Genomic DNA, 61,839 nt, shown 5'->3' on the forward strand with positions numbered 1-61,839 from the left:
TCTGACCCCGGGAGTGTGTGATGGGACGGTGTGGAGGGAGATTCACTCTCTGTCTGACCCCGGGAGTGTGTGATTGGACGTTGTGGAGGGAGATTCACTCTCTGTCTGACCCCGGGAGTGTGTGATGGGACGGTGTGGAGGTAGATTCACTCTGTGTCTGACCCCGGGAGTGTGTGATGGGACGGTCTGGAGGGACATTCACTCTGTGTCTGACCCCGGGAGTGTGTGATGGGACGGTGTGGAGGTAGATTCACTCTGTGTCTGACCCCGGGAGTGTGTGATGGGACGGTCTGGAGGGACATTCACTCTGTGTCTGACCCCGGGAGTGTGTGATGGGACGGTCCGGAGGGAGATCCACTCTGTGTCCGACCCCGGGAGTGTGTGATGGGACGGTGAGGAGGGAGATTCACTCTGTGTCTGACCCCGGGAGTGTGTGATGGGACGGTGTGGAGGGAAATTCACTCTGTGTCTGACCCCGGGATTGTGTGATGGGACGGTGTGGAGGGAGATTCACTCTGTGTCTGCCACCGGGAGTATGTGATGGGACGGGGTGGACGGAGATTCACTCTGTATCTGACCCCGGGAGTGTGTGATGAGACGCTGTGGAGGGAGATTCACTCTGTGTCTGACCCCGGGAGTGTGCGACGGGACATTGTGGAATGATCTTCCCAGGAGTGTGGGCGGGGGGGGGGGGGGGTGTCGGTGGCCGGAGTAGGATTGTGTGGGGGGAGAATCACTGTTTGTCTCATCCCGGGATCTCCTGATTACTGATATCTCTTCTCAGGGCAAGACATACCTTTTCCTTGTTTGAATTTATTTCGAGGAGCCCTGAATCAAGTTCTGAACAATGTTGCCTCGCTCCATCATAAGTATTTGCGATCTTGGATATGAAATAACACCGGTCTTCATTTTTGATCCAGATTTGCGGACACGTTTGCTCTGCAACTAAGAATAAAGAAACCAGATATCTCCCTCCATAATTCCCGTCGCATCAACTGGGATCAGTAAAAAGTTAGCCTCCCTCCACACCGTCCCATCACACACTCCCGTGTTCAGTCACAGAGTGAATCTCCCACGACACCGTCCCATCACACACTCCCGTGTTCAGTCACAGAGTGAAGCTCCCACGACACCGTCCCATCACACACTCCCGTGTTCAGACACAGAGTGATTATTCCTCTACACGGTCCCATCAAACACTCCCGGGGTCAGACACAGAGTGATTATTCCTCTATACGGTACCATCAAACACTCCCGGAGTCAGACACAGAGTGATTATTCCTCTACACGGTCCCATCAAACACTCCCGGGGTCAGACACAGAGTGATTATTCCTCTATACGGTACCATCAAACACTCCCGGGGTCAGACACAGAATGATTATTCCTCTACACGGTCCCATCAAACAATCCCGGGGTCAGACACAGAGTGATTATTCCTCTACACGGTCCCATCAAACACTCCCGGGGTCAGACACAGAGTGATTATTCCTCTACACCTTCCCATCAAACTCTCCCGGGGTCAGACACAGAGTGAATCTCCCTCCACACAGTCCCATCACACACTCCCGGGGTCAAACTCAGATTGGATCTCCCTCCACACCGTCTCATCTCTCACTCCCTCCGCACCGTCCCATCTCTCACTCCCTCCGCACCGTCCCATCTCTCACTCCCTCCGCACCGTCCCATCACACACCAACGGGGTCAGACACAGAGTGAAATTCCCTCTACACCGTCCCATCAAAAACTGCCGAGCTCAGACACAGTGCGACGCTCCCTCCACACCGTCCCATCACACAACCCCGTGGTCAGACACACAGTGAATCTCCCTCCACACCGTCCATCACACACTGACGGGACCAGGCATAAAGTGAACCTCCCTCCACACCGTCCTATCAGACATACCCTGGGTCAGACACAGAGTGAATCTCCCTCCACACGGACCCATCACACACTCCCGGGGTCAGACACAGAATGAATCTCCCTCCACATCGCCCCATCACACAAACCTTGGGTCAGACACAGAAACAGGCTCCCTTCACACTGTCCATCACACTCTTTACGGGATCAGGCATAGAGTGAACCTCCCTCCACACCGTCCTATCAGACATACCCTGGGTCAGACACAGAGTGAATATCCCGCCACACCGTTTCATCACACACCCCCGGGGTCGATGTGAATCTCCCTCCACATCGTTCTATCACATTCTTGTTTGGATCAGACGCGGAGCGAAGCTCACTCCGCCCAGTCACGCCACTCATTCTAGCAGTCAAACATAGAGCAAAACCCGCTTCTTCCGAGCTATCACAGAATGTCAATCGCAGAGAGAAGGTCCTGATGCATCATCTCTTCACACAGTCAGAGTCAGACTCAAAGTGATGTAATACAGTACCGACCAGCCGAATCTCACAATCCCGGCATCAGACACTAGGCGTCGCTGTTTGCACAACGTCCCCTCACACTTTACAGGGTCAGATACAGAACGATGCTCCCATGGATTCTCCACCTTCCAGTAATTCCCTCCCCTTCCGTACTAGCATCCCAGTTTCACTCTTCCTCCTCCTCCAGCACCCTGTCACCTCCACCATGCTTCCACCTCCTACAACTACCCATGGAGAGTTCCTCTTACCTTCGTTAGAACCACAGACCACAACAGCACCATGCAGGCCCTTCAGCCCTCCATGCTGTGCCGTCCCATATAATTCTTAAAAACATGTACTAAACCCACACTACCCAGTAACACTCCATTATTCTTTCAAATATGTGCCTGTCCAAAAGACTTTTAAATGCCCCTAACGTTTTAGCCTCCACCACCATCGCTGGCAAGTCATTCCAGCCGCTCACAAACCCTCTGACTAAAAAGTCATAACCCTGTGGTTTCCAATAAACTTCCCTCCCTTACTGTTTACATATGCCCTCTGTTGTTTGCTATTGGTGCCCTGCAAAACAGGTACTGTCTATCCTCCCTATCTATGCCTCTCATAATTCTGAACACCTCTATCAAGTCCCGTCTCATTCTTCTACGCTCCAAACAGAAAATTCCCAGCTCTGTTAACCTTGCTTCATACGACTTGATCTCCACATCAGGCAACATCCATAGGGGAGGCTTCTTTACCTTTCCTGCCTATCCACTAGCTGCTACCCATAACCCACAGCTTCATTTTTCCCTTCACTGGCTTTTCATCTAGCACCTACCATCCTTAACCTTCCCACCCTTCCCCCACGTTCTCTATAGTGCCCCTGCCCTACCCCTCAGTCCTGAGGAAGGGTCACGATCATAAAACATTGACTGTTCCTTTCCACGGAAGCTGCCCGACCTGCTAAGTTCATCAAGCATGCTGTTTGTGTTGCCTTGACCGCATCATGTGCAGAGTACTTTGTGTTTAAGTTCCCTCCACACCATTCTATAACACACTCCCGGGCTCAGACACTAGATGTCGCACATTCCACACGGCCAATCACATTTTCCAGGGTCAAACACAGAGTGAAAATCTCTCCGCACTGTCCCATCACACACTCCCGGGGTCAGACACAGAGTGAATCTCCCTCCACACTGTCCCATTACACACTACCGGGGTCAGACACAGAGTGAATCTCCCTCCACACCGTCCCATCACACACACCCGGGGTCAAACACAGAGTGAAAATCTCTCCGCACTGTCCCATCACACACTACCGGGGTCAGACACAGAGTGAATCTCCCTCCACACCGCCCGATCACACACTCCCGTGATCAGACACAGAGTGATTCTCCCTCCACAAAGTCCTATCACTCACTCCCTGGTTCAGACCCAGTGGAATTCTCCCTCCACACCGTGCCATCACACACTCCCGGGGTCAGTCACAGAGTGAAACACCCTCTACACCGTCCCATCTCACACACAGCCGGGGACGCTGTGAAACTCCCTCCACATCGCTCTGTCACATTCTTTTGAGATCAGACGTGGAGTGAAGCCCACTCCGCACAGTCACGTCACTCATTCAGGTAGTCAAACAGAGAGCAAAACCCGCTTCTTCCGAGCTATCACAGAGATGTCAAACGCAGAGAGAAGGTCCTGATCCATCATCTCTTCACACAGTCAGGGTCAGACGCAAAGTAATGTAATACAGTACCCGACATGCCGCATTACACAGTCCCGGCATCAGACAGTAGTTGTCGCTGTTTTGCACATCGTCGCTTCTCACTTTCCAGTGTCAGACACAGAACGAAGCTCCCTTGAACTTTCCAGTTTCCAGTAATTCCTTCCCCCTACCTTCCCACATCCCAGTTTTAATCACTGGAATTTAGAAGATAAGGGGGGATATTGAAACATATAAAATTCGAAAGGAATTGGACAGGCTAAATGCTGGAAGGTTGTGTCCGACGTTGGGGAAGTCCGGAACAAGGTGTCACAGTTCTAGTCTAAAGGGGAAGCCTTTTAGGAAAAGGAAACACTTATATGAGGAAAAACGATATGAGGAAAAACTTCTTCAGACAGAGAGTGGTGAATCTGTGGAATTCTCTGCCACAGGAAACAGTTGAGGCCGGTTCATTGGCTATATTTATGAGGAAGTTAGATATGACCCTTTTGGCTAAAGGGATCAGTGGGTATGGAGAGAAAGCAGGTTCAGCGATCTGAGTTGGTTGATCAGCCATGACCATACTGAATGGCGGTGCAGGCTCGAAGGGCCGAATAGCCTACTCCTTCACCTATTTTCTGTGTTTCTTTGTTCCCTCCTCCTCCAGCTCCCTATCAGTTCCCTCATGGTACCGCTTCCTTCGACTATCTATCGTGCTTTTCTATTACATTCCTTAGAACCATTGAACACCACAGCACAATGCAGGCACCTCAGCCCTCCATGTTGTGCCAACCAATGTAATCTTTGCAAAATGTACTAAACCCACGCTACCCTATAACCTTCCATGTTTCTTTCATTAATGTGCTTGTCAAAGAGGCTCTAAAATACCCTGAATTTTTTAGCCTATTGGCGGTCTGGGAAACAGGCACTGACTCTCCAGCCTATCTATGCCTCTCTTAATCTTGTAGAGCTCTATCAAGTCCCCTCTCAGTCTTCTACGCTCCAAAGAAAAAAGTCACAGCTCTGCTAACCTTGCTTCATATGACTTGATCTCCAAACCCGGCAGCACCCATAGGGGAGGTTTCTTTACCGTCCGGCCTATACATTCCCTGCTACCCAGGATCTTCCCTCTTACCGGTTTCTCATCCAGCACCTACCATACTTATCCTTCCCACCTTTCTCCCATGTTCTCTATAGAGCCCCAGCTCCCACCGCTCAGTCCTGACGAAGGGTCGCAGCCATAAAACGTTGTCTGTTCCTTTCCACGGAATCCTCCCGACCTGCTGAGTGCATCAATCGTGATGTGCGTGTTGCTTTGCCCGCAGCATGTGCAGAATATTTTGTGTTTAAGCTCCCTCCACTTCGCCCTTTAACACACTCCCGGGCTCGGAAATCAGATGTCAGTCATTCCACATGGTCCCATCACATTGTCCAGGATCAAACAGAGTGAAATTCCCTCCACACTGTCCCGTCGCACTCTCCTTGGTTCAGACACAGAGTGAATCTTCCTCCACACCGTCCCATCACACACTCCCGGGGTCAGACACAGAGTGAATCTCCCTCCACACCGTCCCATCACACACTCCCGGGGTCAGGCACAGAGTGAATCTCCCTCCACACCGTCCCATCACACACTCCCGGGGTCAGGCACAGAGTGAATCTCCCTCCGCACCGTCTCATCATACACTCCCGGGGTCAGTCACAGAGTGAATCTCCCTCCGCACCGTCCCATCACACACACCAGGGGTCAGACACAGACTGAATCTCCCCCCACACCGTCCCATCACACATACCAGAGGTCAGACACAGTGTGAAACTCCCTCCACACCGTCCCATCACACACTCCCGGGGTCAGACATAGAGTGAAACTCCCTGCACACCGTCCCATCACCCACACCCGGGGTAGATATGAAACACCCTCCACATCGTCCTGTCACATTCCTTTGGGATCAGACGTGGAGCGAAGCTCACTCCGCCAGTGACGTCACTCATTCTAGCAGTCAAACATAGAGCAAAACCCGCTTGTCCCGAGCTATCACCGAGACGTCAATCGCAGAGAGAAGGTCCTGATGCATCATCTCTTCACACAGTCAGGGTCAGACGCAAAGTGATGCAATACAGTTCCCGTCCTGTCGAATCACGCATTCCCGGCATCATACAGTAGGTGTCGCTGGTTGCACACCGTCCCTACACACTATACAGTGTCAGACACAGATGGAAGCTGCCTTGAATTCTCCAACTTCGAGTAATTCCCTCCAGCTCCCTTCCTCTTCCCACTTTCACTCTTCCTCCTCCTCCAGCTCACTCTCACCTCCCTCATGGTTTTTCCTTCTTCCACTACATATAATGTTTTTCCCTTACATTCCTTCGAACAATAGAACACAAGTGGCACAATCCTTTAAAAAAATTACTAAAGCCACACTACCCCATTACCCTCCATTTTTCTTTCAACCCCGTGCCTGTCCAAGAGGCTCGTAAATGTCCCTAAAGTTTTAGCCTCCACCACCATCCTTGGCAAGTCATTCCAGGCGCTCACAACCGTCTATGTAAAAACCTTACCCCTGATATCTCCCCTAAACTTCCCTCCCTGACGTTTTACATATGCCGCCTGGTGTTTGCTATTGGTGCCCTGCAAAACAGATACTGACTATCCACCCTATCAATGCCTCTCATAATCTTGTAGACCATATCGTCCCCTCTCATTCTTCTACGTTCCAAATAGAAAAGTCCCAGCTCTGCTAACCTTGATTCATACGACTTGATCTTCACATCAGGCAACATCCATAGGGGAAGCTTCTTTACCTTTCCTGCCTATCCCCTCGCTGCTTCCCATTACACTCATCTTGATCTCAACCCTCACTTGTTTTTCACCAAGCACCGACCATCGTTAACCTTCCCAAACTTCCCCCACGTTCTCTATAGAGTCCCTGGCCCACCCCTCAGTCCTGATGAAGGGTCACGGCCATAACACGTTGACTGTTCCTTTCCACGGAAGCTGCCCGACCTGTTAAATTCATCAATCGTGCTGTGTGTGTTGCTTTGACAGCAACATCTGCAGAGTACTTTGTGTTTAAGCTTCTTACACACCGTCCCATCACACACTCCCGGGCTCAGATACTAGATGTATCTGCCTCCACACCGTCCCGTCACAAACTCACGAGATCAGACAGAGTGAATCTCCCTCCACACCATCCCATCACACACTCCCGGGGTCAGGCGCAGAGTAAATTTCGGTCCACAACGTCACATCACACATCCCGGGGTCAGGCACAGAGTGAATCTCCCTCCACACAGTCCCATCACACATCCCGGGGTCAGGCACAGAGTGAATCTCCCTCCACACAGTCCCATCACACACTCCCGGTATCAGACATACAGAGAAACCCCCTCCACACCATCCCATCACACACTCCCAGGGTCAAACACACAGTGAAACTCCCTCCACACCGTTCCATAACGAACTCTCCGGGTCAGAGAGTGAATCTTCCTCCACAACGTCCGATCACACACTCCCGGGGTCAGACACAGAGTGAAACTCCCTCCACACCGTTCCTTCACACACTCCCGGTGTCAGACACAGAGTGAATCTCCCTCCACACTGTCCCATCGCATACTCCCGGGGTAAGTGATGCAGTGAAACTCTCCACATCTTCCATTCTCACCCCCTGTTATATGGAGCAGTTGAAACGGAGGATGTCGTCTCACCTGTTCTCCTGATAAGGTATTGGCAAATCTGAGCTTTGTTTTCGGTGATGTTTCTGTACTTCATTTCGAGCTGATTGAACTGATAACGGAGATCGTTGTGCGTTCGATTCAGCTCCGAGAGATCCGAGTTGAGGACGGAAATGTTGTTTTCGAGAATAGTCAGGTTGTTGTTCATGGCGGAAAGACTATTCAGACAGGTTCTCTGAGAGAGAACCAGGAGGGAGTTCTCGGATGTCCTGGATTCAAGGGTTGTGTTCAACTCATGGACATGCTGTTGATATTGGCGCTGGGTCCTGTTCATCTCCTGATGTTGTTCCCAAAGTCTCCGGTAGTTTCGGTCGGCGGTGATCAGAGACAGTCGAGTCTGCGATACTGAGAGGGATAGTAAAGTATGTGTCAGTGACACGGTATGAGGTGTGTCGGTGTCAGATGAGGGGAGTGTCTGTGTCACAGTGAGAGGTCTCGATGTGACGAGGTCTGAGGAGTGTCGATGTCACTGTGTGGGGAGTGTCGGTGTCGCACTGAGGTGCGTGTCTATGTCACAGTGAGGGATGTGTGACTGTTATAGTGAGGGGCCTGTCGGTGTCACAATGAGAGATGTGTCGGTATCACACTGAGCAGTGTGTCTGTGTCACAGTGAGGTGTGTGACGACGTCACAGTGATATGTCTGTTTGTGTCACAGTGATTGACCTCTCTGTGACACAATATGGGGAATAATGGTGTCACAGAGAGGAGCCTGTCGATGTCACGATGTGGGGTGTGTTGCTTGCACGCAGAAGGTTGCATCATTGTTACGGAGAAGTTAGTGCCGGTGTCACAGTGAGGAGAGTGTTGGTGTCACGGTGAGCGGAGTGGTGGTGTCACTGTGAGGGGGGTGTCAATGTTGCGGTGTGGGGAGAGTAAGTGTCACGGTGAGAGGGAGTGTCGGTGAAAGGGAGTCACTGTTCTCCGTCTCGGTGTCACGTTCAGGGGAGTAGCGGTGTCACATTAAAGGGAGAGTCGGTGTCACGGTGTGGAGAGTGTCCGGATCACTGTGCTCGGAGTGTCAGTATTACAGTGAGACGGAGTGTCCATGTCACAGTGAGGGGGAAGTCCATGACATGGTAAGGGGCGTGACGATGTCCCGAAGTGTGGTCTGAAAGGTGTCACGGTTGAGGGACGTGACAGTGTCAGCGTTACGATGTGAGGTAAAAGTCACGGTTAGGGGAGTGTTGGTGTAATGGTGTGGACTGGACGGTGGCACGGTGTAGGGAGTGTCGGGAATGCTGGTGTCATGGATAGGGGAGTGTCGATGTCACAGAGAAGGGTGTACAGATCTCACGGTGAAGGCTGTGTCAGTGTAGCGGTGAGAGATGTGTCGGTGTCACGGCAAGTGTACTGTCGTGCACGGTGTGAGGGTACTATCGTAATAATGGTAAGGGTCTTCTCTATGCTATGTTGAGGGTAACGTCTGTGTCACGGCGAGGGTCTTGCCGCTGTCACGGTGAGGAACGTGTCGGTGTCAGAGTGAGCTTTTTGCGCTAACATTTCATTTGACTCTGTTTGTTTACGGTATGACTACACCCGGAGCCCGTTCCACTCACCATAGATCGAAAGCCCGGCCACCATCGCGACGAGGCCGATCGTAACGAGACAGAGTAGGGAGATCGATTTCCGATGTTCTGCTTCGGCTCCTGTTTCTGCGCACCTGTAGAGAGCCCATTCAGAGTGTGTGTGAAATCAGCCTTATCCCCCACTGGGTCTCCCTTCCACCCACCATCCGCGCCCTATCCCACCATCACGATCACCCCTCCCTCTCACAATCCCATCTACTTTCAGCCGTCATCCCCGACAGTCCAAATTCCTTGTCTTGGCAAAGTCTGACAGGTGTCTGACGGATTCCAGAGATCAGTCAGATCTGCACTGAGCCTCCTCCGCTCGAGAGGAAGCGACCCAGGTGTCCGACCTCTCGTTGTAACACGTGGCACCGAATCCCGACAGAGTCCTGTTAAACCTCTCCGGAAGCTCCCCAACGCCCTGACATCCTTCCGATAATGGGGTGACCAGAACTGTATACAATACGCCTGGTTCAGCCTAACCAGTGATTTTTGTTTTTATGAAGTTGCTTTATAACAGCCGAAGTTTTAAACTCAGTGCCCCAACTGATATAAGCTTGGTATAACTGATAATGGAAAGAATGATATAAGCCTTCTTCGTCATCCTCTCAGAATGGATGGACCAATGCATAGGTCCACAGGACCCCGGTGCTGAACAACACACTTGAAGGTTCTGTCTTTAATAGTCCGCTATCTCTGGATATTTGACCTACCAAGGTGCGACATTTTAAGATTGTCCGGGTTGAACAGCATTTAACATTTCTCCATCACAAATCAGAAACTGAACCATGTCTTTACAGGTCCTCTAAGCGATCCACAAAACCCATCAGCCTATCATCTAGAAACAGAACAAACCACCCACCTATACTTTCATTCAGATCGTTTATATACATCACAGAGAGGGGAGATCCCACCCACGTCCATAGTTACAGGTCACTTCATTGGAGGAGAACAAGGTTACTCGATCTCAGAATGCAGAATAAAGTATCAACGTTACTGAAAAATTGCTGTGCAGGCAGACTATAAGGTTGAAGAGCCACGAAGAGGAGGATTTGAGGTCAAGAGTACATCTTATCGCATTAGGTGTCCGTTCAGTAGTCTGATTACTGTCGTGTACAAACTGTCCTTGAACCACCTGATACATGATTTCCCATTTTCACTCCGATGGGAGGGTGCAGAGGAGAGACTGTTCGGGGTGGGTGGAACCATTTATTTGATGATGCTGACTGTATTCCCGAGGCAGCAGGACGTGCAGTCAGAGTTTATGGAGGGGAAGCTGGTTGCGGAGCTGGGCTCAGCTCTTTCCACAACGCTCTCCAGTTTCTTGCGGTAATGGGCGGAGCAGTGATTATATTTTTAGTGAGGAACCAGGACGTTTCATGAGAACAGTGTAGTAGACATGGTGAACAGGGAGGACAATATTCTGTTTTTCACTTTGTAGACGACTCTGCAGAATTTTGTGGGTCTCAGTGTCATAAGGTTGGGTGGGCGTTGATGCAGGACACAGACACTAAAGCACTAAGAACAAGACGGGACAGAATTAACGGACGGGACAGGTCGCAGACTAGGCTAGGAGAGCAGGGCCAGGACGAGGGACTGTGGGCAAGGAGCCTGGGCGTGGACCCCGAGCCCGTGACTGGACAAGGACCGAGTCTTGACTTGGGTTCGGACCCCAAACCAGGCGTAGACGTGACGAGGCCTGGGTTCTTGGAGCTTGAGATTGGGATTCGTGGAGTTCGGGGCTTGAGATTGGGATTCTTGGTTCTCGAGGCTTGAGATTGGGATTCTTGGTTCTCGAGGCTTGATATTGGGATTCTTGGTTCTCGAGGCTTGAGATTGGGATTCTTGGTTCTCGAGGCTTGAGATTGGGATTCTTGGTTCTCGAGGCTTGAGATTGGGATTCTTGGTTCTCGAGGCTTGAGATTGGGATTCTTGGTTCTCGAGGCTTGAGATTGGGATTCTTGGTTCTCGAGGCTTGAGATTGGGATTCTTGTTTCTCGAGGCTTGAGATTGGGATTCTTGGTTCTCGAGGCTTGAGATTGGGATTCTTGGTTCTCGAGGCTTGAGGCTGGGGTTCTTGGAGCTCGAGGCTTGAGGCTGGAGTTCTTGGAGCTCGAGGCTTGAGGCTGGGGTTCTTGGTTCTCGAGGCTTGAGGTTGGGGTTCTTGGTTCTCGAGGCTTGAGGCTGGGGTTCTTGGTTCTCGAGGCTTGAGGCTGGGGTTCTTGGTTCTCGAGGCTTGAGATTGGGATTCTTGGTTCTCGAGGCTTGAGGCTGCGGTTCTTGGAGATCGAGCTTTGGGCTTTGGTTCTTGAAGAGCTTGGCGCTTGAATAACTCGGAGGCTGGAGCTTGGATGTAGACTAGGAACTGTACCTCAACACAGAGCCGGGACTTATCCTTCGACAAGTCGGGACTCCTCTTTAACAAGACACTGACATGGACAGCACGTAGACATGCAGCCGGGAGTTATCCTTCAACAAGCCGGGACTCAACTGTTACTCCACATCAAGGCTGGGCAGTACCATCCATCGGGTAATGGCAGAACGGACTGAATTACCCGACGGAGGCAAAGACAATACAAGACAGATTTCCCCGCAAGGCATCAGCAGAACGGCCTGATTTAGCCCACGGAGGCGAGGACAAGATCCCAGGGAAGATTGACAAGATGACCACCCCCCAACCACACTCAATCCCAGGGCCACTTATATTCCCAGCTACAAGATGAGGATCAAGTGCTATGATTAAGTTCAACCGAAATAAGGGACAGTCCGAGGACCCGAGTCCGGAGGCTGCAGACTGGACCATGAACTGGAATGTGGACCTCGGAACGGACCGTGACACCCAGGAGAATTTGACTTGCTGATACGTCCAAATTGGTCGCTATAACGGACGCTTGACAAGTCCCGTATCAAGACCCCAGATGGTAGATCACTCTGGGAGATGGGAAACAGGAATGTACAGAGAGACCGAGAAGGAATGGAGCCGTGAGAATGGGCGGGAGAGGGAAAGATAAGGAGAGTATAGGAGAGAAGAATGAAGGAGATGACAGGTGGCGAGAAACCCAGGGGGAATTACCGGGCGGATCTGACTGTGAAGGACAGAACAGGAATTGATAGCAGATGTACCATACTGTGGCTTGAACAAGGCTATTAACAAGAGCTCAGACTGGTCTGGAGATGGGGTGACAGATCTGTCTGACCAATTTGATTGCGGAGGACTGATCAGGTCGAGGTGCTGGATGTAATGTACACAGATTTTAAAAAGTCCCAAAACGGCATACCGCTCTGGGAGACGGTGTGCGATGCAGGGAGGAATGGCTGATTAGGTATACAATTGGCTCGGCGATAGCGGACACGCTTAAGGGTTGCAGTTCATTTCTCAGGCAGGAAGCCTGTCAGTAGCGACGTCAACTGGGGGGTCGGTGGTGGTTTGTCAACTACGGCAGATTACACAATACGCGGTAGGTGAGCTTGCAGATGACATTAACGCCGACGGCGTTTTAGGCAGTGGAGACATTTATCTCTTACAGTGGGACCTCGATCAGCCGGAGAAGTTGGCCGAGCAGGAGCACATACATTTTATTTTGAGCTATTTCATTTCAGGTAGACAAACAGCAGGGTGGGACTTCCACGGTTAACGAGAGGAAACTTGGGAGATGTTAAAGAACGGAGGGCTACAAATGCATGGTTACGTGAAACTGACGTCGCCGGTAGGCACGGCCGTGGAGAGTGTTGTAGAACAGAGGGTCCCAGAGGCAAAGGGACATTGTTTCCGGCAATTGGGATCACGGCTAGTCAGGAACCCTGGGAAATGTTGTAGAACAGAGGGACCTAGGGGTACAGGGACACGATTCCCTGAAAATGAAGTCACGGGCAGTCAAGGACCCTGGGGCGCGTTGTAGAACAGTGGGACCCAGGAGTGCAGGGACATGATACCCTGAAGATGGAGTCACGGGTAGACAGGGACCCTGAGGAGTGTTGTAGAACAGAGGGACCAAAGGTTACAGGGACACGGTTCTCTGAAGATGGAGTCACGGGCAGACCTGGACCGTGGGGAGTGTTGGAGAACAGAGGGACCGAGGGCGCTTCAGGTACCCAGTTGAAGAAAGCTTCTGTCGCGCCGCCCTTCATCCGTCAGGACAATGAGTACAGGGGATGGGAGGTCACGTTGGAAAAGGACAGACTTCAGCGTAGCCACACTTGGGGTAGAGTGTTCCGTTTCCCTCGTTCTCCCCTGGATAAGATGCCACTGAGCTGGAGACAGTGACAGTGAGATTAAGAGTACGGTACGGACTAGGAGGGCCGGGATGGCCTGTTTCCGTGATTGTTATATGGTTATATAGTACAGAGGAGATTTACGAACATTCAGGGACTTCAGAGACTGAGTTAAGGAAATAATTCAGGCAGTTTGTGATCATATGCCTCGGAGCGCAGAGGTGACCGGACAGGGTTGTATAAAACCACACGGGGCATAGACAAGGTGAACGCAGAGTCATTTTTCTCTTGGCTTGGAGACTCAAGGACCAAAACGCTCCGGGATATGGTGATAGCTGTAGGTGATGTAACTGGGGAGAAGAGTGACAACATTTTTTTTTTTTTTACCCAGACAGTGGTCCCTCTGTGGGAAGAGCTGCCAGAGGAAGTCGTCGATGCAAATGCATCAGAACTTGAACACTTTTGTCTAAAGCACGTGATCCCTTCAGAGTGATGTCATTATTGTGAACTCTGACCTGTCTCTGCAGCCACTGACACTTCGGCATGTCCCGAGGCAATGGGATGTTCTTGGTTATCATCGATGTGAAGTTCGTTTTCCGGTAGTTTTAGCACTGAGTAGGTGGAGTTCAGACCGTCTGAGAGAGAATGAGAGAGAGAAAGAGCAATAGAAGGAGGAGAGTCCGGTAGAGAATGTACTTTGCCGATCGGCGGCAGTTATTTCCAAAGGGAGCTCTGAGAGTGTTAGTCCATTGTGCGTGGCCTGTCAGTGGCTCTAGCCGGAGCACCAGTCGTGAGCTGGACAGCGGGGAAGGTTCAGGCATAAAAGGGAGACACTGCCTAGAGGAGCGGTCATCAAAGGAGTGATCTAAGACAGAGCAGTCGGGCTTTGGCTGGAGCTACTTGGGGACCGGGTTAGGGAACTGGAGATGCAGCCCGATGACCTTCATCTCGTCATGGAAAGTAAGGAAGTGATAGACAGGAGGTATATGCAAATGTTATCGAATATACGGTTCTCAGAAAGTGGAGTCACAGGTGGACGGTGGTGAAGAAAGCGCCCGTCGCGCCGCCCTTCATCCGTCAGGGCAATGAGTCCAGGAGTAGGGTGGTCAAGTTGGAATTGTACAAGACGTCAGTGAAGCCACACTTTGAGTAGAGTGTTCCGTTTCCCTCGTCCTCCTCTGGATAAGATGGCACTGAGCTGCAGACAGTGCAGAGGAGATGTACGACGACATTCAGGTACTCGAGTGATTGAGTTATGGAAATAATTTAGCTCATCCTCTCAAGCTTTTTTATTTTATCTAAAAGTCTTGTCTAGAATCAATCAACAAGTTATAGATACCGGTAATAGAACCATTAACAAAAAGGTTTTAAATTTAAAAGATCATCCAATTTTTTTTTTCAGGACCTGTTGGAAAAGTAAGAAATTGGGAACGTAAGAAATCTCTAATTTGAAGGTATCTGTAAAAATGTGTTTTTGGCAGTGCCAAGTTAGTCGACAATTGGTCAAATGAAGCAAGAGATCCTGCGTTAAACAGGTCCCAAAAACATTTATTGCCTTGCTCATCCCAACCCTTAACGACTTTGTCAGTCATGGAAGGGATAAAAAAATAATTAAGGAGAATGGGAGAAGATAATGAAATATTCGCTAAACGAAAAAAAAATTCCAAATTGAGACGAGATCTTTAAACTTTGCTTAACAATTATGTTATCTGTTGCTTTATTTGCTGAAAAAGAAGACTATGATCCAAGAAGCGAGACAATAGAGAGAAATAAAAAAAAGCTTGGGAGGATGACCTAAATTGTCAGATTTCTGATGAAAGATGGATTAAAATTCTAAACGGGTTAATAAATCATCTTTCTGTGCCCGTCATTTTCTTCTACAATTTTAAGTGGATCATAGAACTTACATTTCTAAACAGAAGCCTTCCAGTTTTTATCCAAAGGTTTCTCCACTTTATGATGAATTAAACTCTGCTGATGCCTCTTTAATTCATATGTTTTGCTTTTGCCCTAAAATTGAAAAGTTTTGGCGGGCAGTATTCTATACCTTCTCACAAATTTTTAGGGTCCAATTTGACCCAAATCCCTTTACTGCCTTGTTTGGTATTATTGCAAAAGAAGATATGACTTTAAATACTCCGAACCTACAGGTTTTAGTTTTTACCTCTCTTTTAGCAAGGAGAGCAATCTTGCTTAAATGGAAGGAGTCTACCCCTCCTACACATCTTCAATGGCGACGTGATATCATGCCTTATTTAAATTTAGAGAAGATCCGCTGCTCAGTCTTAAATTCGAAACAATCTTTTTATGAGATCTGGGGAGCTTGCCTAAATTACTTTTCCAACTTACAAAGTTTAACAGTGCACAGACTTTTATGTATATTTCTATCTTCCCTTCTTAAGCGAATATGTTTTTTTTTATCTAATTATCTATTATCATCCATTAGTTTTTTTCTTTGATAGTAGGGAGTCGAATTTTTTATATAAAAAATTATTTGATGATGTGTGACATATCTTTACATTTTTGATTACAGAGTGGCATACCTTTATGTGTTATGCTATAACATTTTGATAAATATTATTACAGTATATGAATGTACACAATTTATGTTGAGATGAATCTGTGTTGCACTCTGTAAATGTTTTTTTCTTTTTTTTCCTTCTGAATAAAAATATAGTAAAAAGAAAGAGTTATGGAAATAAGTCAGGCAGATTGAGCCTATATACCTGGGAGCGCAGAGGTGACCTTACAGAGTTGTATAAAACCACATGGGGAATAGACAAGGTGAATGCACAGAGTCATTTTTTCTCTATGCATTGAGAATCGAGGACCAAAGCGCTCATGGATAAGGTGATAGCAGTAGATAATGCAACTGGGGAGAAGAGTAACCACGTTTTTTTTTACCCAGACAGTGGTCCGTCTACGGGTCGGGCTGCCAGAAGAAATAGTTGAAGCAGATGCATTATAACTTGAACAGGTGTGCATAAAGCACGTGACCCCTTCGCAGTGATGTCATTATTGTAAACTCTGACCTGTCTGTGACATTTCGGCGGGTCCGGAGGCAATGGGAGGAACGTCATAATCATCGATGTGAAGTTCGTCTTCCGGTCGTTTCACCACTGAGTAGATGGAGTTCAGACCGTCTGAGAGATTGAGAGAGAGAAATAGAAGGAGGAGAGGCCGGCAGAGAATATACGTTGTCTATCGGCGGCAGTTATTTCCAAAGGGAGCTCTGAGAGTGTTAGTCCATTGTACGTGGTCTGTCTGTGGCTCTAACCGGAGCACCAGTTGTGAGTTGGACAGCAAGGAAGGTTCAGGCATAAAAGGGAGACACTGCCTAGCGGAGCGGTCATAAAGGAGCGGTTTTCAATGGAGTCATCTGACACAGAGCGGTCGGGCTTTGGCTGCAGCTCCTTGGGGACCGGGTAAGGAACTGGAGATGAAGCTCGATGACCTTCTAATGGTCATGGAATGTGCGGAGGTAATAGAGAGGAGCTATAGGCAAGTAGACACACCAGGGCTTGGGAGCCAGATAAATGGGCAACAGTCAGGAGAGGGAAGAGCAGGAGTCACACACTAGAGAGTACCCCAGTGGCTGTCCCTCTTAAGAATAAGTACTCCTGTTTGAGTACTGTTAGGGAGGGAGTGTTGGGTGACGGTATTCCTATGGGATACAACTATGGCCGCTTCTCTGGCATAGCGTCTGGCCCTGTGGTTCAGAAGGGTAGGGAAGGGAAGAGGACGACAGCAGTAATAGGGGACTCTATAGTGAGGGGGTTCAGACAGGCGACTCTGTGGACGCTGGAAAGAAACGCGGATGGGAGCTTGCCTCACAGGTGCCAGATCGTGTGTAACGAGCTTCCAGTTGAAGTGGTAGAGGCAGGTTCGGTATTGTCATTTGAAGTAAAATTGGATAGGCATATGGACAGGAAAGGAATGGAGCGCCACGGGCTGAGTGCAGGTCGGTGACAATAGGTGAGAGTAAGCGGTCTGCGCGGACTGTAAGGGCCGAGATGGCTTGTTTCCGTGCTGTAATTGCTGCATGGTTATACGGTTATACAGATTCTCTTCTGGTCCTCAACACGATCCACAACACCACCGTATCATCTGCAAACGTACCAAACCACTCATCTAAAATGTCATCCGGGTCATTGCCACACATCACAGAGAGGAGAGGTGCCAGTTACATCCAGAGATACCGATCACTTCATGTTGTGGAGCAACGTAAATCAATCACAGAATGCAGAATAAAGCGTCACAGTTACAGAGAACGTGCGGTGCAGGCAGATAATAAGCTGAAACGGCAAAAGGGAAGCAGATTGCGAGGTCAAGAGTACACTTTGCTTGGTAGAGGACGGTTCAATAGTCTGATAACTCTGGGGTGGAAGCTGTCCTTGAGCCCAATGAGACAGGCCTTCGCATCTTCCTACCGACAGTAAGGTGCAGAAGACAGAATGACCGGCGTGACTGGAGGTGATTCTGTAATGCTGCTGGCTGCTTCATCGAGGCGTCGGCATCTGTGGAAAGAGTTCATGGAAGGGAAGCTGGTTTCCGAGAAAGGCTCAGCTCTTTCCACAACGCTCAGCATTTTCTTTCGGTCACGAGTGAAACTGTTTTTATATTTTTAGTGAGGAACCAGGGCGGTTCATGAGAACAGGGAAGTAGACTTGATGAATAGGGAACTCTATAACGGATTTAACATTTCTAGTCGGTGGGCTACTCTGTAAAATGTTGGGAGGCACAGCGAAATTTGTCTGACTGATTTGTGCGCATTGGCAGACATAATGTACGCTGGCTGACAAGTCCCCAGATTGTTTATCCCACTGGAAGGTGGAAGGAAGGGACATCGGAAGGGACGGAGAAGCAATGGAGCAGTTAGACAGGGAGGGCGAGGGGAAGATATGGAGTGTGGAAGATAGTGGGGTAATGGAGATATTAGATTGCGTGAGACCTAGTGAGAGTTGTCGGATAATTTGACAGGGAGGACAGAACAAGCACGGGTAGTAGGTATATCGTACGTAGAGTTGAAAAGGGCGATCGACAAGTATTCAGACAGTAGACTGCTCTTGAGGATGATGTGGAACCAAAGGAGATTGGTCTCATTAATTTGACTGCGGAGGACTGCTCCAGTCAGCTTGGTAGACGTAATATTCACAGATTTAACAAGGTCCCAGATGAAAGTTGGTGTACCACAAACGGAGGGATGGCTGACAGGATATAACATTGGCTCGGCGGTCGTAGCAAAGTTTTGAGTGTTGAACTTGGTTTCTCAGACTGGAATCTGGTCACTAGACATGTTTGCCAGAATGTCGCTAGTCGGACCAAGTATCTTAGTCAATTATATAGACCATTTGCAATAGATTACACAATAAGCAGTTGACAAGCTTGCAGATTGCTAGAATGGTTCGGGATGGTTTAAACTAATTTGCAAGGGGGATGGAATCCAGAGCGATAGAGCAGTGAAAGAAGTGCATGGGGTAAAGCCGGATTTAACATACAGAGATGCTTTGAGGAACGAGGAGCAGAATAAAGGGTGTAAGGCTAGTAAGGTAGAAGGGTTATAGTGTGTGTAAGAATGCAAGAAGCATCAGGAACAAAGGTGATGAACTGATAGCTGGGATACATACATGGAATTATGATGTAGTGGCCATTCCGGAGACCTGGCTGGCACCAGGGCAGGAATGGATTCTCCATATTCCGGGATTTCATTTCCTTAAAAAGGATGGGGGATGTGGAGGAGGCGTGGTATTACTGGTCAGGGATACTATTACTGCTACAGAAAAGGGTGGGTAGTATAGCAGGATCCTCTTTTGAGTCAGTATGGGTGGATGTCAGGAACAGGAAGGGAGCAGTTACTCTACTGGGGGTATTCTATAGGCCTCCTGGTGGCAGCAGAGATACCGAGAAGCAGATTGGGAGGCAGAGTTTGGAAAGGTGCAAAAATAACATGGTTATTATCATGGTTGACTTTAATTTCCCTAATATTGATTGGCAATTGATTAGTTCCAAGGGTTTAGATGTGGCAGAGTTTGTTAAGTGTGTCCAGGAAGGATTCCTGTCACAGTGTGTTGACAGGCCAACTAGGAGGAATGCCACACTAGATCTAGTATTAGTTAACAAACTGGTTCAAGTCATAGATCTGTCAGTGGGTGAGCATCTGGGGGACGGTGATCACCGCCCCCTGACCTTTAGCATTATCATGGAAAAGGAAAGAATCAAAGAGAACAGGGAAATGTTTAATTGGGAAAGGACAAATAATGAGGCTATAAGGCTAGAACTTGTGGGTGTGAATTGTCATGATGTTTTCACAGGAAAATGTACTATGGACATGTGGTCTTTGCTAAAGGATCTCGTCCAGGATGTTAGGGATAAATTTGTCCAGGTGAGGAAGATAAAGAATGGTAGGGTGAAGAAACCATGGGTGGCAAGTGAGGTAGAAAATCTAGTCATGAGGGTTAGGAAGCAAGGTTGAGATGGGTCTATTGATGAATATAGGGTAGCAAGATAGCAGTTTAAGAAAGGGCTGAGAAGAGCAAGAAGGGGGCATGAGAAGGCCCTGGCGAGTAGGGTAAAGGAAAACTCCAGGCATTTTTCAATATGTGAAGAACAAAAGGATGACAGGAGTGAAGGTAGGACCCATTAGAGATAAAAGTGGGAAGAGGTGGCTGGAGGCTGTGGAAGTGAACGAGGTCCTCAATGAATACTTCCTTTCGGTATTCACCAAAGAGAGGTAACTTGATGACGGAGAGGACAATATGAGTGAGGCTGATGTCCTGGAGCACGTTGCTATTAAGGGAGAAGAGGTGTTGGAGTTGTTAAAATACATTAGTACGGATAGGTCCTCAGGACCTGACGGAATATTCCCCAGGCTGCTCCACAAGGCGAGGGAAGAGATTGCTGAGACTCTGGCTAGGTTCATTGTGTCCTCTTTGTCCGAAGGAATGGTACTCGAGATTTTGGAGGGAGGCGAATGTTGTCCCCTTGTACAAAAAAGGTAGTAGGGATAGCCCGGGTAATTATAGACAAGTGAGTCTTACGTCTGAGGTGGGAAAGCTGCTGGAAAAGATTCTTAGAGATAAGATCTATGGGCATTTAGAGATTTATGGTCTGATCAGGGACAGACGGTATGGCTTTGTGAGGGCAGATCATCTCTAACAAGCCTGATATAGTACTTTGAGGAGGTGACCAGGCATATAGATGGGGATAGTGCAGTGGATGTGATCGACATGGATTTCAGTAAGGCATTTGAGAAGGTTCCGCACGATAGGCTTATTCAGAAAGTCAGAAGGCATGGGATGAAGGGAATGTTGGCCATGTAGATTCAGAATCCGCTTGCCTGTAGAAGGCAGAGAGTCGTGGTGGAGGGAGTACATTCAGATTGGAGGGTTCGACTAGTGGTGTTCCACAAGGATCTGTTCTGGGACCTCTAATTTTCGTGATTTTTATTAACGACCTGTATGTGGTGGTAGAAGAGTGGTTTGGCAAGTTTTCAATGGGCACAAAGATTGGTGGTGTGGTTGATAGTGTAGAGGATTGTCAAAGATTGCAGAGAGACATTGATAGGATGCAGAAGTGGGCTGAGAAGTGGAAGATGGATTTCAACCCGGAGAAGTGTGAGGTGGTACACTTTGGAAGTTCAAACTCCAAGGAAGAGTACAAGGTTAATGGCCGGATACGTGGTGGTGTGGAGGAGCAGAGGGATCTGGTGGTGCATGTCCACAGATCCCTGAAAGTTGCCTCACATGTAGATAGGGTAGTTAAGAAAGCTTATTGGGTGTTAGCTTTCAAAAGTAGAGGGATAGAGTTTAAAAGACGCGATGTATTGATGCAGCTCGATAAAACTCTGGACAGGCCACACTTGGAGCACTGTGTCCATTTCTGGTTGTCTCAGTATAGGAAGGATGTGGAAGCATTGGGAAGGGTACAGAGGAGACTTACCAGGGTGCTGCCTTGTGTGGGTACTATGGATTACGATAAGAGATCAGGGGAGTTAGGGCTTTACTCTTTGGAGAGAAGGAGGATGAGAGGAAATATGATAGGGGAGTACAAGATATTAAGAGCGATAGAGTGGATAGCCATTGTCTCGTCCCCAGGGCATCACTGCTCAGTACAAGAGGACATGGCTTTAAGGTGTAAAGGGGGTTTCTTCATTATCATTGTTACTGAGTATGTTCATCAAAATGGCTTTGTTTGTTAAAAGTAGGAATGCTGCATTGTTGCGAGAGAGTGCAGGAAGCTTGTTTGGGTTAAAATTTACTGATAAATAGAATTGTATTCCTTTGTAAACCAATTGGGATTAATGTTGTTCTTTCTTCTGAGTCTATAAGCTATTGTTGGGGTGATTGGCGCGAGGGGGTGAGAGAGATAGGACGCGATGCTGTAAACTGGACGAGGAACATACACCAAGACGAAGATAGATGTGCTTGGTTGACCACTTCGGGTGGTCCTGATCTGTGAGTCGAGGAGTTCGGAGGGGATCGAATGGTGGCCAGAAGACTTCAGTAATTGAACTCCAACGGCTGTGCACGAAGTGGTTTGGACTTTGATAAGTTTGACACCTTTTCTTTATTTTCTTTTCCTTCAGAAGTACCGTATCGTTATTAATCACTTAGTTATAGTAACCTTTATAAATTTTACTCATTTAATCGCATATTGTGTACTGTTAGTTTTCTTTTTGGGCGAGTCGGGGACATCACACAGCATCCACACCAGCAGATTACCCAGATTGGCGGGGCCGAATGCTGCTCCCCCTAGAGGAGAACGAGCTGAGCGAGCCTGAGGCGACCCAGGGGTTTAAAGAGGTAAGGGGAGTGAAGCTCAAGGGGGTTATTAGAGGAAGTTTTTTGACTCAGAGAGTGGTTGTTGCGTGGAACGCACTGCCCGAGTCAATGGTGGAGGCAGAATCACTAGTGATGCTTAAGAGACTACTAGACAGGTATATGGAGGAATTTAAGGTGGTGGTGGGAGCTATATGTGAGGCAGGGTTTGAGGTTCGGCGCAACATTGAGGACCGAGGGGCCTGTAATGTGCTGTACTATTCTATGTTCTTGATATGATAAACAGTGAAGACAGTTTCCGCTTCCAGTGGGATCTCGATTAGTAGGGAAATAAGGCCGAGCAGCAGCAAATTCAATTTATTTCGGGTAGCTGCAGCTGTCGAATTTCAGGAAGACAAGCCAGGGTGTGACAGTCAATGTAGGTGCCCTGGGAAGTGTTATAAACTAGACGGACCCAGGTCTACGGGAAAACGGTTCCCAGAAATTGAGGCCAAGGATAGACAGGGCAGAAAAGATTGCATCTTTATGAATCAGTACAAGAGTCGAGAGGTCACTTTGCAGTTGTACAGGATGTAGGGTACGCCGACCTTGGAGTATAGCGTTCAGTTTTTGTCCACCTGCTGCAGGTGAAATGCCACTGGGCAGCAAATATTGCACAGGGAGCTTTACGGGCATACTCGAGGGACTGAGTTATTCAGATAATTCAGGCAGGTTAGGATTTTATACCTTGGAGTTCATGGGTGACCTTACAGAGGTTTATAAAACCACGTGGGGCACAAACAAGGTGAACGCGCAGAGTCATTTTCTATAGAATTGGAGAATCGAGGATCAGTGTGCACAACTCTGAAGTGACAGCAGAAAGAGATTTAACAGCGGACCTGAGTGACAATTTTTTTTTAAGCGGACGGTGCTCCGTCTTTGGAAGGAACTGCCAGGGAAAAGGTCGATGCAGATACATTAGCACTTGTACACTTGTGCTTATATCACGTGACCCCTTCCAAACGTGAACTCTGACCTGCCTGAGCAGTCATTGGCATTTCTCCTGGTCTCGAAGCAATAGGAGGATCTTCTTCCTTCGCGATGAGAAGATCATTGTGAAGAAGGTTCAGCTGAGAGTAGGTGGGGTCCAGTCCATCAGGGAGCGAATGGAAGAGAATGTGAGAGAGGGACAAATAAAAGGGCAAGGGACAGGTAGAGAATGGGAGGGGGGTGAGAGACAGGGAGAAAATATGAGGGAGGTTAGGAAGCGAGTAGAGAAAGTCGTGGAGACAGAGCAGTAGAGAGAGGGATTGTCTCAGTGCCAGAAGCAAACGTTTAATGTTGCATTTCCGAGCAGTCACGAGCAGACCCATCAGTAGCAGAAGCAAATGCAATTTAAATCGGATAAGTGTGCGCTATCGTATGTCTGTCAGATAGCCCAGAGTTGGACATTCACAGCTTTCCGGAGGAACATTGAGGTGTATTGGAGAACAGAAGGACCCGCGGTCCAGGAACACGGTTCCCAGAATGTGAAGTCACAGATAGACAGGGTGTTGAATGCGAATGAACGCAGACCTTCATCAGAATGTCACTGAGTACAGGAATCAGGTGAACATGTTGCAGTTGTACAGTACGTCGGTGAGGTCACACGTGGAGTACGGTGTCCTCTCATGTCAAGTCAGGTCAAGTCATTTATATTGCCATTTCGACCATAACTGCTGGCACAGTGCATAGTAAAAATGAGAGAACGTTTTTCAGGATCGTGGTGTTACATGACACAATACAAAAACTGGACTGAACTGCTTAAAAAAAACAACACAGGGAAAGCTACACTAGACTACAGACCTACGCAGGACTGCATACAGTGCACAAAAACATTGCAGGCTTCACAATAAGTAATAAACAGGACAACAGGGCAGCAAGGTGTCAATCCAGGCTTCGGGTATTGAGGAGCCTGATAGATTGGGGGAATAAACTGCTACATAATCCATTCTTGAGAGCCGGAAATGCTTCGGGGCCTTTTCCCTGACGGCAGGAGGGAGAAGAGATTGCATGAGGGGTGCATGGGGTTCTTCATAATGCTATTTGCTTTGCGGATCCTTTCTGGAAAAGACGCCATCAAACTGGAAATGAGTGCACGGGGAGATTTACGAGTACGTTGCCGGGACTCCAGGGACTGAGGTTGGGTTGATTGCGAAGTTTTTCCTTGTAGCGCAGGGATGACCTTTCAGCGGTATATAAAGCCACGAGGAGCACAGACAGAGTGAATGGGCGCTATTAGTTCCCCTTAACCTGGACTATGGAGGACCAGAGCGCACAGGTATAAGGACAGAGGGGAAACAGATTTAACTGGTGAGCCGATTGACAAGCCTTTGTTACCCTGATTGTGTTCAGTCTGCGGAACGAGCTGCCAGGGAATTGGAGACGACTGCATTACACACTTGAGCATTTGGGAGTATGACATGTGAGCCCTCCAGAATGACGTCTTTGTTGCATCACTGACCTGTTTGTGTATTGGGGAAGCGTTCGACTTTCCGAATGTTCAGCTCGGTGTAGGTGGAGTTCAGATAGTCTGCGAGAGAGAGATAGACAAGGAAGAGTGAGAGCGATAGAAAATCGGGGACAGTGAGGTGCAGAGGGAAGGGATGAGATATCGAGAGAGGAGGAGTGAGGGCTGTCGGGAGGGAGGCAAGAGGGGGAAGCGAGACAGGGATTGCAAAAACAGAGAGGGTGAAATGAATGGATGGAGTGGTTGAGAAAGGGGTGATCGAAAAGGGGCGATGGGCGGGAAAATGGAAGAGAATGGGGGACACAGAACAAGGAGAGACAGGGAATGTTAGAATGTTACCTGGGTTTCAGCACCTAAGTTACAAGTGAACAAGTTAGGTCTTTATACCTTGCAGCGTAGAAGGTTGAAGTGGGGACTTGATAGAGGTAATTAGCGTTATGATGGGTACAGATAGAGCTGATGTGGATAGGCTTTTTCCATTGAGAGTAGGGAGATTCAAACAAGAGGACATGAGTTGAGAGATAGGGGGCAAATGTTTAAGGTAGCAGGAGGGGAGCGTTATGAGCTAAGTGCAGATCAGTGGGACTAGCTGACAGTAAGCGTTCGGCATGGTCTAGAGGGATCGAGATGGCCAGTTTCCGTGCTAAAATTGTTATATGGTTATATGTAAAAAATAGGGGATAAAGTGAGGTGAAGGTAGTGAGATAGTGAGCGCGGAGAGTAGGATTGAGAGGTGAGACAAAGGGGTGAAAGGTGGGAGAGAGAGGGTGGAAGAGATAAACGGAGTGAGCGAGTGAGGGAAAGAGTACAGAAGGGAGAGAGAGTGGGAGACAGGGAGACGTTGACAGAGGGAAGAGGATTAAGAAAGTGTGCAAAGAGAGGGGAAGAGTTAATGGGGAAGAAGGAGTAGAGAAATGCTGGGAGATAGTTAGAGAGCGAGCAGAATGAAGGTGTCAAGAGGGAAAAGGAAGCAGAGTGAGGACAAGAGAAGGGAGAGTGGATGAGATGGGAAAAGAGGGATTGTGGTGAGTAGGGAGGGGAAACAGAAGAATGAGCGTGAGGGAAAGGGAGAGAGAAGGGGGAAGGGATAAGGCTTGTGCAGAGTGAGAGAAGGGAGAGGACAGCGAAGGGGAAAGAGGGCATTAAAATAAATTTTATAGTGCGCCCTCATCACCGCATCTCTTCCTGCCCTCTCTAAACACAACCCTACAGCTGCCTTATTCAGCTGCCATCCCACAGCGCTCCCTCCTTTCGCCCTGTCAGCGCTCCCCCCTCAGTCACCCTTCCAACCGACCGCCCCGACCACGACACTCCCACAACAATGCCCCACCCATGACATTCCGTCCTCCCACACCGCTCTCTCCCCACTCCGTTCCACGATGCTGCTTCTATACCGCCCTCCTATGCCGGTCGCTCCACGCCTCCCTTCCCAAAGTGTGCCATGGTCACGCCCCCACCCCGTGACGTTGCTTTCTCCTCGTCGCCTCTCCTGTGCGCTCCCTCCGACACAGTCAAACAGCGAATCATTCGGGTCAGCTGTCAGTTTGCCCTGAGGTTTCACGACAGGAATGGACACATTACATGACCACAGTCAAGGCAAAAAAAGATTAAACTGACTTTCACCTCTACGGACCTGGGGCTCCACGTACTGGACATCAGGTTCAGCTGGGAGCGATACAGGGAGGTTCGGAAATGGGCTGAGGGAACCTCATCATCGACCCAGCACAAACACACGAAATCAAACACAGAGTGACCCACGCTCCACACCGTCCCATCACACTCTCCCGGGGTGAGACACAGAGTGAATCTCCCTCCACATCGTCCCATCACACACTCCCGGGGTCAGACACAGAGTGAATCTCCCTCCACACCTTCCCAACCCACACTCCCGGGGTCAGACACAGAGTGAATCTCCCTCCACACCGTCCCATCACACACTCCCGGGGTCAGACACAGAGTGAATCTCCCTCCACACCGTCCCATCACACACTCCCGGGGTCAGACACAGAGTGAATCTCCCTCCACATCGTCCCATCACACACTCCCGGGGTCAGACACAGAGTGAATCTCCCTCCACACCTTCCATCCCACAGTCCCGGGGTCAGACACAGAGTGAATCTCCCTCCACACCGTCCCATCACACACTCCCGGGGTCAGACACAGAGTGAATCTCCCTCCACACCGTCCCATCACACACTCCCGGGGTCAGACACAGAGTGAATCTCCCTCCACACCGTCCCATCACACACTCCCAGGGTCAGACACAGAGTGAATCTCCCTCCACACCCTCCCATCACACACTCCCGGGGTCAGACACAGAGTGAATCTCCCTCCACACCGTCCCATCATACACTCCCGGGGACAGACACAGACTGAATCTCCCTCCACACCGTTCCATCACACACTCCCGGGGTCAGACACAGACTGAATCTCCCTCCACACCGTCCCATTACACACTCCCGTGGTCAAACACAGAGTAAATCTCCCTCCACACCTTCCCAACCCACACTCCCGGGGTCAGACACAGAGTGAATCTCCCTCCATACCGTCCCATCACACACTCCCGGGGTCAGACACAGACTGAATCTCCCTCCACACCGTCCCATCACACACTCCCGGGGTCATACACAGACTGAATCTCCCTCCACACCGTCCCATTACACAATCCCGTGGTCAAACAGAGTGAATCTCCTTCCACACCGTCCGTTTATTCACTCCCGGGGTCAGACACAGAGAGAATCTCCCTCCATACCGTCCCATCACACACTCCCGGGGTCAGACACAGACTGAATCTCCCTCCACACCGTCCCATCACACACTCCCGGGGTCAGACACAGAGTGAATCTCCCTCCACACCGTCCCATTACACAATCCCGTGGTCAAACAGAGTGAATCTCCTTCCACACCGTCCGTTTATTCACTCCCGGGGTCAGACACAGAGAGAATCTCCTTCCACACCGTCCCATCACAAACTGCCGGGATCCAACACAGAGTTAATCTTCCACCACAGCGTCTCACAGGCCTGGGCTCAGACACAGAATGACGCTCCCTCCCTGCTGTGCGATTACAAACCCCCGGGGTCAAACGCAGAGCTAGTTTCCATGCAGACTGTCCACCACACGCTCTCGGAGTCTGACTCATATTGAATCCCCCTCCCTCCCTCCCGTCTTTCTGCCCCTCTCACCTCGGGAAGGAGACTGTATGTCAGTTTTTGTGGGTTTCTTATTCATGTAGGTCTCGTTGTCGTCCATTCCGTCGAGGATCCTCTGCGTCTCTGAGCTCAGAAAGGAGAAGTAACCGTTGTCAGAGGAAGCCTGTTTTGACAAGTGAGTCAGACCGACACCAACAAACACGAGATCAGCAGCTGATAAAGAGGAACCGAGAGGAGGGGCTGGGGAAGGTGCCGTGTAGAGGGATTGAGAGTCTGCGAGAGGGTGACCCACAGAGATAAGAGTGGAGCAAGGAAGAGTAGTGATAGTGAGGAGGAGTGAGAGAGGGGGATATAGAGTGTGGGCTGAGAGAGAAGTATGGATAGTGGACTGAGTGAATAGTGGAGTAGAGAGGTGATGGGTGAGAGGTTGGAGTGAAAGGAATGTAAGAGTGACGGAGATGGCGAAAACGGGAGGTGATGAGGAAGATGTGTAGATAAATTGAGGGGGAGGAGATTGGCAGAGAGAGGGAGAAATGTCGGCGCGTTTAAAGTGAAGAAAAGAGAGAAAGACAGAATGATAGGAGCGGTGAGTAGAATAGAAAGAAGAGAGGGAGGTACAGAGAAGAAAGAGGAGAGCAGGATAGGGAGGGATGAGGGAGAAGGAATGTGGACGATGAGGGAGAGAGTAGTCGAATGAGGAGAGACTAAAGGAATGGAAAGATTCTCTATCCTTTTCAACCTCTCTCTCCCCCACAGTTACATCTGCATCTGTCACACACCCTCCCTCTACAACCGTCTCTAACTTTCTCTTACCCCTCCATGTTACACCCTTCGTCATCTCGCTCCCCACATTCCTTACTCTCTCCCGACTCTCTTATACGCCGCTACCCCGTTCTTAACACTGCCCGTGCCTTTCCCCACTCCCTGTCTCTTTCCCACACTCTTCCTTCCCCCCAACCTCCTTCCTTTCACCCCCCTCCTCCCTCTCCCACTCTCTTTCTCAAGTTCCCTGCCTTCCCTCTCAATCGGAGACACTTTCTCTCGGTCTAAACATATTATGCGATTCTGTCTCTGCATCCCCGTCACTAACCCCCTCTTTATCCTCCATGATTATCCCAAATCTGCTTCAATTTTGCTCTTCTGTCCAGATTGCTCCCGCACTCTACCCACTCTCTCCCCATCCCTATCTTTCTCACTGTGCTCTTCACTCAGCCCTCTCTTTCACTCTCCATTCTCCCTTTCTCCAGCATCCTCGCTCTCATACTTTCTGTCTTCCCAAATTTGTTTCGCCCGCACTGAACACGCAACTGTCGGATATCCGATAACAAAGCGGTCCACTGTTCCGTTTTCTGGAAAGGCGCCCCCCGCTGTACAAGTACGTCCTCGTCACCATTTTTCTCACCGCAATCGGGATCGGTCACACTCTCCATTGTAAGTCAGGTGCGCGGGGAAAGGAGAACGTATCTTTGGAAATGATGGACTTGTAGAGAGGGAGCAGGTGGGGATTGTCCGGACCGGCGCAGAGAGAGAGAGAGGGAGACAGAAAGAGTGACACGGAGAACCTCATCAATGCCCATACACACATTCCGGGGGTCAGACACAGAGTGAATCTCCCTATACACCGTCACATCACATACTCCCGAGGTCAGACACAGAGTGAATCTCCCTACACACCGTCCCATCAAACATACCCGGGGTCAGACACAGAGTGAAGTTCCCACCCCACCGCCCTAAAACACACTCCCGCGGTCACATACCGAGTGAATATCCCTCCGCACCGACCAATCACACACTCCCGGGATCACACACAGAGTGAGTCTCCCTACACACCGTCCCATTACGCACTGTTGGATCAGAAACAGAGAGAAGCTTCCTCTCTGCCCGCACTCCCCTCTCAGCAATCATCAGCGCTTCGGCCTTCCTGTGGTCTTGAATTCTGTCTCTGCCTCAGAGATAATATGTGTGTGTCACCAACTGTAGGGCAGAGGGACAGGGAGGGTAGAGGAGGAGAGGGGAGGGCAGTGAAGGAATGTTGAGTTTTCAGTCACTGGTCGGGAGTGATGAGGAACCATACGTCCGGCCTGCCCTCACGGAGAGGTAGAGAGGCTCAAATCCGAGAGATCGATACCTGGTGGACGGGGAGCATGATAACACCAGACGTTAACACTCCGCCATTATACCTGCAGTTCCCTGTGAAAACAGACAGAGAGGCGTTTGAGCCGGCATGACTAAGCCGTGGTGCAGTAGGGGAAGGGGCGCGTTTCGGGGAATGAGGATCTAGAAGGCAGTGGGTGACAGAGAAATACAGGGCTGTAGGTGACACAGGGCCTGGCGGAGTCAGGGAGGCGTGAATTTAAGGGTCAAGATGACGGAGGACTGTAGAGGAGGGTGGAGAGTCCGAGACAATCGTCAACCTCCCTATGCTTCAGTAGGAATTTCCCACCTGCTTCAAAAGGGGACAATCACACCAGTGCCCGGGAAGAGTATGGAGATCTGCCTCAACAACAATTGCCCAGTGACACTCACAGATACTGTGATTGAATGTTTAGAGAGGCTGGCCATACCGAAAGTCAACCCCTTTTCCAGCAAGGACAAGGCCGCTATATTTTGACGAACTCCACTATCGGTCTACTGCGGATACAATCTCATTTGCTTTCCCCTGGACAATGGACCACCTGCACAATACAACACCAACGTCAGGATGCTGTTGACTGACAACAGCTCGGCGTGCAGCATTATCAACCCCTCAGATCCTGGGCCAGTGAACCTCCCTCTGTAACTGGGTGATGGACATCCTCATCGGGAAACCTCAGTCAGCGCAGATCGGCAGTGACGTCACCGATCGACAATTGGTTTTGAGGAAGCAGAGAGGCTACAGAAGGGTGCAGAGAGATTGAGCGAATGGACAAAGAAGCGGCGGGTGGATCACAGTGTCGGGATGTGTTTTACCATGCCTTTTGGTGGAAGGAATGAAGGCACAGACTGTTTAATAAATGGTGAAAAATTCAAACATCTGATGTGCAAAGGGACCTGATAGACATCGTGCAGGATTCCCTAAAGGATCATTTTCAGGTGGAGTCGCTGGCGAGGAAACCAAATACAATATTCGCATTCTTGTCGAGATGATTAGATTATGAAAACAAGGATGTAGCGTTGAGACATTATAAAGCACTGGTGAGGTCTGACTTGGCAATACGGTGAGCGGTTCAGGGTCCCTTATCTACACCGGCCAGAGGAGCTTGCATTGCAAAGGGTTGAAAGGAAGATCACGGGAATGATTCCGGGATCGAAACGCTTATCAGATCTGGAGCGTTTGATGGCCGAAACTCAGAAGAATGAGGGGGCGGCGGGGAGAGGGTTGTTGTTGAAATCGATCGAATGATCAAAGGCTTCGACAGAGTAGATGTGGAGAGAAGGTTCCCCGTGGCGAGACCGGTGGAGCCACATCGCAATGGAGATCCGTCCTTTTAGAACGGAAATTGGGGGGAATGTATTCAGCCAGAGTATGGTAAATAGGTTACACAGGCGGCTGTGGATTCCCACAGTGGGTGTATTGAAGTCAGAGGTGGACAGATTCTTGATTACACAGGGCATGAAGGAATACGGTAAAAAGGCAGGAGATTGTGGCTGAGGGGGACCTGGATCAGAAATGATGAAATGGCGCAGCAGACTCGATGGCCTTAATCTGCTCCTATATCTCATGGTCTGATTTTAGGTTCCTGTGTTTCCGGGTGTCAGCGTCTCAGTGGATCTGTCCTGGGACCAACAGATTCATGCAAACACGGAGAACGTGTCATGTTCCAGACTGTACAGCTCCAGGCTTCCAAATGCCGGCACGCCCATTCCCCAAAATGTGATGAGATGTCACTTTCCCTTTAAGGCTCAGGCTGACAATTATTGCCCCTCAACATTGCTTCATGGAAAGTCTGTCGTTGACGTCCCCATGCTGAGCACTCAGTGCTCAAAGTTAGGAGATCCATTTCAAGAACTATTCTTTGTAACAGAAACTTTGGGTGCCTTTACTGCCGTCCAGTTTATTTCGTGTCTGAGTAACAGTGTACTTCAGACCACACTCTACATTTCCCATCGCCACCATAGATCTCTCGTTGCAGAAGGAATTACAACGTGAGCAGTTTGAGAGGATTCTGTCTTTCATTGAAGACCAGCCCATGTGATTGCTGGGAATTATTACACCGCCGCCTGGTGTCGACGCTGCAACACAACAAGGTCGCCAGAGGCGTCAGATAAGCGGTGACTCAACCAGCTCCATGACGGGCACAGCCTTCCCCAACATCGAGCACATCGTCAAGATGCGATGCCTCGACAATGCATCCATCACTGAGGCCGCTCACCCAGGGAAAAGCTCCCTGTTCATTTCTACCATTGGGGAAGAGGCACAGGAAAAATAAATCTCAAAGATTCAGGAACACCTTCTGCACTTCTGGTATCATATTTTTGAATGTATGAGCAACGCCTCGACATATTTGCAGTATTTATTATCTTTTTGCATCTTAGGTTAATTTTGCATTCTTGTGACGTACTGATCATGCAAAGATACAAAGCTCAGGGCGGAAACGACACAGATAATGAGTCAGACGGTACAGATACTGTACAGTCCTTTCATACTGGGAGCGGGAGGCAAGAATTTGTGGGATGACAGAATGGGGATGAAATAGAAGGAGATGGCAGGGGAGGAGTTATGAGAGAGAGCGAGTTTGGAGGTCCGAGTGGAAAGAGGGAGCGAGATGCCGAGCAACAGTGCCACAGTTAGAGAGAGAGAGGAACAGGGCAGGGCCGAGGGGAAGAGAGGATGGGTTTGTCAAAGTCTGGGAGAGAGATAGAAATAGGGTAAGAGAATGATGTCACTAGATTTAAGTCCCCTCCATGGCATTTCGACAGAGAACCCGGATCTTTTCAGGAATATCCGGGACCAAAGCTGCAGGCTTCTCACAGATGAAACGGTGTTGATCACTTTTGCAACTGCCAAGCCAACCGGATTTACATTCACTGCATTCGAACTTTCCAGAGGTCACCTTGTACACGACGTTAGAGGCCACTTTCCTGTCAAAGAAGGGTAAAGTTTCAAAAGGGACAACACAACTCTAGCAGGCTGTCCTGTGACAGTCAGAAAATACTCCCAGTGACTCAATTTCGCCTCACCGACCGCTGTCTGTCCACAAAAGATCCCCGCTGGCCCAGTCTCTCCCCAAACACCTGTTTCAGTTTCCAAAATACTCCAACTGACTCATTCTCCGCAACCCTGTGTCAGTCCCCCATTAATCCCTTGTACAACGCACTACACACAGAGCTGTGCAAGTCCCCCAAAATAACCCCACGATCACACCTTCTCCCCAGCGCACCCTGTCAGTCCTCAAATTACTCCCAGAGCCTCAGCCTCTCCCCACGACCCCGGGTCCGCCCCGAAGATACTCCCATAGCCCCACTCTCTACCCACTGAACCGTGTCAGTCCCCAAACTAATCCTATTGCTCCCCTCTCCATACAGCCCTGTCTCATTTCCAAAAATACTCCCAGTGACGCACTCCCTTTCCAAAGGACGTGTGTCTGCCCCGAAAATACGTACACTTCCTACTTTCACCCACCAGACCCGTACCTGTCCCTAATATGATCCCACTGTCAAACCTTCTCCCGACAAGACCTGTGTCAATCACCAAAACACTCACTTCCCATCCCTTCCGACAGTCAGTCAGCCCACAGAATAATCCAACTGTCCGCCCTCTAACAAGAAGCCAGTGTCGATTCCCAAAGTAATCGTATTGTATAATTTCACCCCACAGACCCGTGTTAGTCCCAGATTAAACGCTCTACCCCAGTCTCCCTCCACATCGTCCGTCCCCAAATACTCTCACCGACGCATGGTCTCCCCACAGACCTACATCAGTCCCCGAATTACTCCCCCTTCCAACTTTCCTCCCACCGACAGCGTCGGTCAACAAATCAATCGCACTGCCCAGTCTCTTCCTCCGGGGATGCCAGGCCACAGAATACTCCCACTGCCTTCCTCTCTGCCGTCAGGCCTGTTTCTATCCCCGAAGTATCCCCAAAGACCCAACTCTCACCATTGAATTGTGGTAGCCCCCAAAAGCTCTCCGTTCCCCACCTACCCCACAGACGTGTGCCTGGCCCCAAAATTAATTCCACTGCACAGTCTCACCAGGAACACCGACATGACCCCAAATCTCACCCCGCTTTGCATGTTCCAATCCAGTATGAACTGTCTTCACCGAGGACAGCGTTGTTAACAAACTTCTGTGAAAATAAATTGCTGTCATTAATGACTGGAATCGAGCACAATTTAAGGACCGTCACTCTTTGTGTGTCGACGGTAATGTGTGATGGGACGGTGTGGAGGGGTATTCATTCTGTCACAGATCCCGGGACTGTGTGAAAGGGACGGTGTGCAGGGAGATTCACTCTGTGTCTGACCCCGGGAGACTGTGATGGGACGATGTGGAGGGATATTGCCTCAGTGTCTGACCCCGGGAGTGTTTGATGGGGCAATGCGAAGGGATATTCACGCTGTGCCTGACCCCGGGACTGCGTGTTGAGACAGTGTGGAGGGAGATTCCCTCAGTGCCTGAACCCGGGAGTGTGTGATGGGACGGTTTGCAGGGAGATTCACTCTGTGTCTGACCCCGTGAGTGTGTGATGGGACGGTGTGGATGGATATTCACTCTGTGCCTGACCCCCGGAGAAGATAATTCAGCGATGTGGAGGGAACCTAGCTTTGTCTACAGTTGAAATGTGTGATGGGACGTTGTGGAGAGAGTTTCATTCTATGTCTGACCCCGGGAATTTATGATTGTACGGTGTGGAAGGAGCTTCACTCTGATGTGGATATATCTTCCTTCCAACTGACACATACCTCTTCCTCGTATGTATTTATTTCAAGAAACTTTGATTCAGAGATAGAACAGAGCTGCTTCGCCCCCTCGTAAGAACTTTCAAACGTGGAAATGAAATAACACAGGTCTTCATTTCTGATCCAGTCCTTGGAACACGCTTTCTCTGGAAATCAGGAACAAGGAACAGTAAATCTCACTCCTATTGTCCATTACGTCCGCTAAGAGTCAGATACAGAAAGTGCATCACTCCACACCATCCCATCTCATAACCGTAGGCTCCGAAACAGAGTGAATCTCCCTCCATACCATCCCTGACACACTCAAGTGTTCAGGCATCTGCTGCGCATTGTCCTATCACACACACACCGGTTTCAGACACAGAGCGCAACACCCCTGTCACCGTCCCATCTCACACTCCCGTGGTTAGACAGAGTGCAACTGCCTCGTCACCGTCCCATCACGCCCTCCCGCGGACACACAGAGTAAAGCTCCCTGCACACCGTCCCATCAGAGACACCCGTGGTCACATAAACTGAAACTGCCTCCACACCGTTCAATTATAGACTGTCGGGTCGGCCTCAGACCGAATTTCTATCGACTCTGTAACACATACTCGTGGTCAGAGAGAGACCGCAGGTTCTAACAGAAACACCCGGTGTCAAACGCAAAGTGACATTCGCTATGCAGCAATGCCAGACGCTGTGAGAAGCTGCTTCTGTGGCGCTGTATCATGCACTCCCGGGTACAGACACTAGGTGCCGATCTTTACACACTGTCCATGCACTGCCGGAGGTGGACGATGGGTGTCGTTCCACCCACGCCGTCTCATCACATACACCCGGAGTCACACTGTGAGTGTCTCTCCAATCGCACCTTCTCGCTGCACATTCCCGAGATCGGCCACAGAGTATACGAGCGGGAGAACGGCGGATGTTCTCTCACCTTTTCTGCTGCTCAGCATCTGGCAGATTTTAGCCTTGGTTTCGTTGAGAGTTCTACACTTCAGTTCGAGGTGACAGAAGTTCTGACGGAGATCGGTTTGCGTGTGATGCTGGTCAGAGAGATCGGTGCTCATGACCGAGAGGTTGCTTTCCAGGACGAACAATTTGTTTTCAAGGATGGAGATGTTTCTTTCGAGGATAAACAATGTATGTTCGAGGATGGAGACGTTGTTGCTTGGGACGGAAACGTTCTTTAGACAGGTGCTCTGGGAGAGAACCAAGCCGGAATTCTCTGATGTCATGGATTCCAGGGTTGAGTTCGGTTCGTGGATTTGTACTGGACACTGGCACTGGGTCCTGTTCATCTCCTGATGTTGCTCCCAAAGTCTCAGGTACTTTTGGTCAGAGACGAGCAGAGACTGACGGATCTGTAACACTGAGAGAAATGGTGAGGTGTGTGTCTGTGTCACGGCAATTCGTGGGTCGGTCGTACAGTGAGGAAAGTGTGGGTATCGCGTTGTGGGTTGTGTCCATGTCGTTGTCAGTGACGTGTCGATGTCACGCTGAGGGCAGTGTCCGTGTCTTGCAGAGGGGTGTGTCCTCGGTATGGAGAGGAGCGTGTCAGTGTCACAGTAAAGACTGTTTCCGTGTTCCTGTGAGGGGTGTGCTATTGTCACGGTGAGAGGTGACCGTCGTCACTGATGTGATGGTGAAGGACGTGGTGGTGTCACAGTGAAGTAGGTGTAAGTGTCACGCTGAGAGATCTGTCGGTGCCTGAAGCGTTGTTGCAGGGGCCGATGTTTAGATCTCTTTATCAGCTGGATTATTAATGAACCGCAACACTCCGGGTTTGTCCTGCACTCTCACACTGGACCTCTCACATAACGGCTAACTCTATCTACTCTTTGTTAGCAATCGCAAATTGCCTAATGACGGAAGACTGCAAAGAAATCGCAAAGGGTCCGCCCACTTGTTAAACCTCTTGATGGCTCTCCTCAAAACAAGCGACTGCTCGCGATGACTGAATCCCGCCGACAAGTCCCATCGGGCCCCATGCACATCTTAAATCTCTTGCAGGCTCAGGACCGATCAGCCGGCAAAGTATTTACTGACTCTCCTTGATTCACCCATATGTTTTCACCTCCTTTGAGAAGACAACTATCATCACAGAACTCAGATTTCAGTTTGAGATCATTCTGGTTAATCAGACAGATTTCTGGCAAGGCGACAATCGTCAGTAAGACGAAAGAGCTTATTCTGGACTTCAGGAAGGGTAAGACGAATGAACACATCCCAATATTCATAGGGGCTCAGAACTGCAGAGAGCGAGCAGTTCCTATGCGTCAAGACCTTTGAGCATCCATCTGGTCCCAAAATATCATAGTGGTTATGAAGAAGGCAAGTCAGCGGCTATAATTTATTAGGAATTTGAAGGGATTGGGTATGTCAACAGCTGCAATCAAAATCGTCTATAGTTGTACCCTGGAGAGCTTTCTGACAGGCTGCATCACTGTCTGGTATGGAGGGGCTACTGTATAGGACCGAAAGTAGCAGCAGAATTTTCTGAGGCTTGTCAGCTTACAAAGTACCCAGGACAGTATTAGTGAGCGTTTTCCCAGAAAGGCAGCGCCCATTATTAAGGACCTCCAGCAGCCAGGTATGCCCACTTCTCACCATCAGGAAGGAGGAACAGGAGCCTGAATGCACACACTCAGTGGTTCAGGAACAGCTCCTCCCCCTCCGCCGTCCGATTTCTAAAAGGATACTGAACACTTGGACACTACCTCACTTGTTAATATATCGAATTTCTGTTTTGCTTGATTTATCATCTATTCTATATATGTATACAAAAATGTATCTATCTGTCAATTTATATTTATTTATTTGTTTGTTTGTTTGTTTAAGTATTTATTTATTTATTAATTATTTTCTTCTATGCTATGTATTACCTTGTAGCAGAAAGCAATTTTTTTTAGGCTGAGAGAGCGGCTTGGCATTGTTGGTAAAAAGAAAAATAAAATCAAACCATCGGAAGGAATTGACAGAGGATCGTTAGGTGCAGAATCGTTGTGGATCGCGTCAAGGAACTGCAATGTTCAAAAGCCAAATATATCAAAGTGGAAATCAAATTATTCTTCGGATACATAACGTATAAAAGAGAGTCGACAGTAGATATTGGGCCACTGGAAAATGATAGTAATGGGCGACAGGAAGATGGTGAAGGAACATAATAAATTTTTGCTTCAGTATTTACTGAGAAAGGCAACAGCAGTAGGTTTGAGCTTCGAGACTGTCTGAGGGCAGAAGTGAGTAATGGTGCCATAAGTTTAGAGAAGGTGCTTGAGAAACTGAGAGGTCTGAAGTTAGATTAGTCATTTTAAATAGATTATCTACACACAGGGTTCTGAAGGAGGTAGCTGAAGAAATTGTGGATCATTGCTCATGTTTCTTCAAGAAGAACTGGATTCTGCCCTGGTTCCGGAGACTCGGAAGTTGCAGGTGCCCCTCTACCCTTTAACAACGGGAGAGGCAGAGTTCTCTGAAGGTGAATATGCTGGTTGAGTCTGTGGTGAGGAAGGAAAATAAAACGCTAGCATTGATTTCGAGCGGACTAGAGCACAAAAGCAAGGATCTCATATTGAGCATTTATAAAGCCCTGGCGAGGCCTCAGGTGGAGTATTATGAGCAGCTGTGGGCCCCCCGTATTTAAGAATGGATGTTTTGACATTGGAGATAATTCAAAGGCGAATCACCAAAATGAATTCAAGCTTGTCGAATGAAGAACATTTCATAGCTCTGGGCCTGGACTCACTGAATGTCAAAAAGGTGAAGTGGGAATCTCACTGAAACCCATCGGTGACACGAGGCTTCAGTGTCCGTTGCCGTGTCTCTGTAAGGGTGCTATTGTTGTCACGTTGATTGGCGAGTTGGATTCAGCATGAAGGGGGCGTTGGTGAGGGGTGTATCCGTGTCACGGTGATGAGCGTGTTGGTGTCAAAAGTGCGGGTTGTGTCAGCGTCACTGTGAGATTTTACGTGGTGACCTGAATCCACTCCGTTTCATTGCTGTCTGACTCCACGCGCAGCCTGTTTGACTCACCATGGATCGAGAGCCCGGCAACTATCGCGACGAAAACGGACGTAACGAGGCAGAGTAGGCAGATCTTACGGCACGGTCTATGTCTCGGCTCCTGTTCATGCGCAGCTGTGGAGAGACCATCCAGCGTGTGCGTGAATTCAGCCGTGTCCCCGGTGGTATTCCCTTCCACCCGCCACCCGCGCTCTCTCCTTCCACCATGATCACCCTCTCCTGCCTCTCTCAATCTCACCCACTTTCCAGCCGTCGTATTTGACAGTCCCAAATCCTGTACTCGGCAAAGACTGTCTCATGTCTGATTGACTTTTCCTAGTTGTAAGTTGTTCAGAGATTGGTAAATATTTGAGTAAAGATTTGATGATAAATGTATTTTGAATACTAAGCTTTTGACTTTGAGTTGGCCTGCCCACACTAGCCAGTGGATGTGGCGCACGGAACTTATTCTCGCTCGTGGTCTGAGACTAATCGTGTTCCGCAGTGACCTGCCCGGGACCTCTGGTATTTTTGATGTATCGGATTGACAAGGATGAAAATGGAGCTGGGTGGGTTGTAATCTTGCGAGTCGCCCAAAGTTTGGTGACATTGTGGACTGTGTGGAAGATCGCCCACGGATTCACTGGGATATCGATCAGTTGTAAATGTGGTTGGGGAAAAGGGAGAAAGAGGTTAACCCGGGTAAGTGTGAGGTTTTGAGCTTTGCCAAGTCAAATGTAAAGGGGCAGCACAGAGGTGACGGCAAGAATCTTTAATGTCGACCTATAAAGTGACCTTGGGTCGACAGTGCATGTTAGTGAGTGGTAAAGAGTTGACTTCTGACGGGCCTTTGACAACATCCCTCTCATGGGAGATTCATTCACAAGTTTGCGATGCATGGGATCCACTGCGAGTTATCTATTTCGAATTCTAATCCACAGAACACATAGGGCGGAGACCGCTGGTTGGACGTCAGCGACGTGGAAAAACCCGCATGAAAACCGGGATAATAATATAGGCTTTGTGTGTTCAGGACATTACGCCTGGTAAATTTGGAAATTGGTTTATTATTGTCACAGAGAGAAGACAGAGCAAGCAGTTCAACACAAAACAGACCCACAGTGTTTTCCCGAGTACATTCCCTCTGGTACTAGCATTTCTAATTTAGGTGGAAAAAAGGTTCTGTCAGTCTAATCTGTCCGTGTCTCAGATAATCTGTCCTATCTCCGCTCGTCTTCCGCCGCTCCAGGGAAAACAGCCCACGGGTCCGACCGACCTCTCGTTGTAACACACGTCATCGAATCTGGGCGACGTCCTGTTGACCCTCTCTGGAGGCTCTCCAAAGCCCCGACATCTTTCCCATAATGTGGTGACCGGAACTCTACACAATCTGCCTGATACAGCCCAGTCTGAGCATTATAATGTTGCAGTATAACCTCCTGACTTGCTGACATAACGCCCCGACTAATAAAGGCAACCATGGCATTCGGCTTCTCAATCATCCTATCAAACTGTGTAGCCACGAGCAATGACACTGGGCCCCAAGATCCCACTGCTCTGGGCGTTGGCTTTAATAGTGTGACTTCTGTTCGCATTTGGCATACCAACATACAAAAACTTACGGTTTTACTGGGTTAACCTTCATCTGCCCTTTCTCCAACCCATATATGTAACTGATCCATATCCCAGTGAATATCCCAGTTTGGGCTCCTTATTTAACAAAGGGTGTGCTGACATAGGAGAGGGTTCAGAGAAGATTCACTAGAATGATTCTGGGAATGAGAGCGTTAACATATGAGGAACGTTTGACCGCACTTGGACTGTACTCCTTGGAGATTACAAGAATGAGGGGGGACCTCATAGAAACATTTCGAATACTGAAAGGCATGGACAGAGTGGGTGAGGCAAAGTTGTTTCCCATGGCGGAGGAGTCTATTACGAGAGGACATGACTTGAGAATTGTAGGGCGCCCATTCAGAACAAGGATTGCGATTTTTTTGGCCAGAGGGTGGTGAATCTCTTGAAATTGTTGCCACGGGTGGCAGTGGAGGCTAAGTCATTGGGTGTATTTAAGGCAGAATTTGATAAGTATCTGAGTAGTCAGGGCATCAAATGTTATGGTGAGAAGCCGTGGAATGGGACTAAAGGGGAGATTAGATCAGCTCATGATGAAACGGCGGAGCAGAATCGATGGGTCGAATGGCCGACTTCTCCTTTGTCTTATGGTCTGGAATATTTTCCACAGCACCACATACCTTAGGCCAATCTGCAAATCTACTAACCCACTGATCTACATGGTCTCCGGATTATTTATATACATCACAGACAGGAGAGGCCCCAGTTACATCCACAGGTACAGGTCAATTTATTGGAGAATAAGGCAAATCAATCACAGAGTGCAGAATAAAGTGTCACGCGTACTGAGGAAAGGAGGCGCAGGTCCATACCGTCCAAACACACACTCACGGGGTCAGACACAGAGTGAATCTCCCTCCACACCGTCGCACCACACACTCCCGGGGTCAGACAAGGAGGGAATCTCCCTCCACACCGTCCCATCACACACTCCCGGGGTCAGACACAGAGTGAATCTCCCTCCACACCGTCCCATCACACACTTCCGGGGTCCGACACAGACTGAAGCTCCCTCCACACCGTCCCATCACAGACGCCGTGGTCAGACACAGAATGAATCTCCCTCCACACCGTTCCAGCAAAAACTCCCAGGGTCAGACACAGAGGGAATCTCCCTCCACACCGTCCCATCACAAACTCCCGAGGTCATACGCAGAGTGAATCTGCCTCCACGCCGTCCCATCACACACTCCCGGGGTCAGACACAGAGTGAATCTCCCTCCACACCGTCCCATCACACACTCCCGTGGTCAGACACAGAGTGAATCTCCCTACACACCGTCTGATCACACACACCCGGGGTCAGGCACCGAGTTAATCTTCCTCCAGACCGCCCCAGCACACAATCCCGGGGTCAGACACAGAGTGAATCACCCTCCACACCGTCCCATCACACACCCCCGGTGTCAGACACTGAGTGAATTTCCTTACACACTGTGCTATCACACACTCACGGGGTCAGGCACAGAGTGAATCTCCCTCCACACCGTCCCATCGCACACTTTCGTGGTCCGACACAGAGTAAATCTTCCTCCACACCGTTCCGTAAAACACTCCAGGACTCAGACAGAGATAGAAACTCCCTCCTCTTGTGCGATCAAACGCACCCGTGATCAGACACGTAATGGAGCTCCCTCCCTTCATCATTCCTCCCCACACACCTCTGGATGGAGACCGTGATTCCATCTTGGCATTGATGGAAGAATCGCTCAGTTCTCCTGTCGAGGTTCCTCTGTGTCTCTCAGCTCAGCGAGAGGAAGTAGCCGTTGTCAGAGGAAGCCTGCCTTGATAAGAGGATCAGAACGCCACAAACAAATACCGGATGAGCGGCTGATAAATAGACCAGGGGGAGGAGAGAGATTGTAGATGTTGGGGAGGGTGATCGAGTGAGTCGAGTGTGGCGGGGCAATGAATGTGAGAGTCGGGAGATAGGGGGAGGGAGAGAGATTGGTTTTGGGGGAGAGAGAGAGAAGTGGCTAACAGGGGGCTGTCTGGTTGGAGAGAAAGTGAAGGGGGAGTCTGAGGCGTGACCTGAGAAAGTAAGAGATGGAGATGACAAACGTGAAGATAGGGAGACTTGGTGAGGGACTGAGAGACAGAAGGAGTAAAGAGAGGGCGAGCAAACGGGGGAAACAGAGAGTAAGAAATGGAATGTGAGGAACGGAGAGGAGAAGGGGGACGAGAGGGAGAGCGGGAAGGGTGAAGAGGAGTTCATGGAATTGAGGAGTGAAGGGGAGAGAATGACGATGGAGGCAAAGAGTTCTCGAATGAGCGGGAGAGAGAGGAAATAATTTAAGCGAGGGTAATGGGGAGGGAAGGGAGTAGAGAGAGAGGACAGGCTCAAGGAGGTGTAATTGGAAGGAGTCTCGGAGGGATTTGTGTCACTAATACAAAGAATCCATTTCGACTATTGTTACAGTTCTGGTCACCGAATTATAGGAAAGAACTCAACAAAATAGAGAGAGTACAGAGGAGATTTGTTAGAATGTTACCTGGGTTTCAGCTCCTAAGTTACAGGGAAAGGTTGAACAAGTTAACTCTTCACTCTTTGGATCGTAGAAGGTTGAGGGTGGGGGGGTACTTGATAGAGGTATTTAAAATTATGAGCGGGATAGAGTTGACGTTGATAGGCATTTTTCCATTGAGAGTAGCGGAGATTCAAACCAGAGGACATGAGGACATGATTTGAGAGTTTGGGGGTAAAAGTTTAGGGGTAACACAAGGGGGAATTTCTTTACTCAGAGACTGGTAGCTGTTTGGAACGAGCTTCCAGTAGAAGTGGTAGATGAAGGTTCTATATTGTCATTAAAAATCAATAGGTGTATGGACAGGAATGGAATGGAGGTTTATGGGCTAAGTGCAGGTCGTTGGGACTAGGTGAGATTAAGCGTTCGGCACGGACTAGAAGCACCGAGATGGCCCGTTTCCATGCTGTAACTGTTATTGGGTTAACCCCAAAATCCATGATGCAAAAACCTTCACAGAAAGCATCATCTGGGTGGATGAAAACATCAAATTTACACCGGACGCGTCGAGAACAATGGACTGCCTTTTTTAGACTGTGGAGTCCTTATCAAAGGAAATGGACATCTGGATGTTGAAGTTCACAGGAAACCAACACAGACAGATCATCATCTACGGTTTAACTCTGATCACCCATTAGAACATAATTGTGGGTTTTCAGAACACGACATCACGGCGCCGAGTGTAAGCCCACCAATATTACAGCTAAAGTCAGGGAGCGCAGGTATTTGAGAGAAGTCTTGAAGGCGTGCGGCTACCCGGACTGACCTTTGGTCAAGACAGCAAAAACAATTAAACAGCAGGGACGTCAGCCCAGCAGACAGCTGGAAGGAGCAAAGCAAACGGAAAAATAGTTACTTGCCATCCGAAGCTGGAGCTTCAGAGAAACTCAGAAGGGTTTTCAACAACCACCCCTCCCTCTCCACTCCCTCTCCCTCCATCCCGCACCCTTCTCTTTATCACCGTCCCTATATATCTTTTCAACCCTCTACCTCTCCCTATATGACCTCTCTCTCAGTCCAGCTATCACGTTGACTGAACTGTTCTCTCCCTCTCCAGCTCGTTCCGTCTCTCTACTCTCTCTATCCCTCTGCCTTTCCATCTCACTGCACTCCTCACTGGGCCGTCGCTGAATATCTCCCCTCTCCCTTTCTCCCGTATCCTTTCATCACTCATTTGTCTCTTCCCTTTCTCTCCCATTCCCACAGAATTTTCACCTGACGGAAATCTGTGGGCTCAAACACATTCCCTGCCTCAGAGACAGAGTGGCGTTCCCTCAAGACGGCACCATCACACACTCCCGGGATGAGAGACAGGGTTAAGTCCCTGCACCTGAAATATCACACATTTAATATGGTCCCATCCAGTGTGCAGCTCCCCCCACACCGTCTAATCACACACTTCCAGGCCAGACACTAGGTGGCGCTTCGTCCGCACCGTCCAATCACACAATCCGTGTGCCAGACACTCAGTGAAGTTCGCTTCGCTCTCTGCCATAATAAAGCAACGGAGTCAGATAGTCTGTGAATCCCTTTCTCTCTAACCACACTCCCCTTTCACCAATCCCCAGCACTTCCGCGTTCCTGTAGACCTGAATTCTGTGTCTGTTTCAGAGATGGTATGTGTGTGTGACCGGACGCAGCGCCGAAGGAAAAGGGGGAGAGGGATGGCAGTGAAGATGTGGTGAGGTTGCAATTACTGACAGGAAACCGTGTGGAACACGGTCAGCTCTCCGCCATTCTCCCCACAATTCCCTCTGATCACAGAGCGGGAAGCGTTTGGATGCGAGTGGGTAGTAACGGACACGTTGGGGCTGTTGGAGATGAGGTCGTCAACGGAAAATGGGCATCAGGGTGGGTGGGCATGGCAGAGAAGGGGAGGGGTGTAGATCCCACAATGTCGCAAAAACAAAGGGGCTGTTTGTGGACTATAGCGGCCTGGAGACAGGCTGAGCTCTATTGACAACAGTGGATTTTCGGTTTAGAGGGTGGCCAGCTTTACGTTCCTCAACAGACACATCACCCAGGATCTAACGCGGACTGTACATAGCAGCTGTGCGGCGAAAAATGAACAACAGCGCCTCTTTCAACTCAGACAGTAGACCAAGTTTGGTATGGGTCCCCGAAACATTAGCACTTTCCACAGGGACACAACAGACAGCATCCTGAGTGGATACATCACTGACTGGTATGGGAACCTTATCCCCTCAATCGCAAGACTTTTCAGAGAGTGGTGTTGACAGCCCAGCGCATCTGTAGATGTGAACTTCCAACGATTCAGAACATTTGCAGAGACAGATGTGAAAAAGGGGCGTGAAGGATTTTCGGGGACCCGAGTCGCCCCAATAACCAACAGTTGCAGCTGCTACCATCCGAGATCGTGTACCGCAGCAAATAAATAAATAAATAAATAAATAAATAAATAAACAGATAAATACATGAGTGAGTGAATGAATGCATGAATGAATAAATAAACAAACAAACAAACAATCAAACAGTACCATCGTGCTCCGGGAGAGCGTCTTTGGCCAGGCCATCAGACGGATTAATTCACGCTGATAGAATTTAATTTCTCTGCTATATTAACAGTTCTCTTGCAGCTAATCTTTATTACATATTGCTATAAATTACAAATTCCACATTTAAATGTAACATAAAGATTTTTACTCCTCATGAAAATGAAGCATGCAAGTACAACGTCAATTCAAATCAATTGACGGAGACGGGGAGGGGTGTAAATGAGGGATAAGGTGACGGAGACGGGGAGGGGTGTAGATGAGGGACAAGGTGGCGGAGACGGGGAGGGGTGTAGATGAGGGATAAGGTGACGGAGATGGGGAGGGGTGTAGATGGGGGATAAGGTGACGGAGACGGGGAGGGGTGTAGATGAGGGATAAGGTGGCGGAGACGGGGAGGGGTGTAGATGAGGGATAAGGTGACGGAGATGGGGAGGGGTGTAGATGAGGGACAAGGTGGCGGAGACGGGGAGGGGTGTAGATGTGGGACAAGGTGACGGAGATGGAGAGGGGTGTAGATGAGGGATAAGGTGACGGAGATGGGGAGGGGTGTAGATGAGGGACAAGGTGGCGGAGATGGGTAGGACTGCAGAGTGGTCTGGAGTTGCCGAGGATATCTTCAATCTTACACTGTTGCAGACGGAATTTACCCCCTACTTGAAAATGCGGAAAGTGACACCATGCCCGAGAAGAGTAGGGTGAGCTTCCTCAACTACACTCGGCCAGTGTCACTCACAATGCTGTGATTATGCGCTTTGAGAGTCGGATCACACCCAGAGTTATCCTCTGCTCCAGCACGGACGTGGACGCGCTGCACCCTGACGATGAGCACAATAGGTCTACATCCGATACGACCCTGTTCGCTCCCCACTGGTCACTGGGCCACTTGGACAATACAACACCGGGCAGCTGTCCTCCTCATTGGGAAAACTCAGTCAGTGCAGATCGGCAGCGAAATCCCCGATCTACAGATAGTGCTGAGGAAGCAGAGAGGCTACAGAATGTTCCAGAGAGATTGAGAGAATGGGGAAAGAAGGGGCGGATGGATCACAGCGTCGGGATGTGTATGGTCATGCACTTTGGTGGAGGGAATAAAGGCACAGACTGTTTTATAAACGGGGAGAGAATTCAAACACTTGAGGTACAAACAGACTTGGGAGTCCTTGTGCTGTATTCCCTGAAGATGAATTTGCAGGCGGAGTCGGTGGCGAGGAAGCCAAATGCAATGTCACATTCAGGTCGAGAATATTAGAATAGAACAGCAGGGGTGTAACGTTGAGGCTTTATAAAGCACTGGTGAGGTCTCAACGAAGATTGTCAGCAGTTCCGGGTCCTTTACCTCATCCGGCCGGATGTGTTTGAATTGGAGAGTGTTGAAAGGAAGTTCACGGAAATGATTCCGGGATTGAACAGATTAATTAATCTGGGGCGTTTTATGGCTGGAGATCTGAAGAATGGTGGGGTCGTGGGAGGTGGGAGGGTGGTGGTTGGTGTTGTTGAAACCGATCAAATGCTTGAAGTCCTCGATAAAATCAACGTGGAGAAAAGTTTCCCTATGGTGGGAGAGTCTAAGGCCAGTAGGCCCACCTGGAATAGCGGACCGTCATTTTAAAACGCCGATGAGGAGAATTTCGTTTGCCTTTCTGGGATGAACCTATGAAATCTGTTGCCACAGCAGGCTGCGAATGATACGACCTGATGTTTAAGGGAGAGGCTGAGAGACTCTTGATTAGTCAGGCCATGTAGGGATACAGGGAGACGGCGGGAGACAGGGGCTGAGAGGGAAATGGATCGACCATCATGAAATGACGGAGTAGACCCGATTTGCCAAAGAGCTTAATTCTGCCTCTCTATCCTATGATCATATTTGAAGTTCCTGTGTTTCTGGGTGTCAGCATCTCAGAGGATCTACACTGGGCATGTAAACAGGAAGAAAGTGTCTTCATCGGCAGGCATCCGGGATTCGGAACCTCCATTACCCGGAGCATGGTTAGCTGTCACTTTCCCTTTAAGCTTCTGAGCGCCAATGATTGTCCGGCAGAATTAAAGGGCTCGTGCTGTATTATCTTTTCTAATGCTGCAGATTGTGATCTAATCTTTGATTTTCGTCATTGTCGTTTTGTTTATTTCGCGAAGTCTGAGAGTATTCCGGACCATTCTCTACACTTGCCGTCAACGCCACGCATACCTCTCCCATTACAGAAAGTGTGACAACGTCAGGAGTCTGAGAAGATTTGGCCCTTCACTGAAGACAAGGAAATGTCTGCAGATGGACATTTGGGAGCATTCTGACTTGGAGCATCGCCGCCTGGTGTGGAGGCCGCAAGGGACAGGGTCACCGGAGGCTGCAGAGGGGTGTAGACTCAACCAGCGTCAAGGGCACCACCTTCCCCAGCATCGAGGATATCTTCAAGAGGCGATGCCTCGAGAAGGGGGCATCCATCAGGGAGGCACCTCATCCGGGGACAGGCTCCCTTGTCAATACACCATCGGGGAATGGGTACAAAAGCCTGAGCTCCCAACTGTTCAGAGACACCTTCTTCCCCTTCAGCACCACGTTTTCGAACGCATGTTCAACGCCTCCACATTTTACCGATTTTTTATTATCTTTTTTTTTTGGTAATTTACATTGATCCTACATCTTTGCGCCGTATCGATACGGCAAAGCAACAAATTCCAGGTTTTATGAGTTTCAGATAATAATTGAAATAGCGATTCTTGTCGAAAACATCCGATGGGGTGGACAGGATACTTTGCCCGCTGGTCTTCACCAGTCACACTGAGTCCAGGAGTCGGGAGGTCACGTTGCCGTGGGACAAGACGTAGGTGAAAATGCCGCTGAACTGGATATATTGTACAGTGAGTTCTAGGGGATGTGGCCGAAACTCGGAACACTGAGCTATGGTGGGAGCGAGGGAAAGTTGGGGCTTTAGTCCCCGGAGAGTAGTTGTAAATTTACAGATTTCCATAAACCCAAGTGGGGCACAGGCAGAGAGAATAGGCATAAGCTTTTCCACAGGGTTGGGCTGTTGAGCACCAGACGGCACAGGATTGATTTGAAAGTGGATGGAAAGCAGAGAGAGAGAGAGAGAGAGAGAGATCAGGGAGTCAGAGGGCTTAGAGAGAGAACGGGAGAACGGGGAGGGGAGGTACAGAGTCCCTGGGGAGGGAAGGGGAGAGAGGTGTAACAGATCTGCGGAGGATGCAGAGAAAGAGTGGGTTGAGTAAGTTAAGTAAGTTAGAGGAAATTTGAGGAGGTGACGGGGCAGAGAGAAAGGTAGACAGAGCTTGGAAGAGCGGGACGGTGGGAATGGCGAGAAAGAAAGGGATAGACGGCGGGACGGGTTTGTCGGTGTCTGGTGTAGAGAATCTGCTTGCGATAAGAGGAAATGGAGTAGGAGGGTGGGGCAGAGAGGGTAGGGAGCAAATTTAGAAATGATTTAGGAGTGAGAGTGATAGAGAGAGAAGGGAAAAATGGGAGTAGTCACTTCATTCACATCGCCTCCTCTGGCTGTTGGCAGAGACCCTGGATCTCTTCAGGAATATCCGGGAACAAAGGTGCCGACTTCTCGCAGATGAAACGCCGATCTCTATCACAAGGGTAACTCCCTAAGTACGCCTCGCAGTCTCTGCAGTTGGACGTCCACGGGGACACATTGTACAAGAGGGTCATGCCCACAGTCCTGTCCAAGAGGGTTAAACAATTTCAACAGAGACAAAACAGCTCCAGCAGAGAATCCGAGCCGAGACCATCCCCAAGCTAATCTCATGGATTCGCTCTCTGCTAACAGCCTGTGTCATTCCCCAAACCCATCCCACTCAACCGCTCTCTCCCCACCGCTCCGTGTCAGTACTCGGACAGATACCACGGTCCCAATGTCTCACCACAATCCCGTATCCCCCAAACTAATCCCACCGAACCGCTTCCTCACCAGAGTCCTCTGTCAGTCCCCATACGAATCGACCAGGCCCACCCTCTCCCTTCTGATCTGTTTCATTCCCAAAACAAACCCCACTGTCCCATCGACTCACCACAGAACAATGGCTGTCCCGAAAGGAATCCCACTGATCCACACTCTTCCTTCAGCCCTGTGCCGGTCCCAGATTAATCCCGTTGCCCCACCCTCTACCCAAAGCATCGTGCCTGTCCCCTAACATATCCCACAACACCGCGCTCTCCCCATAGTCTCTGGTCCGCCTCCAGACTTATACCACTGGCACCCTCTCCCCCACATCCTTGCCTCAGATCGCAAAATAATCCCGTTCACCCACTGTGTGACTATCACCCTATATCGTCTCCAAATTAATCGTTTTCTTATCCTCGCCCTCAGATCCATTTCATTCACCAAACTAATCTTACTGTTGCTTTCTCTAGTCACAGCCAGGCGATATGCGTCAGTGCCAAAATAATCCCTGTGCCCACTGTCCCCTGGCAGTTTCCGAAATATTCCCACTGCCCTGCCCTTCCCCGACAGACACCTGTCGGTCCCAAAATGTTCCCACAGTACCGCACGCTCCCGACAACCTCGTACAGTCTAATCGTAAACTAATCCAATTTTCTTCCGTCAGGACTATGTCATTGTCCAACTCTTTCACCACGTATCAGTACAAATCTCACCCGTTTTCGCATTTTCCAATCCAGAGTGCAATGTTTCGGTACAACAGTTTGTTGGATGCAAAGCTCTGGGAAATTAAATTTACTTGATCAATGCCAAGAATTGAAAACAATCTACGTAGCTTCTCTCTGTTCATTACAAAACAAATCTGTGATAGGACGGTGTGGAGGGAGATTCACTCTGTGTCTGACCCCGGGAGTGAGTGATGGGACGGTGTGGAGGGGGATTCACTCTGTGTCTGACGGCGGGAGTGAGTGATGGGACGGTGTGGAGGGGGATTCACTCTGTGTCTGACCCCGGGAGTGAGTGATGGGACGGTGTGGAGGGGGATTCACTCTGTGTCTGACGGCGGGAGTGTGTGATGGACGGTGTGTTGGGAGATTCACTCTGTGACTGACCCCGGGAGTGTGTGATGGGACGGTGTGGAGGGAGATTCACTCTGTGTCTGACCCCGGGAGTGTGTGATGGGACGATTTGGAGGGAGATTCACTCTGTGTCTGACCCCGGGAGTGTGTGATGGGACGGTGTGGAGGGGGAGTCACTCTGTGTCTGACGGCGGGAGTGAGTGATGGGACGGTGTGGAGGGGGATTCACTCTGTGTCTGACCCCGGGAGTGAGTGATGGGACGGTGTGGAGGAGGATTCACTCTGTGTCTGACGGCGGGAGTGTGTGATGGACGGTGTGTTGGGAGATTCACTCTGGGTCTGACCCCGTGAGTGTGTGATGGGACGGCGTAGAGGGAGATTCACTCTGTGTCTGACCCCAGGAGGCTGTGACGGGACGGTGTGGAGGGAGATTCACTCTGTGTCTGACCCCGGGAGTGTGTGATGGGACGGTGTGGAGGGAGATTCACTCTGTGTCTATCCCCGGGTGTGTGTGCTGGGAGTGTATGTTGTGTGTTCAATCTGTGACTGAATCCGCGAGTGTGTGATGATTCCTTTGTTACTGTGAGACCTTCTCGTGCTGTGACACATACCGCTTCATCCCTTGAATTGATTTCCAGCAGCCTTGAGTCACGGTTTGAACATTCTTCCATCGCTTGGCGGAAAGATGCTTCAAACGTGGATACGTAATAACACCGGTCTTTATTTTTCATCCAGTCCTTGGAACACGTTTGCTCTGGAAATCAGGAACAAGGAACAGTGAGACACAGAGCGAATCTCCCTGCACGCGGTCCCATCACGCACACCTGAAGCCAGGCACAGAGTGAATCCCCTCCCCCCCACTCCCCACACCGGCACATCACATTAACAAGGATCAGGTACAGTGAGGTTCCCTCCACACTGTCCATCACACATTCCAGGGGTCAAGCCTCAGAGTGAATCTAGGACCACACTGTCCCATCGCACACGCCCGGGGAGGGACACAGAACGAAGTTCCCTTCAGAACGTCCCGTCACAGATTCATAGGATGAGGCACAGAGTGAAGTTCCCTCCGCATCATTCATCACAGTCTCTCCAATCAGGCACACATTGAGGCTACATCTACCACCTCCCCACACCGTCCCATCACATTAACAAGGATCAGGTAAAGTGAAGTTCCCACCACACCGTCCCCTCACACACTCCCGGGGTCAGACACAGAGTGATTCTCCTACCACACTGTCCCATCACACACGACCGGGGTCAGTCTCACACTGAGGCTTTCTCTCCACCACATTATCACACACTCCTTGGGTCAAACATGGAGTGGAGTTCGCTGCACACTACCGCCCGTGATCAGATAAAAAAATGAAACACTCTGCACCATCCCCCCGCATACTTCCATGGTCAGACCCAGTATGATGCTCCTTCTACCCGCTGACATCACACAACACAGTGGTCTGAAAGCGAGAGAAGCCCCCTCCGCACCGTCCTATCAGAGACCCCTGGTTTCAAACACAGAGCGAAACGCTATCCAGGCACGCATCACTGTTCCTGGTGTCAGACGCACACACAACGCCCCCCCAAACGCACTCACACACTTCACCACACTTCCCATCACAGCTTCTCTTCACACGCACACACTGTCAAACACAGGTTCCAATTATACACCCAAGGTGTGAGACACGGGTTTAAGCTCCCTGCAGATCGCCCGATTACACTCTCCCGAGCTCCGAAACAGAGTGAATCTAATTCCACTCCGTCCCGTCAGAGAACAGAATTTAGATCCGTCCAGAAAGTCCAATCACATCCAGCCTTGGTCAGACCCAGTGTGAATCCCTCTCTCCACGGCCCCATCACACACTCCAGCAGTCAGACACAAAAATAAGCTGTAAAGTTACGTCTCACTATCTCGTGGTCAGACACAGAGAATCCTTCTCCACAACGACCCATCACACTCTCCTGGATTCAGTGATAAAATGAAACTTACTCCACGCAGCCCCATCACACATTCACCGGGTCAAACACAGAGTGAATCACCCTCCATGCCATCTCTTCACACACTCCCGATGTCAAGCACAGAGTGTCGCTTCCTCTCTCCATGCTTGCCCTGTGGTGAGCAACGGGTTAAAGAGGGGGATGATGCCTCACCTCTTCTGCTGGTCAACAATTCACAGATTTGAGCCTTGGTTTCGTTGACAGATCTGTACTTCGTTTCCATCTCAGTGAACTGGTGACGGAGATCGCTGTGCATTCCTTTAAGAAAAGACAGATTAGAGTTGAGCGAGGAAAGTTTAACTCATGGTAGTTTCGGTCAGAGGTGACCTTAGACTGACGCATCTGTAATTCTGAGAAAGATGGTGAAGGATGTTTAGCTTTTACAGTGACACGTGAGTCAACGTCACGCCACCGAATAGGTCACGAAGAGTGTTGTGTCAGTGTCACCGTGAAGGTTGTCACAGTGAAGGATGTACTGGTGGCACAGTGAGAGGCGTCGGCGGAAGCATAGGGGCGTGTCTGTGTCACTGAGACGTTTGCAGTGCCCTGGTGAACGTTCTGTTGTTGTTACAGTGGGGTCTGTGTTAGCATGGTGGTGATGATCGATTCCCTGTCTCAGCTCGGGGCCGGTTCGAGTTGTTGTGAGCGACCTGTCGGTGTCACTGTAATAGGAGTTTCTGTGCCCCGGAGAGAGGTGTACCGGGACACAATGAAGTGTATCTGGACGTTACGGCGAGGGAAATGTCAAGAGTTCGGGATCTGGTATGTCCCGGTGTGTGGGGTATCTGTGTAATGTGTGTGTGCTGGTCTCATTCAGATGGGTTTGTCTGTGTCACGGTGAGAGGCATGACATGACCACGGCGTGTATGAGATTGTCACGCTGAGGTGTGTGTCGCTGAGATGGAGAGGACTATGTCGGTGTCATTGTGAATTTAGGTGTCGGTATTACCGTAAAGGGTATTCCTGTGTCAGGGTGAGGTGTGGGTAATTGCCTCAGTGAGAGGTGCATCGGTGTTAGTTGAGGGGCAATACTGTCTCGGGAAGTGGTGTTACATTGACCTGTGAGTTTTTGTCACGATGCGCTGCGGAGCGGATCACGCTGAGGAGCGTGAAAATGTCACGGGGTACGGTACGCCAGTGTCACAGAGAAGATCGTGTCGCTGTCACTGTGAGGTGTGTTTCGGTGTCGCCTTGAGGAGTGTATCAATGACACGGTCAGGGGCATGTCGATGTTACAATGAGGGGTGTGTTGCGGTCAGTGTGACTGCCATGTGTGTATCACCGCGATGGTCGTGTCAGTGTCACGGTTAGGAGATCATTTGTGTCCCGTTGAATGTCGTGACCGTGACAGCGTTGATAATATTATGGTGAATGGCGTGACTGTGTCAGGAAGAGTCTTGATTTTGTTACGCTGAAGACCGTATTTTTATCACGGTTAGGGATGTTTCCTTGTCATGGTGATGGGTTTAATCGGTGTGACGGTAAGCGGCGTGTCGGTGTCACTGTGGTATTTTACAATAACAATTTATTCCACTCTCTTTATTTACGGTCTGACTGCACTCGGAGACCGTTCCACTCACCATGGATCGAGAGTCCGACCACTATCACGATGAGGGCGGATGTAACTAGGCAGAGTAGGCAGATCAGACGGTACGGTCTATTTCCGATCTTCACTTTCGACTGTTGTTCATGCGCAGCTGTGGAGAGACCGCAAGACCACGGGAACATAAGATATAGTAGCAGAAGTAGGACATTCGGGCCATCGCGTCTCCTCCGTCTTTCAATCGTGGCCTGAAACAATTTTTCCAGTCAATCATGCTCACGTGCATTCTCCCCATGCCCCTGAAGCCCTGGCTAATCAATAACTTATCAATCTCTACCTAAAATGCACCCAATGATTTGGCTTCACAGCCGCTCGTTTCAACAATTTCCACAGATTTACCACGGTCTGACTAAAGTAATTTCTCTGCGTCTCCGTTCTAAATGGACATTCTTTAATCCTGAGTTTGTGTCTTCTTGCCCTAGATTACACTACTATTGAAATTAACTTTGCCGTATCTAATCTGTTAAGGTGTTTTAACATTCGGAATGTTTCCATGAGATCCCCCCCCCATTCTCCTGAACTCCAGGGAACACAGCACCAGAGATGTGGGTACCCTGTAGAGACGTTGTGAATGCGCAGAGTCATTTTCTCTCGTCTTGGAGAACCCAGGGCCAGAGATCACAGGTCTGAGCTGAGAGGAGAAAGAAGGAAACAAATTTAACTGGGGAGCCGAGTGACAACCCGTTGTTGCCCAGATGGTGGTCAGTCCACGGCACAAACTGTCAGAGGTAGTGCTCGAGGCAGATGCATTAGAAACTTGGACACTTGGGATTTCACACGTGATCCCTTCAGAATGGCGCCGCAACTGTGAACTCTGACCTGTCTGTACAGTGACTCGCATCTCGCCGTGTCCCGAGGCAATTGGAGGGTCCTCACGCTCATCGCTGAGAGGTTCATCTATCCCAAAGTTCAGCTCTGTGTCGGTGGAGGTCTGACGGTCTGAGGTTGAAAGTGTGAGAATGAGAGAGAGAGAAATGAAAGGAGGACAGACCCGTAAATAATGGGGGAAGGGCGAGCACAGAGAGAGACAAATAAATATAGAGTGCGGAAAGAGAGGGCAGAGAGGTAGGGATTGGAAGTGAAGGAGAGATGGAAGTGAGGGGAGAGAGCCAAAGAGACAGAGCAGGAGAGTGAGGAGTGAGCGATTGCAGCGATGGGCGAGAAAATGGGAGTGGATGGGGGCGAGAAAGGGGAAAGACAGGGAGAGCGAATAAATAAAGTGAGTGAGGTGGTGCCGGAAGGGGAGTGAGACTAGAAAGAGGGATAGCGAAAGCGAAGATGAAAGTGAGGATTGGGATGATAAATTTGGGAGGCAGAGGGGTGAGAGACAAAGGGAGCGATAGAGAAAGGGAGTAGGTTAAAGAGAGAGGGTTAACAGCGAGGGTTGAGAGAGTGTGGAGTGGTAGTGGATCGGAAAATTGGGGGAGAGCGAAACGGGATGTACGTGAAGAGAGACGACAGGAGGGTGCAGAAGTGGAGGGACGAAGTGTCTTGTACACTTGTGAGTATAGCACGTGACACATTGAGAGTGACGTCAGTAATATGACCTCCGACCTGCTTGCGCAGGCACAATAATCTGATGAAAGCGTGTTGAGTCTATCTTTGAGCCTGACGAAGCTTGTTTTCGTATCTTCCCCCGATGTGGGGGAGTATGTGTGGAGAGGGGGTGTATTGTAAGCCAATTATCCAGGATGGGCCGGAGTGGTTTGAAACGGGACTGGTGCTGGAAGACTGGCGTATTGCTCATGTAGTTCCATTGTTTAAAAACGGTTCTAACAGTAAACCTAGCTATTATATGCCTGTCGGTTGGACGTCAGTGGTGGGACAATTAATAGAAGTATTCTTAGAGATGGTATATATTATTATCTGGATAGACCGGGTCTGATTAGGAACAGTCAGCATGGATTTTTCATTGTGGAAGGTCTTGTTTGACAAATCGTATTGAATTTTGGAAGAGGTCGCGGGTAAGGTTCCGCACGGAATGTTAGTTAGGAAGGTTCAATCGTTAGGTATTAATATTAAAGTAGCAAAATGGATTCAACAGTGGCTGGATGGGAGATGCCAGAGAGTAGTGGTGGATAACTGTTTGTCAGGTTGGAGGCCGGTGACTATTGTGCCTCAGAGATCTGTACTGGGCCAATGTTCTTTGTCATATACATTGATGACCTGGATGATGGGGTGAAATTTGGATTAGTAAGTATACAGATGACACCGCAGGTGGTGTTGTGGATAATGTGGTTGGTTTTCAAAGCATGCAGTGACATTTAGGCCAGTGAGAAGAGTGGGCTGAACGATTGAAGATGGAGTTTAAAGCTGATAAATGTGAGGTTCTACATTTAGGTAGGAATAATCAAAATAGGTTATACATGATAAATGGTAGGCCATTAAGAAACGCAGAAGAACAGAGTGATCTAGGAATAATGGTGCACAGTTCCCTGAAGGTGGAATCTCATGTGGATAGGGTGATGAAGAAATTTTTTGGTATGCTGGCCTTTATAAATCAGAGCATTGAGTATAGGAGTTGGGATGTAATGTTAAGATAGTACAAGACATTGGTGAGGCCAAATATGGAGTATTGTGGAAGGTTGTGGACACCGAATTATAGGAAAGATGTCAACAAAATAGTGTGAGTACAGAGGAGATTTACTGGGATGTTACCTGTGTTTCAGCACCTAAGTTAAAGGCAAATGTTGAGCAAGTTAGGCCTTTGGAGCATAGAAGGTTGAGGGGGCTTTAAATACCTCTAAAATTATGAGGGGGATAGATAGAGTGACGTGGATAGGCTTTTTCCTTTGAAAGTCGGGGAGATTGAAAACAAGAGGACGTGAGTTGAGATTTAAGGAGCAAAAGTTGATGAGTAACACGAGGGGGGATTTCTTTACTCAGAGAGTGACAGCTGTGTGGAAAGAGCTTCCAGTAGAAGTAGTAGAGTCAGGATGGTATTGTCTTTTAAGGTAAAAATGGATAGGTACATGGACAGGAAAGGAATGGAGGATTATGGGACTGATTGCGTGTCGATGGGACTAGATGGGAGTAAGCGTTCGGCACGGAATAGAAGGGTCGAGATGGCCTGTTTCCGGTCTGTAATTGTTGTATGGTTATATCTAGAGAGTCTTTATTACGGTAGCTGCACTAGTGCCGCAGCGGGAAGTGTGGATAGAGACCGTGGATTTGGGGCTGCCTGATCTGCTCGATTCAGGCTGACTGAGAATAAAGTGTCATAACTGGCAAACTTGCTGGTCAGAGAACAATAATTGATGCAGGCCTGGAGCAGAGCCAATGAATACTGTTAAAGTCCAGACACGTGACCTGTAGCCAATGACACTGGGATGCAATAGGTGAATGTTTATTTAATTAATATAAAACAACGCTTCAATCTACTGGCGGGTGTAACTGGGCGTGAGAACAATTATCGTGGATGTGGGGTGCCCTACGAACCCGTGGAAATTCTGACGCGTCTACGAGGAACATGTGGCCAGCAGCAGAACCTCCCTTTCAATTGGTGATAATTTTCCTGTTCTCTGACTGTGCATGGAAGGTCAGGGTGAGTTAGCCGGTGTGAACAAAAGGTCGTAAGTGTATAAATTTACAAACCTGGTAAATTAGACAATCAAGGTACTTGTCGGTAAATACGACTCTGATCATTATTACAATGGAGATTTGCGAAAATATTGTCAGAACCCGATCAAGGGAGTTACAGAGAGAGGTCAGGAAGGTTGGGATTATATTCCTTGCAGAACAGGAGTGACCTTCCAGAGGTATTTAAAGCCAAGAGGTGCAGAAGCAAGAGTGAATACGTAGAGTTGTTTTCTATCACCTTGGAGAATCGGGGACCAGAGCTCGCAGGTCTATAATCAGATGGGAAACATGCAAACACATTGAATTGGGGAGCCGATTAATAACCCTTTGTTACCCAGATTCTGGTCAGTCCATGGCACCAACTGCCAGAGGTAGTGGTCGTGACAGATGCATTAGAAACTTGGACACTTGGGATTTGACACATGACCCCTTCAGAATTGCGCCGGTACTGTGAACTCTGACCTGTCTGTGCAGTGAGTCGCAGCTCGCCGGGTCCCGAGGCAATGGGAGGATCCTCACCCTCATGGACGAGGGGCTCATCTTTCCCAATGTTCAGCTCTGTGTCGGTAGAGGTCTGAGAGTCTGTGGAAGAAAGTGAGTGAATGAGAGAGAGAGAAATAAAAGGAGGAGAGACCGTTAAATAATGGGGGAATGGTGAGCACAGAGAGACAAGAACAGAGTGCGGAAAGCGAGGGCTGAGAGGTAGGGATTGGAAGTGAGAGAGTGGTGGAAGTGAGGAGAACGATCCGAGGAGACAGAGCAGGAGATTGAGGATGAAAAGGATAAATGGGGTGAGGAGAGACTGATTGCAGCGATGGGCGAGAAAATGGGAGAGAATGGGGGCGAGAAAGGGGAAAGACACGGAAAGGGAATAAGTAAAGAGAGCGAGGTGGTGCCGGAAGGGGAGTGAGACTAGAAAGCGGGATAGCGAAAGCGAAGGTGAGAGTGGGGACTTGGAGGATAGATTTGGGAGGCAGAGGGGTGAGAGACAAAGGGAGCGATAGAGAAAGGGAGAGAGGTTAAAGAGAGAGGGTTAACAGCGAGGGTTGAGAGGGTGTGGAGTGGTAGTGGATCGGAAAATTGTGTGAGAGCGAAATGGAATGAACGTGAAGAGAGACAGACAGGAGGGAGCCGGTGGAGGGACGGAGTGTATTGTACACTTGTGAGTATAGCACGTGACACATTGAGAGTGACATCAATAATATGACCTCCGACCTGCTTGCGCAGGTACAATAATCTGATAAAAGCGTGTTGAGTCTGTCTTTGAGCCGACGAAACTTGTTTTCGTATATTCACCCGATGTGGGGGAGCATGTGTGGAGAGGGGGTGGGTTGTAAGTCAATTATCCAGGGTTGGTCGCAGTGGTTAGAAACGGGGATGGTGCTGGAGGACTGGCGTATTGCTCATGTAGTTCCATTGTTTAAAAAGGGTTCTAACAGTAAATCTAGCTATTATATGCCTGTCGGTTTGACGTCAGTGGTGGGCCAATTAATAGAGGTATTCTTAGAGATGGTATATATAATTATCTGGATAGACAGGGTCTGATTGGGAACAGTCAGCATCGATTTGTCATTGTGGAAGGTCATGTTCGACAAATCTTAGTGAATTTTTGAAGAGGTCGCCAGGAACGTTGACGAGGGTAAATCAGTGGATGTTGTCTATATCGACTTCAGTAAGGCCTTGGACAAGGTACCGTACGGAAGGTTAGTTTGGAAAGTTCAATCGTTAGGTATTAATATTAAAGTAGCAAAATGGATTCAACAGTGGCTGGATGGGAGATGCCAGAGAGTAGTGGTGGATAACTGTGGATTTGAGGCTGTCTGATCTGCTCGATTCAGGCTGACTGAGAACAAAGTGTCACCAATGACAGATTGTCACTTGGTAGTCAGTGGACAATAATTGATGCAGGCCTGTAGCAGAGCCAATGAAAACTGTTAACAGTCAGAAACGTGACCTGCAGCCAATGACACTGGAATGCAATGTTTAGGTAATTAATATAAAACAACGCCTCAAGTCTTCTGGCCGGTGTAACTCTGCGTGATAACAATTATCGTGGAGATGGGGAACCCCACAGACCCGTGGAAATTTTGAAGCGGCTACGAGGAACAAGTGGCCAGCAGCAGAATCTCCCTTTCAATTGGTGAAATCTTTTCTGTTCTCTGACTGTGCATGGAAGGTCAGGGTGAGTTAGCCGGTGTGAACACAAGGTATTTAGTGTATAAACTCACGTGCTTGGTAAATTAGATAATCAAGGTACTTGTCGGTAAATACGACCCTGATCATTATTGCAATGGAGATTTGCGAAAATATTGTCGGACCCGATGAAGGGAGTTACAGGGTGAGGTCAGGAAGGTTGGGACTACATTCCTTGCAGTGCAGGGCTGACCTTTCAGAGGTATTTAAAGCAACGAGGTGCAGAAACAGCGTGATTACGTAAAGTAATTTTCTTTCGTCTTGGAGAATCGGGGACCAGAGCTCGCAGGTCTGAGTTGAGAGGGGAAACATGCAAACATATTGAATTGGTGAGCCGATTAATAACCCTTTGTTACCCAGACTGTGGTCAGTCCAAGGCACAAACTGCCAGAGGTAGTGGTCGAGGCAGAAGCATTAGAAACTTGGACACTTGGGATTTGACACATGACCCCTTCAGAACGGCGTCGTTACTGTGAACTCTGACCTGTCTGTGCAGTGACTCGCAGCTCGCCGTGTCCCGGGGCAATGGGAGGATCCTCAGCCTCATCGATGAGGGATTCGTCTTTCCCAAAGATCGACTCTGAGTCGGTGGAGGTCTGACTGTCTGGGGAAGAAAGTACGAGAATGAGAGAGAGAGAAATACAAGGGGGAGAGACCGGTAAATAATGGGAGAAGGGTGAGGACTGAGAGACAAGAACATAGAGTGCATAAAGAGAGGGCTGAGAGGTACGGATTGGAAGTGAGAGACGTTGGAAGTGGGGGAGAGAGCAGAGGAGACAGAGCAGGAGAGTGAGGATGAAAAGGATAAATGGACTGAGGAGTGAGCGATTGGAGCGATGGGCGAGAAGATGGGAGCGAATGGAGGCGAGAAAGTGGAAAGACAGAGAGAGGGAAGGAGTAAAGGGAGCGAGGTTATGCCTGAAGCGGAGTGAGACTGGTGAGAGGGATAGCGAAAGATAAGGTGAGAGTGGGGATTCGGAGGGTAGATTTGGTAGGCAGAGGGGTGCCAGACAAAGGGAGCGAGAGAGGGAGAAATAGAGAAGGTTAAGAGATAGAGTTAAGAGAGTGTGGTGAGCGTGAGGGACAGCAAGGCGTGGTGAATACAGAGGGTGAGAGGTTGAGGAGGGGGAGTTGATCCGAAAATTAGGGGACAGCGAGAGGAGATGAACGGGGACAGAGACTGAGATAGGAGGGAGTGGAAGTGGAGGGACTAATTGAAGGGAATGAGGGAAAGAGTGCGCGAGGACAGTGAGAACGGTAGAGAGTGGGAATGTGAAAGAGAGAGAGCAGAGAGTGCGGGGAAGGGGAGAGTGCGGAAAAGGAATTGCATAGATGGGAAATGGCAACAAAGAGCAGTAGGCGTAGAAGGGGAGAGATTATGGAAAAGACAGAGAGAAGGGTTGGGAAAAGGGGGAAAGCGTGAGAAGGATGCGTGAGAAAGAAGCGTGATAAAGGAATTAGTGGGACAGAGAGGGTGAAAAGTGGATGAGAGAGTATTAGCGTGTGAAAGATCGGGGAAGAAAGAGCAAGGCAGGTTAGAGAGAGGAATGAGAGAGTGGGATTCGAACGTGGAGAGGGTCCTTGACATTTCATAAGAGATCCCCTTCCTCAACGCCACTTTCTACTCTCCACCCTCCTCGCAACTCCGCCCAGGCTGTTATTTGCACTCCCCGTTCTCGCATCTCGCCCCCAACAACACAGCTCTCCCGCCTTCTTGCACCTAATTTAAACCCTCACACCATACTCTCACCACAGCACAAATCCCATGGCTTTCTCTTTACCCACCACCACCCAGAGCAATCTACTCATCCCTTTCTACAGCCCTCTCTTTACACCGCCCCTCCCACTGCTCTGCCTCCACCCCGAACCTTCCCTGAGCCCTCCATCCTCACAGACCCTCCCATACAGCTCGTATCTCATCCAGTCTCGCCTGCATTCCCTTTGACATTGTCT

General features: G+C 49.3%; 3 protein-coding genes and 1 long non-coding RNA gene across 5 annotated transcripts in view; all 4 read right to left on the reverse strand.

Moving 5' to 3' along the window:
• LOC132390430 (C-type lectin domain family 12 member A-like) overlaps positions 1-9,405 on the reverse strand; it is an 11,122-nt gene extending 1,717 nt beyond the window's left edge. Inside the window, exons 1-3 of the mRNA XM_059963036.1 lie at positions 9,348-9,405; positions 7,764-8,135; positions 797-945 (exon numbers count right to left, since the gene is read on the reverse strand). Coding sequence (XP_059819019.1) covers positions 797-945; positions 7,764-8,135; positions 9,348-9,372 — 546 coding nt within the window. The 5' untranslated portion in view covers positions 9,373-9,405. The remainder of the gene's footprint in view (positions 1-796; positions 946-7,763; positions 8,136-9,347) is intronic.
• Positions 9,406-32,858: 23,453 nt separating this feature from the next.
• Positions 32,859-36,095, reverse strand: LOC132390431 (uncharacterized). The gene is made up of 4 exons (XM_059963037.1): positions 35,795-36,095; positions 34,873-35,015; positions 34,192-34,256; positions 32,859-33,048 (listed from the first exon to the last, which is right to left on the reverse strand). Exons 1-4 carry the CDS (start codon positions 36,093-36,095, stop codon positions 32,859-32,861), a joined length of 699 nt encoding a protein of 232 aa, XP_059819020.1.
• Positions 36,096-36,130: 35 nt separating this feature from the next.
• LOC132390433 (uncharacterized) lies at positions 36,131-42,264 on the reverse strand. 2 transcript variants are annotated; one of them, XR_009510908.1, is made up of 3 exons: positions 42,159-42,264; positions 38,893-38,997; positions 36,131-36,229 (listed from the first exon to the last, which is right to left on the reverse strand). It is a non-coding gene; the product is annotated as an uncharacterized LOC132390433 (long non-coding RNA). The 2 variants fall into 2 exon arrangements; XR_009510909.1 differs by lacking the exon at positions 42,159-42,264 and adding an exon at positions 41,952-42,047.
• A 6,764-nt stretch (positions 42,265-49,028) lies between these two features.
• Positions 49,029-60,490, reverse strand: LOC132390432 (killer cell lectin-like receptor subfamily B member 1B allele B; the record flags this gene model as incomplete). Its single annotated transcript, XM_059963038.1, has 7 exons — positions 49,029-49,218; positions 50,154-50,218; positions 51,128-51,270; positions 52,665-52,769; positions 54,092-54,208; positions 58,156-58,275; positions 60,371-60,490. Coding segments are annotated over 7 exons (860 nt in total), but the record flags the coding sequence as incomplete, so codon positions are not given.
• Between the last annotated feature and the right edge of the window lie 1,349 nt (positions 60,491-61,839).

The sequence above is a fragment of the Hypanus sabinus genome, unplaced genomic scaffold, assembly GCF_030144855.1.
Source record: "Hypanus sabinus isolate sHypSab1 unplaced genomic scaffold, sHypSab1.hap1 scaffold_893, whole genome shotgun sequence".
NCBI classification, from domain to species: domain Eukaryota; kingdom Metazoa; phylum Chordata; class Chondrichthyes; order Myliobatiformes; family Dasyatidae; genus Hypanus; species Hypanus sabinus.

What these genes read in the sequence shown, in the direction of transcription:
- LOC132390431 (XM_059963037.1), bottom strand. Translation starts at nt 36,095, where the DNA reads ATGACATCAGAGAATTCCGGCTTGGTTCTCTCCCAGAGCACCTGTCTA. An exon ending in GATGCTGAGCAGCAGAAAAG is followed by an intron (nt 35,016 to 35,794) that starts GTGAGAGAACAT and finishes CCTGATTTCCAG; the next exon opens with AGAAAGCGTGTTCCAAGGAC. An exon ending in TAAATACATACGAGGAAGAG is followed by an intron (nt 34,257 to 34,872) that starts GTATGTGTCAGT and finishes TTATTTTCACAG; the next exon opens with AAGTTTGTTAACAACGCTGT.